Source organism: Mytilus galloprovincialis, chromosome 3 (genome assembly GCF_965363235.1).
Source record: "Mytilus galloprovincialis chromosome 3, xbMytGall1.hap1.1, whole genome shotgun sequence".
Classification (NCBI taxonomy): Eukaryota; Metazoa; Mollusca; class Bivalvia; order Mytilida; family Mytilidae; genus Mytilus; species Mytilus galloprovincialis.
In genome coordinates, this window is record NC_134840.1 from 25632799 (window position 1) to 25687244 (window position 54446).

Here is a 54446-nt window from a genome sequence, read left to right on the forward strand (position 1 = left end):
TTATGAAATTAATATTGAAGGTCTTTATCAGTAATATTTGTGACTAGTTGTAAAATTAGTGTCATTCAACTTTTTTAAGGAATTATGCCCCTTTGACATATAAATGATATTAAACATTGCAATGTAAGCACTCAAACACCTATTTTTCTAGTCGCAAATTTTATGAAATCTATATCAAAGATTTATATCATCAAGACCTTTGACATTTGTTTGAAAAGTTTTATAAAGACCACTAATCAACAATTTTCATAGGAGTCATGCCCTTTGGAAATAGAAAAATATACATTGAGATGAGATTGTTCATGATGTTATCTCTACATTTCTGTAATTGTTGGATGAAAAAAACTGAAAAGTAACCAAAAGCTTTTGTTTGAGTTATTGCCCTTTGATAGATCAAATATGTGCACCAGTGAAGGACATTAGAATTGACACAATTTTGAAAGGCTTGAATAATTTTAGTTCTTAAATAATTAGAAACTCCCAGTATTCCTAGGGCCCAGATAATAGCTCCTTCTGTACCTACTCTTTATTACCTGACAATTGGTCAGGGTTAGGTGACATTGATTGGTTGGAAGATTCAGTATAAATCTTACAAACATTCTGATAATCTTACATGAAAGTAGATTAAGATCCATTTATTGTCACTCTCACTAGGAAAAACACTAATATAAAAAGAAGATGTGGTATGATTGCCAATGAGACAACTCTCCACCAGAGACCAAATTGCACAGAAATTAATAGCTAAAGATCCCCATAAGGCCTTCAAAAATGAGCACAGCCTATACCGCATAGTCAACTATAAAAGGCAGCAAAATCACAAATGTAAAACAAATCAAACGAGAAAACTAACAGCCTAATTAATGTACAAAAAACTGAACCAAAAACAAATATTAACTCAGCAACAAACAACAACCACTGAATTACAGACTCCTGACAGGCACATACATCCAGAATGTGGTGGGGTTTAATATAACAGCAGGATAAGGACATCTATTAGCAGAAGAAATAATTCACATTGTACATGTATTTTATTTTCTTGTATTTTTTGTACTTAATCTCACTTCTCACTTTGTATATCAGAACAAGTGAAAACACAATAATTTAAAGCATTTTTAATGACATTCTTTATATCAAATGATATTGTCAGTTATTAGTCTGTGCTATTAGTAAAAGTTTGATGTTAATATGACTAGAAAGATTTTTAATTAGTTCTTTGCTTTTCTGCATGATCAGTGAATAGAAATTTTAATTCTATGGAGCATTTCTAATTCTTTAAGAATTAAGGTTTATGTGGCCATATATTGGTCCTGCCATTCATATTGTTTTGCTAATGGAAGTACTATAGCTTGGGACATCATAGAATAAAACCTAAACCTTTAAAGCATTGTACAGTATGTTATAGCTGAGTTCAGATCACAGATGTACAATATTATCAGAGGAGGTCATCTAAAGGGTCCATTTAACATATTATATCAGGTAAATCTATCGGTTTTAAGGTGAGGCTAATGTCTTTAAATGGATGTGCACTTTAGAATAATGAATTTAAATAACTTGGGTGGAATTTCAACATGTTTAACCTAGGGAGATGGTATTTAAAAGTAATGGTAAACAGAATAGGATTTTTTTTAATGAATATTATCTGTAGGACGGACCTGGGCCAGGCCAAAAGATCTAACATTGAAAAGTGTTATTTTATATTCTTTGACTTACTTGACGTCTTGTGCTTCATCATTTCATATGCCTATATATTTTCCAGTATCCATTACCATTACCAATACTGAATTGGACAAAAATCATTAAAAAATTATGTCTCTAAAATGCCGTAAAATATCCTATATTTCTATTAAAATTTCACTCATTGAAATGACAGAATATAAGTATCTATGTTTCATGATGCATGAAAGGTATTATAGATGTAAACCTATTCTTTATATCATTTATAAGTTACATGATACCTACAAGATTGACTTGCATGACATCATAACAAGTATTTTCATGTGCAAAAAATAGCATACTTGTTTCATGTACATGTATTGTTAGTAAAAACAAACATAATCCAAAAACTTCAATCTGACCACTGGATCATATTTTTAGGTTTAAGTTTAGGTTAGATGAGCATAACCTACTCACTAAACCTTTGCATACCAAATATTTTTTATCTTTTTTATATAGGTTCTAAGATTGAGGCCATCCAATATTTTTATGTATCACAAAGACTTAATTAGAGGTTAAATAATTATGAAATGTTCTGTTGATTTGTTATTTATTGAGTAAAATAGTTTAGCCACAAATATTTTAATTTCATATTTCAAAATGATCAGACTTCAAAACATCACAATAAACATTTCATTGCAACAAATGAAATAAAATAAGGTGCAAATTTAACTCAAAGAAACTCAATTATTAAATTCATTTCGGCAAATTTTGAAATTTTTAATACAAAAAAAAAAAATAATTTGAATATTTGCTGCTTAATTTTTTTTACTCAGTTGGGATCTTCTTACAACACTCAGCTGATATAGCAAGAGGGTATATCATTTTCTTGTGTAATTTGAAGATTCATTTAGGGGCATTAACTCATAGAAAAAGTTTGTTGGTAGAAATGGAAAGCAAGCTGATATTAACTTTTGAGCATCTGACAAACGTTTTCTGGACCTATTAAGGATTATGTACCCTTGTGTTACTTCAAGCTAAACATATGGAAATTTTATAGAAAATCCACAGCCTTCATCCTTGTTCTATCATATTTGGCAATTTGATGACCGATAGATATAGGATTATTGCATGCAGTGCTAGCATTGATTTCCTTAAAACAAGTTTATTAATGTAGTTATTGGTTAGAACAAATAAAAATATGAACCAATTCAAGTACACCTTTTAGGGTGCGCTCGACTTTAGTTACTCTGCACGAGGTATTTTGGAATTTACAGGTTGGTTAGAACTTTTTGTAAAAAATAAACACTAGCACATCATAGAAAAGCAAGTGAGTAATCTATGTTTCAAATTTTATAACAAAAAACTCTTTATTAAAGGCTGTGGATTTTCTATAAAAATCTTGGTTTATTTGCCACAAAGTACTCTTTTTCTATTAAATGCAATGCAACAGTAAATAGTAATGCTTTGCATCATGTTTCCCCCAAGGATATGTTCAAAATGGCCTGTCTCTATTATTCATTATACCTGTAGTTTTGATACAATTGATGTTTAAAAAATTCGTACAAAAATGGCAACAGAAGGGTACATAAACCTTAACAGTTATTTTTAATTTTAGTTTCTTGTGTGAAATTCCGAATTTAAAAAAAAGAAGACGTGGTATGATTGCCAATGAGACAACTGTCCACAAGAGACCAAAATGACACAGAAATTAACAACTATAGATCCTTCAACAATGAGCAAAGCCCATACCACATTGTCAGCTATTAAAGGCCAAGAAATTGACAATGTAAAACAATTCAAACGAGAAAACTAATGGTCTTTTTTATGTATGACGTCCATTATCACTGAATTAGTAACATATTTGTTTAAGGGCCAGCTGAAGGACTCCTCTGGGTGCAAGAGACCCATTAGTGGCCTTCAGCTGTTGTCTGCTCTAAGGTCAGGTTGTTGTCTCTTTGACACATTCCCCATTTCCATTCTCAATTTTATCAATATAATAGGCAATAAATTGCATTATACTCTTTTGTGTCCTGTTTATGCTGCCTTTATTAGTCACGACAGTAATGTCTGTTGATTTGCAGTAGCAGTAGCAGTAGCAAAAAGTACCAACTTTTTACTGGGTACCCATGGGATTTTTTTTATAGTTAGATGAATATGACTAACAACCAACCCAAAGTAATGGCAATAGGTATTGACCATCTGAGCCGACTTATTAAGCGCAAACACATGTTCTTGAGCCTGTCCCAAGTTAGGAAACTGTCAGTTGTTGCCATTTCCTGAATGGTTTTTTTTTATAGATTAAATTGGTCTATACTTGAGATGCAGTTGATGAGTACCTCAAGTAGACAATGCCTTTCAAAGTTTTAATGGTAACACACATTAATATTCATCAGGGTTGGTTGTATTTAATTTCAATCGTGTGTACTTAAGGTACAGTTGATGTGTAAATTGATTCGACAAAGCATTTTGAATGTTTCTTAGGTTTTGGTTTATGTTATTATTATTTTTGATAATTTTTTTTTGAAGGCAGATCTCTGCTAATTTCTCTTTATTTTATTTACAGGTTTTTTAATCTCAGTCTTGATATATTATTGTAGATTGTATGACAACTGCTTATTGTCTTTTAGTTTAATGTGTTTTATTCTGCAGCCTGTTAATATGTACAATAAATCTCCTTAATTCATATTCATTCCCTTTTTAACAAGTTTTGCTCAGTTTTAGCCATCTATTTGATATTGTGCAAGTATTTGTAATGGAATATTGTGTCAAGTGTAATTACAGACAAAAACATCGAAATATTTCCTACTTGACCTTAATACTACCCTTTCACAACTGTTTGTTCCCTTTCAGTCTTTCTGTATAAATATTGAGCATTATAAAGCTGTTGAAAGGCCTAACAGGAAAGTATAGCTGCTAATATCTACATCATTAAGTCTCTGGTAGAAAGTTGTTTCATTGGCAACCATATCACATCTTCTAATTTTTATTTGGAGCAAACTGGTTTTCAATGATTGAGAAAAAGTGGTTTCAAGTCCTGAATGAGCCTCAGCATAGTTTGAAAAATAGAAAAAAACCAAATGTATGTCCATACAGAACAAACAAAAAATACATGACAATTAGGTATTCAGATACATAATAAAAATAGTAGACCTTGATGAGATAGTATGTTCAGTGGTTGACGTTGGTTGATGTGGTTCATAAATGTTTCTTGTTTTTCATAAAGATAAGACCGTTGGTTTCCCTGTTTGAATGGTTTTACACTTAGTCATTTTTTGGGAACCTTTATAGTTTGTTGTTTGGTGTGAGCCAAGACTCCATGTTGAAGACCTTACTTTGACCTATAATGGTTTACTTTTACAAATTGTACTTGGATGGAGAATTGGCTCATTGGTACTCATACCACATCTTCTGATATCTATTGAAGCCAATCTTAATTCCAAGATGGCAGTCACAATTTCATGTGAGTCAATATGATATGTTTATAATTTATCAACCTTCATAGAGAAACTCATTCAAACAATTGAATTGATGATATACAGTAATAAGACATTGAAATATCCATTTTATTGTTTTTCAACTGGTGAATGTATTTATAATTATTTTAATTACAAAAATTTAAATAAGCAAAAAAAAGACATTACCCATCCTATATAAGGAAATACCGGTAAATATAATCTGGATTATAATGACTTGAACACTCTTCAGAATCATTGTACTTCCGTCAAAAGACTTTCCAGAAATATCAATAATAACTAAGAGTGCACCTGCTAAAATCTCTAACCTGCTTTACTAATTATGATTGAAATTTGTCACAAATATATTCTTATTTTAACCTCTTAAACAAAGTATAGCACATTCTTCTTTATCCAATTAAAACCTTTATAAATCATTAAATGAATATCTTGATTCTGATAACAATAGTGGAAAATAGCTTTTTTTCTACTTACTGAAAATCTTTCAAGCAGATCAGTATCCAATCTAAATATTAACTGAATATATAAGATATAGGAACTATGAGTATACTACAAATAAAATGAACACAAATCTAATTATTGCCACTTGGATAAGAAAAATACATTTAAGAATAACCAGATACTTTTAGTTATAAGTGCAGTGCTGTTTAATGGTGCTGTCTTTTTTTCTGATAAAATACTTTGCAATTTGGAAAATAAAAGGTTCAAGGTTAGAATTGATGGGGGGGGGGGGGGGGGGGGGGGGGGGGTTGGAATCATATTTTTGAACATTGACTTATTTATATTGAATTCTAGTAACATTTTAAAACTTATTGTGAACATAATCTAGCCAATATTGGTTTAACACAAATAATTAACTTTAATCATTTGAATCCAAGTCTGGAACTCATTTTATAACAAATTTGTTATTATCAAAACAATATAATCATTTGGTGATTTTCCTTATATAAGAAAAATCAGCCAAAATTGACACTTTGTTGAACTTAACCACTAAACATAGCATTTGCACAGGTTCTAAAATAGCACTCAATAAATATAACAATGTAAACAAAAGGCATTAACAAAGTTTTCAATTAATTCAAAATATGCAATATTTTTAAAGTATATATGTCAATATTGTATATATCCCATAAATTTGTTATAAATGCCATTTTCCTGATAACATAGGTTGATTTTTACAAGCTTGAACTTTACTTATACAATGTATTCAATAAGGGATCAAATAAAATCTATGTGAACATTGGTATAAACTATGTCTTTTATGCTATTTAGGTTAAAGCTTTTTGCAACAGACTATTTGTAGAGTGGGGGTTATCCAAATTGAAACTTAAAACTTCAACTTTCTTCCAGAAAATGTGTTTAACCCTGGGGATCGATCTACAAACATAATATGCATAAAGAAATTGTTTAACAATATTCATAAACAATTCAACAATCATATTCCCACGCAATCTTCCATAAATTCTCTGTTAGGAATACTAATCTTCATTGCTATTGGTGAAAAAAATCTTCAAACAGTATACTAGGCAAATAAAAAAACATTTGGATACTGCTTATTCAGAAATTCAAGTTTTTATACAATTTTCAAATGCAACTGGATTGGGACTGAAAAAAAATCTTTGGTTATTATTTTGCATTATACAAAAAAATCATTATTAGTTTGAATGTAATATTTCTGTCAAAAACCACAATTTGACAGATTTTTCATTGTTCGTAAAAAGAAATGTGCAAGAGGGAACAAACCAAATTATGATGGAAGTAAAACTATGAATCATCTTACGACATTTTTATCAATTTCGGTTAGCCGTCCTTAAATGCAACAATTAACAAAAACATGTAAATTTAGCGATTTTGTATCAACATGCCTTTACATGAAGTGTGGTTTTATGAAAAATGGAAAATAGTGAAACTCTATTTAATTATAAGATATAGACTATTTCATATTTAATTGCCAGTAAGATGTAACATCTTTTAGATTTCAACCTTGCAGTTGAAACAAAAACAAGCCTTAGAGAATACCCTATAAAAAAATATCATATACATGTAGTAATACTCAGGTATTCTGAGCATCTCTCTGTAAGCCTCTGTAAAAGTTTTATCACGGTGAGCCAAAAAAATGTGGAAATGTACTGCTATCAACAAGAGGGCTAAAGCATTGAAATGTCATTGATATATTACCTTTAAGTATTTTACAAACAAAAATAAAGTGATAGAAAGAATATAATTTTACGGATATATTCATTGTAAACTTAGTTTTTTTCTATGTGCTGATCTTTAATACTTCTACAGGACTTTTTTCTATGTGCTGATCTTTAATACTTCTACAGGACTTTTTTCTATGTGCTGATCTTTAATACTTATACAGGACTTTTTTCTATGTGCTGATCTTTAATACTTCTACAGGACTTTTTTCTATGTGCTGATCTTTAATACTTATACAGGACTTTTTTCTATGTGCTGATCTTTAATACTTCTACAGGACTTTTTTTCTATGTGCTGATCTTTAATACTTCTACAGGACTTTTTTCTAAAGATTTCTTCAAGGTTTGTGTAAGGTTTTAAAGAAAATTCTAGAAACTTAATATTATTCATATACAAAACTCAAATTAAACAAAAGAAATTACCGGGAAAATAAAAGTTTACACACATAAGGATTAAATCATAAATAATGAAAAAATAACTTGAATAATTCATATGACAAACTCTCTCACACATATAAATAAAAGACTATCAAAAAGTATTACAGCATGAACACTCCAACATAGGCAAACAAGAAACTAGCAAATGATAAACTCTCCAATAGCTAAAACATTAGATACTGTAAATGCTTATTATTATATTTATAAAGAGAGAGGAAACGAAAAATAAAATTAATCCAGGATTTGTAGAAATAGACATTGTAAATTGCAGTCATATGGACTTTGAAATTATATTTGAGTTACAATTTGTTTTTTTCACAATTTATCAAGATTTCTGAATAGACCACTTCATCATGTTCATATAAATATTTAAAAAAAATATTGCCTCTTTCATTATTGTATACAAAAAGTAATAACTGCAAAATGTTTACATACCATATTAATCTAAATTACAATATTTACAACTTGATCATAACTATCATTGTTTTGATTAAAGAAGTTTACATTTGCACAATTGATGTTTTATTAATTTTCTTCATTTCATGATTTACTGCATTACAAATAATAAAGATAAGAGGTAACTATTAAACTGCTCATGTTTTATATATTCACGTTAATTATTATGACGGTTCTAAAACAAAATATTTCATGATATATTTATTTAAGATATGTATAGGTGTATTACATTCATGGTAAAAAAAAAAAAAAACAATTTGCAAATCCTGCATAATCTAAACTTAACAATAATTTGTAATCTTCTATAATAAAATTTATCCTAAACAAAGTACTGACTTCTAGCACTAGTTTAAGTGATACAATGTATGTCTAATGAAAATCTAAACATATATGACTAACATAAAAGAATCTTTTCTTATAATAAATCATTTTGCATTCTACAGTATCTTTAGTTTGTTAAAATAATTCAAGACAAGTGTAATTAAGTATGAAAAATTGTGTACAAATGTGAATATTTTTTTTAATATTGCCACCATAATATTAATATTTTACGTTGTTAGCTACCCTTTGAGTTTTGAAAAACTGATATTTTGCAATACTAATAAATACTGTGCAATTTTCTTTAAAAAATTAACTTACATATAGTGCTTTGCACTTTCTAATTCACTATCTAATAAAACTTGAATTCCACCAAATTTACTGATAAACACAAATATACTTATAGATAAAAGTGCAAACCAGCGTATGATTGGAGCATAAATCAGAAGTATAAAAGTACTTATCTGAAATATACTCCAAAATATATTTGCAAACTTGAAAAGAGATTGAATTTCACTTTCATCTTTAAGTTTGATTTTGTTATCTTTTACATTAAATTTCTTATCTTGATAGAATTTTTTCAACCGTTCTTCTTTTTCTTTCCACACTTTTTGGCACCACATGTCAACATTTTCTTCACTAGATGGAATGTCAAGAGCTTTGTGTCGTTTGATAAAGAAATGAACTTCTTTTGGAAAGTTTCCCTTCAGAATGTCGGACTCATTTTGTGGTATATTTACAGGGTACCCAACTGTGACATCTATTATTGAATCAAACAGGTTTACTACAAACAAAAATTAATAAAAAATTCAAAAATTCATTCACTTAATTTTTAATAAGTCTCCTAGTGTCTTAAATTTGATATTTTCACAAAGTTAAATACCACAATATCTATCATTCATGCAGTCATAAACTGCTCACTCTTCCAGTGCACCTGAGAACACTTCCAGGTTTTGGTGGGTTCGTGATCCTTAGTCTTCAGTTTTCTATGTTGTGTTTAAGTGCTATTATTTGTCTGTTTGTCTTTTCTTTGTTAGCCATGGCATTGTCAGTTTATTTTCAATCTGTGAGATTGACTGTCCCTCTGATATCTTTCACCTCTCTTGCAATAAATTTGTGCTTTTTTCTTGTATAAATTATCTTCAATATAAATTTTGCAGACTTGAGATCATTTTTGACACAATGTTTTTAAGATTTATAATAATTATGTTTTGTACGTATTTAAAAATATTAAACACCAATAAACATGCAGGTGTAAAAACTAATTTCTGTATTATTTTGTTTGTGCGGTTACATATTTAATGTGTTTAATTTAGCCATGTGATAAATGATTAAAAGTGAACAAAACAAGCTTCATTCTATAAGTGCCAGTTGCAAGCCAAGAGCTTGTGGTTCAATCATTGTCGTTGGTTTATGTTTGTCATTTTTGTTGATCATTTGTTATAAATAAGGCTATTAGTTTACTAAATTAGATTTTTTTCATGTCAGGGCCTTTATGGCTGACTTACACATGTTACAGTATGGGTTTTTCTCATTGTTGAAGTTAGTTGCCCATAATTGCTTGGATCCACTTAATATGGACTTCAATGACTAATTGTCTCATTGTCCATCATACCACATCTCCTTATTTTTCTATATTCATATGATAATTAACTTCTTTAGGAATTATCCAACAACTTTTGATCTTGTTTTTGAAAAGCATATAGCAATATAAAATAGTAAAAAACAAATAATTTAGACAGTTGATTTCATGAAAGACCTGATAACTAAATACTTTTTAATACATATTTTGTATATTACCATCTCTCATTTGTTCCACAAAATATTTAAATCCTCTGGTCCTTGGATGTAAAACATACTCATAAGGCTCAACACCGTTAGCTTTGGCAAACTTATCACTCTTAGCTTTAGTCCATGCTGTTAAATCTGTTCCTTCGGGAAACAGCAGAATCTATAAAACATGACAAATATTACATTGGATCTTCAGGAAACAACAGAATCTATAAAACCTGAAAAATATTGTTTATAGACATTCATGAATCAGCAGAATCTATAAAACATGACAAATATCAGATATGGACCTTCAACAATGTTTAAGGCACAGTACAATCTTTAAAACATGACAAAAGTATCCCCCTTTTATTGGTTATTATACTGCCATCAAATGACAGTAAAATGTATCAAAATTACAAAAAAACTTGAATACTGTGGATTCATTATTATTGTTGAATACCAATTTTGTTGCTTTCGTGGTTACAGGTGAACCATGAAATTAAATGTTCAACAAATAACCAATTTTCAAAAGGCTTATATGCAGACTTTGGCAATACCTCTAAATCAGATATCCACGATCATGCAAGTTTTCCGTAATCGACGAAAATTGGTACCCACGAAAATAAAGGAATTCACAGTACTTGATTCCCAAATATTTCAATATAACAAAGAGCTCAACTCTCTACCAAAGAGAGAGTATTTAATATTCATGTATTAACCAGCATACACAGTTATTTTGTGCTCCCTGTTCGTTTAGCCATAATGTTATTGATAATAAAACTAGCATATTTTTGCAATTTTAAGTGCCAAACTACCAATATATCAGACATGGTAAAAACATGACAAACAAAATCCTTCCAAACTTAACAGGACTTCAAGTTCAGATTGGAAAATAGTACATTAATATAACATTCATATTTATTTACGGTTCTGGTATTTCAAGATATGACTTGTTTGAAGTGCACTAGAAAATTAACAATTTAAGGGAGATAGCCCCGTATTTTCCTATCATTCTAACCAAAGGTTATCTAGATAGTTGATGAATTACCAGACATGTAGAAACCAAAAACATACTATTTCTAATTCAGGATGAGGGTAACTTCAAAATAGGATGTTTAGGTCCATGGTTTTTTTCCGGACATGTTAAGAGATTTTTCTACATTGCCTGATTCTTACATAGACTGGCACTTAATTGTTAAAATCGTCATTTAAGCTTCAATTGTACCTTTGTCCTTTGCGAAAGGGGATAACCAATAAATATCTTTATCATTCAAAGACATCATCTTACCTGAGGTTTGTAGTTTAACTTTTTAAAGTACATGAAACATTTTGATATTGTACTTTTATCATGTTCCCAATTTCTGTGAAGGAAAAGATATCCTGCACACTGCATGGCCCATCCTGCAAAAAAAAGTGAAAAAAATCTAAATATTAAACTTTCAAACCATTTTTTTATTTGAAGGTTATTCCTTGTAACAAATTCAAACCCAATTAAGGCTATTTGATTTTGAAACCCAAAGAAGGCAGACATTATGAAAGAGGTTCCAGTTTAAATTCCAGCAGGTGTATCCTGTTCAAAATGAATACATAGAGAATAATACATGACAAAATCCGTATCATATGTCGTATCATCCTGAGACATCAATATCAGCCCAAGGGCCTTTAGGCCCGAGGGATGATATTGGTCGAGGGTGATATGGCATGTGATATGGATTTTGCCATGTATTATACGCTTTATCATATATTTCAACAGAAGAGTATTATATTATATAAACTGTTTTCTGATCCATAGCACTGGGTTACCTTCAGTTCTACTTTTGTCTTGTTTCAAAGGCCTTAAAAGAACTGCTCAATTACATATAAGAAGCACCTGGGTTACCTTACAATTTGCGTGCTGTTGTTTTAAAAATATTTTGTTTATTAATTTATTTATTTGTGTGTTTTGTATTTTTTATACATGTAGTTGCAATTAGTGTGCCAAAAAATATGAAAACTTGACGTTTGTGACGTCACATTCAATATGAAAACTTGACGTTCGTGATGTCACCTAACAAACAATGAAGTCATTCAAACTAGAGGCTCTCAAGAGCCTGTGTCGCTCACCTTGGTCTATGTGCATATTAACAATGGACACAGATAAATTCATGACAAAATGGTGTTTTGGTGATGGTAATGTGTTTGAAGATCTTTCTTTACTGAACATTCTTGTTGCTACAATTATCTCTATCTATAATGAACTTGGCCCAGTAATTACAGTGGAAAATATTTCCTAAAAATTTACAAAAACTAACAAAAATTTATGAAAATTGTTAACAATTGACTATAAAGGGCAATAACTCCTAAAGGGGTCAATTGACAATTTTGGTCATGTTGACTTATTTGTAGATCTTATTTTGCTGAACATTATTGGTGTATACAGTTTATTTCTATCTATAATAATATTTAAGATAATAACCAAAATCTGCAAAATTTCCTTAAAATTACTAATTTGGGGGCAGCAACCCAACAACAGGTTGTCCGATTTGTCTGAAAATTTCAGGGCAGATAGATCTTGACCTGATAAACAATTTAACCCCATGTGAGATTTGCTCTAAATGTTTTAGTTTCAGAGATATAAGCCAAAATCTACATTTCACCCCTATGTTCTATTTTTAGCCATGGTGGCCATCTTGGTTGGTTGGCAGGGTCACGCCACACATTTTTAAACTAGATACCCCAATGATGATTGTGGCTAAGTTTGGTTTAATTTGGCCCAGTAGTTTCAGGTGAAGATTTTTGTAAAAGCTAACAACGACGGACGACGACGACGGATGACGACAGACGCCAGACGCAAAGTGATGAGAAAAGCTCACTTGGCCCTTTGGGCAAGGTGAGCTAAAAATGGTTTAAAATTGACTATAAAGGGCAATAACTCCTAAAGGGGTCAACTGACCATTTCGGTCATGTTGACTTATTTGTAAATCTTACTTTGCTGAACATTATTGCTGTTAACAGTTTATCTCTATCTATAATAATATTCAAGATAATAACCAAAAACATTAAAAATTCCTTAAAATTACCAATTCAGGGGCAGCAACCAAACAACGGGTTATCCAATTCATCTGAAAATTTCAGGGCAGATAGATCTTGACCTGAAAAACAATTTTCCCCCGTTCAGATTTGCTCTAAATGCTTTGGTTTTTTAGTTATAAGCCAAAAACCGCATTTTACAGCTATGTTCTATTTTTAGCTGTGGCAGGGATGATTCCAGGTGTTTTCAAATGGGTCCCTTGAACATCAAATTGGGAATTTTTATTCTAATTAGGAATTTTTTAAGCATAACATCTAAGACGGTCGAAATAATATTATTTTCCTGTAAAAACGGAAAATGTATATTATTAAGTTTAACCTGTACACTGATGTTCATGTAAGTTGTAACATTTTGAATAATTCTGGATGGGCTACTGTTATTACATGAATATCATTGAACATGATGCACTAGTCTTAGCTATAGTTACCTAGGCCTATAACAAAAACATATATTCCAGCTAACATAAACCACTGAAAAAAATCATTCATCGGGTATTTGTTCAACAGCAGGTCATCTCCACAAATTTACCTTGATTCAAATGGATTTCAAATTGAACTGGTCAATTGTCGAATTCAGATTGAACCAGTGTTCTTTAAAATCATTTGGATCATCTTCAAAACTTTTGAAATAGTTCCATAATGATGACATCGTATTTCATGAATGGTCTATCATCAATATTATTTTCAAAAAACACTCAAACTTTTGTCTTTTGAGGAAATAATTTCTTTTACAAAACAAGTTTTCATCATATTATATAACCAGCTCTGCTGGGTGATCTGCTTTTACGCGATCGGCTTCCATTAAAATCTATCAATGTTATATCAAAATTTGAATTTGCTCTCTGCCGAGGTCTGCTTTGACACCCTTTTTTATCAATCTCCTGGGCGATCCGCTTTTACAAGATCAAATACTCCAATAACATATTAATCAATTGAATTCGGCTGCTAAAATTGTTTGCCACATGTTGACATAATTAAATCGTTTTTAATTTAATGCAATCATAAACAGCATTCTTATCTGGATTTTAACGTTTTGACAACAAACTATGGAAAATTATAGTTGCCTTAATCAGTGACAGAAACTTTTCCGGAAATATCGATTTTTATTTTACTTTCCTTTATTGGGAATTCATTTTCATGTTCATTTTTTTGGGGCCGCTGGCCGATTTAAGGGCCGCTTAGCGGCCCTAAACTATATAGTGGAATCATCCCTGTGTGGTGGCCATCTTGGTTGGTTGGCTGGGTCACCGGACACATTTTTGAAACTAGATACCCAAATGATGATTGTGGCCAAGTTTGGTTTAATTTGGCCCAGTTGTTTCAGAGGAGAAGATTTTTGTAAAAGTTAACTAAGATTTACGAAAAATGGCTAAAAATTGACTATAAAGGGCAATTACTCCTAAAGGGGTCAACTGACCATTTCTATCTATAATAATATTCAAGATAATAACCAAAAACAGTAAAATTTTCTTAAAATTACCAATTCAGGGGCAGCAACCTGATAAACAATTTTTAAGCAAAAAAAAAACAAAACTGAGTATGTAAAAAAAACAAGTGAAACTGCGAGCTACTGCTCACTGATGATACCCCCGCCGCAAGTGGATAATATAAATAGTGTAAAAATATGCAAGTGTTCGGTAAACAGGAAGTTGTTGAGTGATGAATCTGAAAACGCATCACACGGTATAGCTGACTTATGAAAATCCTGAAACCAAATTTCAGAAATCCTTGTATTGTAGTTCCTGAGAAAAATGTGACGAAAATTTTTAACTTGGTTATCATGTGTAAAATCATACAAGTGTTCGGTAAATAGGAAGTTGTCGAGTGATGAATCTGAAAACGCATCACACGGTATAGCTGACTTATATAAATCCTAAAACCAAATTTCAGAAATCCTTGTATTGTAGTTCCTGAGAAAAATGTGTCGAAAATTTTCAACTTGGCTATCATGTGTAAAATCATACAAGTGTTCGGTAAACAGGAAGTTGTCGAGTGATGAATCTGAAAACGCGTCACACGGTATAGCTGACTTATATAAATCCTGAAACCAAATTTCAGAAATCCTTGTATTGTAGTTCCTGAGAAAAATGTGACGAAAATTTTCAACTTGGCTATCATGCGTAAAATCAGACAAGTGTTCAGTAAACAGGAAGTTGTCAAGTGATGAATCTGAAAACGCATCACACGGTATGGCTGACATATATAAATGTTGATACCAAATTACAGAAAGGGTGGATGTGTAGTTCCTGAGAAAAATGTGACGAAAGTTTCATGGGACGGACTGACTGACGGACTGACAGACAGAGGTAAAACAGTATACCCCCCCTTTTTTAAAGCGGTTTTAAAGCGGGGGTATAAAAAAGAATATAAATGTTGAATGAAGAGATGGTTGATTAATATCAAGTGTTAATAAACAAAATATAGGATACACATGTTTTCAATAATGTGATACATGTAGTAATAATATCAGTAAAAGTAGATGTTTTATATAACTAATTTTTTTTTTTTACGATGAAAAGAATATTTACAAACCTGGACCAGGGACATTTTTAAGAATTTCCTTCAGGCTGATTTTAAAATGTCTTAGAGAGCCACATCTGATCTGATATGAGAAAACAAAGAGCCAATCAAATCTTGTCCTGTGATTCATTATGATAAGTTCACATTCATCATCATAAACAGCATCTCCTGAGATCACAGCTTTCACACCACAAATCTTCTCATAAAGAAACTGAAATATACAAATTAAATAATTACATAATTTATAGAATGTATTTAAACTGAATTAAAATAACACTATGATTGCTAAAATATTTTGCAGTTTGGTAAGTTTAAGATTTGTAGGAGCTTACTTCTTTTGCATATAACATGTTTTAGAAAGACAAAATTTCAAAACATTCTCAAATTCTCACATGTAACAGGAAGTTCTATCATTTTCATGTTACTGAAGGTTTTTCAAAGCCATAATACCCAATCGAACCTTCTACCTATATCATGTACATGGAGATGAGCAAGAAAATAAACTAGAGGCTCTAAAGAGCCTGTGTCGCTCACCTTGGTCTATGTGACTATTAAACAAAAGAAGCAGATGGATTCATGACAAAATTGTATTTTGGTGATGTTGGTGTGTTTGTACATCTTACTTTACTGAACATCCTTGCTGCTTACAATTATCTCTATCTATAATGAACTTGGCCCAGTAGTTTCAGTGGAAAATGTTAGTAAAAATTTACAAATTTTATAAAAATTGTTGAAAATTGACTATAAAGGACAATAACTCCTTAGGGGGTCAATTGACCATTTCGGTCATGTTGACTTATTTGTAAATCTTACTTTGCTGAACATTATTGCTGTTTACAGTTTATCTCTATCTATAATAATATTCAAGACAATAACCAAAAACAGCAAAATTTCCTTAAAATTACCAATTCAGGGGCAGCAACCCAACAACGGGTTGTCCAATTCATCTGAAAATTTCAGGGCAGATAAATTTTGACCTGATAAACAATTTAACCCCATGTCAGATTTGCTCTAAACGCTTTGGTTTTTGAGTTATAAGCCAAAAACTGCATTTTACCCCTATGTTCTATTTTTAGCCATGGCGGCCATCTTGGTTAGATTGCAGGGTCACCGGACACATTTTTTAAACTAGATACCCCAAAAATGGTTGTGGCCAAGTTTGGATTAATTTGGCCCAGTAGTTTCAGAGGAGAAGATTTTTGTAAAAGATTACTAAGATTTACGAAAAATGGTTAAAAATTGACTATAAAGGGCAATAACTCCTAAAGGGGTCAACTTACCATTTCGGTCATGTTGACTTATTTGTAAATCTAACTTTGCTGAACATTATTGCTGTGAACAGTTTATCTCTATCTATAATAATATTCAAGATAATAACCAAAAACAGCAAAATTTCCTTAAAATTACCGTTTCAGGGGCAGCAACCCAACAATCATTGAATGGGTTGTCCAATTCATCTGAAAATTTCAGGGCAGATAGATCTTGACCTGATAAACAATTTTAACCCTGTCAGACTTGCTCTAAATGCTTTGGGTTTTGAGTTATAAGCCAAAAACTGCATTTTACCCTTATGTTCTATTTTTAGCCATGGACGCCATCTTGGCTGGTTGGCCGGGTCACGCCACACATTTTTTTAACTAGATACCCCAAAGATGATTGTACCCAAGTTTGGATTAATTTGGCCCAGTAGTTTCAGAGGAGAAGATTTTTGTAAAAGATAACTAAGATTTACGAAAAAATGGTTAAAAATTGACTATAAAAGGCAATAACTCCTAAAGGGGTCAACTGACCATTTTGGTCATAAAATTTGTAAATTTTTATTAACATTTTCCACTGAAACTACTGGGCCAAGTTCATTATAGATAAAGATAATTGTAAGCAGCAAGACTGTTTAGTAAAGTAAGATGTACAAACACATCACCATCACCAAAACACAATTTTGTCATGAATCCATCTGCTTCCTTTGTTTAATATTCACATAGACCAAGGTGAGCGACACAGGCTCTTTAGAGCCTCTAGTTTAAACTAGATACCCCAATGATGATTGTGGTCAAGTTTGGTTTAATTTGGCACAGTAGTTTCAGAGTAGAAGACTTTTTGTAAAAGTAAACGACGACTGACGACGACGGACACAAAGTGATGGGAAAAGCTCACTTGGCCCTTTGTGCCAGGTAAGCTAAAAAAAGGTTATTTAATACTTTTCGGTACTAAAAATTACTAGTAAATAGTTTTAAGTTGGTGTTTCATGTGCTGAAATTGTTAGACTTTGATTAATTTCAGATTGGCACCTGGTTTACAAAATACATTATTTTTCAAAAAATTAAAATGCAGTTTTCAAAATTTAGGATTAATTATAAAAAGATAAGACTGTTTAATTTTCTTTTCATGTATCAAGGATGAATAAAAAGAATTGTCAATACAATATTGAATAATAGATTTTGAACAACCATTTTATATAAGAACCATGATAACTTTAACTCGCTGGTTTGTAACAAAAATGACCAAAATAACACATGACAGTCATGTGTCGTGAAGATACGATGTCGGACAGGCAGACGATATGGCTATACTTCATGTAACCCCTTAGAATTTTTCTCAACAACTGTTCTAGTGATGGGTATTTTTGGCACTAAATAAAAATGGCTGAACAGGCAAGTTTAATTTAATTAGTTCTTACGTCTTTAAAACCGACTTTGAATATGTCATACATTTGTCACGTTGAAGTGCTGTTGTTGTTTCAAATATAGAAACAGAAAAACACACCACAAAGTTCGTGTATGCAGTCAAAACCAACGAAATGTGGTTGATACAAAAACATATGACACAAAGATAATAGCAAAAGTTTAAAATTGCTCTGTTAGGGCATGGAGACTAAAATATTACATTATATTGCAATAAAATATCTTCTTCTTGCTGTTGGACTCACTATGGAGTATGGACAAAAATGACGAGTCCCCAAAAAATCCTTAGCGAGAACCTGCATGCATGATTAATTAATGGATTGAAAAAAAATTTATGCGTTTGATGTTTCCTTTACACTGTGACAGGATTGCTTCCCTTAGAAAAACTTAGTAGATACTTAGTCAGCCGTAAGCGGTTGAGCTAAGGAAGTACTTCTTTAGCTCAGTCAGTTAGCGCGCTGCCTTGTAACACAGAGGTACCGGGTTTGAGTCCCGGTGGAGACAAGCAATTTTGTAATGAAATTCGTGCTCTCCGGTTACATTGGCGCCCAACAATAATAACCCACTGTTAGAAGAATTACCTAGCCAGGTTAAAATATAAATATAAAAAAGATGGAGATATCATCATTATAGAGTATAATGAGAGGGGGTAGGAGGGGTCCTGATCCCCAAATCCTGGGCTTAAAAACATGAGATCCCGAAATCCCGGACTTAAAAACACGAAATCCTGAAGTTCCGAAAGTGGAAAAAAAGAATTCCCGGATCCCGAAAGGGTCAATCCCGAAATCCTGACCTTAAAAACACCCGATCCCGGAGTCCCGATAAAGGTCCTATCCCCCCTCTATAATGACTCTTGAGGTGGGGAAGTGTGACAGGATTGCTTCCCTTAGAAAAACTTAGTAGATACTTAGTCAGCCGTAAGCGGTTGAGCTAAGGAAGTACTTCTTTAGCTCAGTCGGTTAGCGCGCTGCCTTGTAACACAGAGGTACCAGGTTCGAGTCCCGGTGGAGACAAGCAATTTTGTAATGAAATTCGTGCTCTCCGGTTACAGCAGTCAGCACTATCCAATAAGGTGCGTGACTGGGACTTTAGAAGAGTCATACTGCACTTATAAGTCACCTACCACAGCATACAGCTGCCATAACCATATCATCTGATCCATCAACCATCTTCCCAAACGTGGTTGAAAGTAAACAAATGGAATGAGGGGCGTGAGGAAGAAGATGCACCCAAAAGAGCTGCTATAAATTAAAAGAAAGGTAAAAATTATGCCCTCCCACTTCATAGTTCTGTTCAGTGTGCAAGAAAGTACGTCAAATTTTGATTTGTATTATCGTTTCTGCAAAAACATGTGAATATTCTGCATCTTGTCGCCTGGCTATAATCTCAGCACAAGACCTTATGTAGAAGTCCGAAAGGTCCCGGGATGTTTTGGGGCACCAAATATGTCGTTTAAAAAAATTTAATATGAAATCATTTCCATTGTTTTCGTGTTTTGAACAATATCTTTGAATTATATGTTCTGACAAAACCGTATTTATTCCACATAAATGTTATCTGAATTGTAATATTATTTGAAACAAGTTTGTCCGTATTTTTTTAACCTCACTTGTTTAGATATATATTGTACTTCCTGTTTACCTTGGCCATGTGTGAGAAAAAACAAACGACTGTAGCTTTAATATGTCAAGTCATATATCAGATCCACGTTTGATTCCAAGGATACGCGAGGTATGTTTGAAAAGCAACTTATCGAACATCCCCAATTTCATACAAATCAGAAATGAAATAGATACTAAAACTGTAAAATAGTCGACGTCAGGTCTTGTACTCAACTTGTATCCTGTCATCCTGTAGGTCTAGAAATGTCTAAATCAAGTAACACCATATAGGACACGACGTTCATACTGCCATGAAATTCATAGGATGCCATAAAAAGATGTATCGGCCATGGGACAAGATCGTCCATACTTTGTGGAGATGTGTCCATAGGGATTTGACTAAACAGGTCAGGAATAACCACCAATTGGTGGATTATACCTCAATTGACGTATAATCCACCAATTGAGGTATATTGGTATAGACCAATTGACGTATAATGCAATTTTTTTGTAATAAAATGCTAGTGTGCGATAGGAGCATGATTTTGCAACTTGCAACCTATTTTATGACCCTTATTGAGTCCTCTGAAAGTTTCAGTTTTGTCAAAGCCTGCTGCGTCTCTTGAGAATGCATGTGTACAGCAATTCTTTTGTTGAAACATTTGTACTATTAACCATGATTGACTTTTAATAATGAAAGTCAAGTATTAACAAAGAGCTCCATTCACCTGTGGAGTTGTACTCATGATCACATGACTGCAAACAGTAATGATGTCCATTGACAGGTGATTACAGGTAAATTTGCCAATCAAAAATTGACAAGATAACAATAGAAGAAACTGCAAATACAATTATTGATTAAATGCAATATGTTATGTCACTATACTAAACTAGGAATGTTTGACAAGTTTTCATACCATAATATGGTTTAAAGAAAATAATGCTCCATTTTGATAGAATAATTTCTTTTGAAAAACAAAGAATTATACACCAATTGGTCTATACCATTATACGTCAATTGGTGGATGATACGTCAATTGAGGTATAATCCACCAATTGGTGGTTATTCCTGACCTGCTAAAGTAAAGGCAGTGTTCCAGCTAGGCCGTTTTCAGAGGGCGCGGCGCCCGCCCTTTCCCGAGTGCCGCCCTGTGCCCTTTTTACAGTTTCCAGGGCGCCCTGCCTTTTTTGAAGATCGATTGTATATTATTTTGTTCGTATTGATATGATCCGCTAATTACTAAATTTTACCTGGCGAAAAGTTTATGACTTTGTTAACGACCCCAAGCTAATCAACGGTTACAACTGGTGTCATAATCTGTTGTTATAGGTAATCCGTTAATCGGATGGGTCACTAATGATCATCAACATTAATTCATTCAAGTAGAATCAGTCGGTCGGCAATTATCTTTGAAGAAATGTGCATACGACAACTTGGGCACAATTTGCAATGTTTACCGTAGTTTCATGGAGAAAACGTAATGACAGAAAGTTGAAAACCACAAACAACTCATGGAAGACATCGTTTTACTTGTTTTACTTGAAATAAATAGCAAATTCAGACATATTTGTCATTGACTGCCCTCATTTTTTATACGAAAATAACAAAATCAACCGCCATATTGTTGATCATATTTACATTTTCTACGTACTGTTTATAATCCTCCAAAGAAGGAGCACACCCGAATAAAGAAAGATAACTCAATCTGATTTTTTCCTAGCATTGAGGAACCCTCTTATAATATTCTAAAATATGTCTACATACTTCTTGCTTAAGAACATATATGTTAAGGTATTTTGAGTTATGGGAAAAGTTAAAGAGGGTCTTAGTAGCAGTGTTGTTAGGGTGCCTTGGTAATCTTTTTCTGTTTTTTTTTATTTTTGATACAAATTTTCACTGTTGCTATACATCCTAACATTGTGCATTTACTGGGCACAGCTGTTTTGTGCTGTATTGCCATAAAGCACAGCAGAGGTAGAAAGGTGAAACTGGTAAAGTGTGTCAGACCATAGAAACAGAATGAAGCAGGACACCTTTCAAATCATGCTGCATATAAAGCTTAACTGTGCCAAGCAATGATTTAAAAACTTGTGTGACAAGCTGCTTGACAAGTTTTTCAGCCTAAAAAGTAGAAAGATAGAGTTCTATATGGGCTAGTGATGTAGTTCTTGTATAACCAGTGATTTCAATGAATAAACACAATGTTTGATTAATATCTTTATTAAAACATGCCCTTTTCATATAATCATATCAAGCGTTAAATGCCCTTTTTCAGGATTGGCACCCTGCCCTTTTGAAATCCTAGCTGGAACACTGAAAGGTCAACAATACAAATGTATAGCAGGGTTTGGAATTTGCAGGAGCCCTATCGCCTCTAAAATAAGGTGTGGGCTACAATTGCCAAAGTCGTAAGTTCAATCCTTGTATAGCCCGTTAAACATTTACCTGCATTTTAAGTGTCAGTGTTTGATAGAAGGGACACATTATTTTTTTTTAAATGTATGTATAATGTAGACGATTAGCGAGCTATACATGTATGTACAAATGTATGACCTGTAGTCAAGTCCCTATGGATACATCATCCTTGTGGGTTATTTGGAAATAAATTAAATTTACAAAGTATAATTTGTGAGATGGTTATCTTAACTTGTATATGTATTATGCTGTATAAGGGACATATATGAAAAATAAATGCCTTCCATAGATTATTTAATTTTAAGACTGAGTAGTCTTTTGATTTTTTGATATTTCACTAAACTGATGTCCTCTACAAGTTTGAGAAAATAGGCAATCTTTGCAGAAGATGTGACCCTCAAACAATGAAAATATATAGTTAAAATTAAGGTAACTCTTAATTGAGAGAAATAAAACCTTGATGTATTATGGAAGCAAGTTAACTCGTACCACAGAAAACTCGTATCACGTTAACTTGTACCAAAAAAGTTAACTCGTACCAACGTAAACTCGTACCACTGGGAAGTCGTACCATTAAAAATATATTAAAAAACATGAATGTTCTATGTTTTTTTCTTTTGTGAACTTAATAAAAATAAAGTTGAATTACTTGAATTTTATACTGGATTTTAAGGAAAGCTTAGACAAAAATACGAATGTTTTTATAAGCTTTATTTTATAAACTGATCTTTCAAACTAGTTTTAATCCAGAAGAAAGTAAAAAAAAACATTGCTTTAACTGTAACTTAAGTTGAATATCTATATCCAAATTAAATTAATTAAAGCTGTAATCCATGATCACCAATCGAATGCTATAAAATTGAGAAAGGAAATGGTGAATATGTCAAAGCGACAACCACCCGACCATAGAGCAAACAACAGCCGAAGGCAACCAATGGGTCTTCAATGTAGCGAGAATTCCCGCACCCGTAGGTGTCCTTCAGCTGGCCCCTAAAATATGCATAATAGTACAGTGATAATGGACGTCATACTAAACTCCGAATTATACACAAGAAACTAAAATTTAAAATCATACAAGACTAACAAAGGCCAGAGGCTCCTGACTTGGGACAGGCGCAAAATTGCGGCGGGGTTAAACATGTTTATGAGATCTCAACCCTCCCCCTATACCTCTAGCCAATGTAGAAAATTAAAAGAATAACAATACGCACATTAAAATTCAGTTCAAGAGAAGTCCGAGTCTGATGTCAAAAGATGTAACAAAAGAAAATAAATAAAATGACAATAATACATAAATAACAACAGACTACTAGCAGTTAACTGACATGCCAGCTCCAGACCTCAATTAAACTGATTGAAAGATTATGTCTTCATCATATGAATATCAGGTACAATCCCTCCCGTTAGGGGTTTAGTATCATACTATCATAAAATATATGAGAAGAACATAACCCGTGTCATGCCAACAACTGTTTTTTTAGAAATAAATGTGTTTAGTTCCGATGCAAAGACCCTATCAGTGAATCAATGTTAAAGCCAAAATATGCAATCTTTAATGACCTGACAACAGTATCGTAACTATATCCCCTTTTAATAAGTCTATTTAAAGGTTTTGTTAGTTTCTGAGGAGAATACTGACATTTTTGTGCTTTATAAAGAATATTTCCATAAAATTTTGGATGTGAAATACCTGAACGTATAAGATGTCTGCATGTTGAGTTATATTTACGAATTATTTCCTTATACCGGTGATAAAATTTAGTAAATGTTTTGACCAGTTTGTGATATCGAAAACCCTGGTGTAATAATTTTTCAGTAATACATAAATTTCTCTCGCTAAAATCTAATACATTGTTACATACACGAGCGAATCGTACAAGTTGAGATATATAAACACCATAAGATGGTGACAAGGGAACGTCACCATCTAAAAATGGATAATTAACAATAGGAAATGAAAAATCATCTCTTTTATCATAAATTTTTGTATTAAGCTTCCCGTTTATGATATAGATATCAAGATCGAGGAAAGGGCAGTGGTCATTGTTATCATTAGCTTTATTTAAAGTAAGTTCTACAGGATAAATTTCTTTAGTATACATACTGAAGTCGTCATTATTTAGAGCCAATATATCATCCAAATATCTAAAAGTATTGTTAAATTTTTTGTATCAAATGTTGTTTTGATGGGTCTTTGCTAATTTTAGTCATAAATTGTAACTCATAACAATACAAAAACAGGTCCGCAATAAGTGGTGCACAGTTAGTCCCCATTGGAATTCCAATAACTTGACGATATACGGAATCTCCAAAGCGAACAAAAATGTTATCAAGTAAAAATTCAAGTGCATAAATAGTATCAAAGCATGTCCAATTGACATAGTTCTTTTGTTTATTGCTACTAAAAAATGATCTAAAAGAGTTTGAACATATGTACTCGCATTCCGACTTTTTAAATGCCCAGTTAATTAGGGATGTGAATTTTTTCTTAATAAGAATATGAGGCAAAGTGGTATATAGGGTAGAAAAATCAAAACTTTGAACAGATTCAAAATCACCAATATATGCATGCAATTTATCAAGTACTTCCAACGAGTTTTTGACACTCCAAAAGTAATTAATTCCACTATTTTCAAAGGCCGTATTTGAACAATTTATTATCAGGTTTTTTATTGTACCAAGTGTACTAGTAAGTAAAACAGACAATTTAGTAGTTGAACAATGGCTGGAAGATGAAATAAATCTATATTTGTAAGGTTTTTTGTGCAGCTTCGGAAGCCAGTACATAGTTGGGACTTTCATTGTGTTTGGTTCTGCTTGTAAAGAAGTAGCTAAAAGTTTATGTTTGTTACAGATGTCGTTTTCTGAAAATGAAGTAAGTTGGAATGTTGGTGAATTCGTGATTTCCTTCTGCAGAACCTCTATATAAAATTTACGTCAAACAATAATGATATTATTAGCAGCTTTATCAGCTGGGACAAAAACAAATTCCTTGGCTAGTTCTGTTAGTTTATTTTTGATACGCGAAATAGGGTTTTTATAGTTTTTTGTTGAGGGTAAAATGTTCTTTAAAATGTTGTATTCGAATATCAACTATCTTCATTACTGAATTAAAAAAAGAGTCCAAAGATTTTTTGTCAGCTTTTTCCCGTTTTACCCATTTCAAACAGTAGGCGCGGAGTGAGTCGTTGATGATATTACGACACTCATTCCAGTTAATAGTTGACGGGGGACGATATTTAGGTCCTTTACTGAGGAATGATTTTAACTCTCGGTCGCGAACGATGTTAAGGTCTCCTGTTATAACATGGGAAATTGGTCCATAGGTGTAATCTGAATTACTGCAATTACACAACATAGGTGTATTTTCAGTGATATTTACATCTTTACACAATTGGCTATAATTAAACACATATTTTCGGGTAGATTTCTTGTAAATATAACAAATGAGAGGGAGTTCAGTATTATCAAAATATCCAGGAATTTGGTCTTTAACAGAATGGTCGTTAAAAATACCGGCAATATTTACAAAATCAAAACCTTTATTGACATACTTTATTTTAATAAAATGTTTTTTATGATCTTCAGGGCGATCAATTTTTGGAAACAGTTTAGAATAACAATATGCCATTATAATTTGGACAATTTCATACTTAGGACTGTAATATGAAATTGTGTTGCAATCCTCTAAAATTTTATTTAATTTATTTATAGGTAAAGAACAAAGCTTGGTTAACAGATAATGTCTGCCGTTGTTTTTTTAAATGGAAATTAGGTCCGAAATATTTGTATGGTTGGTCCGAAATTTTCTTTGATTGCGATTTTTTCTGCGTCCATGAGAACGATTTTTACGAACAGTTTTAGAAACTATATTCAAAATGTTAACAGAATCGGTTCTTGATATATTGCCAATTCCCATGATATTATCATTAAGACCGAGAGGGTAGACTGTCTGTAATTTTTTAATCCAATTTAATTCATTTATTTTTTGTGATCGTACAAACTTGGAATGAGATTCACCAGGCTGCTTATTTACTACTTCTAAAGGTTGAACTGTTAAATATTTAATAGGATGACTGTGCTTCTTAAGATGTTGATAAATGATACTTTTGAATTTATTGGGTCTTTTAAAACGATACAGGTGTTCTTGCGTGCGTTTAGATAAATATCGCCCAGTTTCACCTACGTACTGAATACCGCATCCCGGTTTGTTTCATGTGAGTAAATAAATAATACTGTTTGTTTTTCAAGTAATATCAGTTTCAAAATTTAGAGAAAATGTGCGACCATTAAATGTGGACCTTACTGTATTGTTGGTGGAAAGACGGGGACACGTAAGTCATTTTTTGGCATGACACTTATCGATAGAAGGGTAACCACGATTTTTATTGTTAAAAACGTTAGCTATGGTAGTATTTTTAGATAAGCGATTCTGAAGATTGAGACGTGTAGATAGTACCCTTTGAACGAGTTTAGTATTTAATATTTTTCCATTTCTAAGCTTCATATTTGTTTTTTGGTATGTAGATTTATTACAAAGGAGCAAAGACTGGCGTCCAGAATATGAACCATCACACAGTAGATTAAATTGTGTAAAAATGATAAAACTGTTCGGCTCAAGACGTTTACAATTGTTGAAAGCCATTTGCTTTTTGGCGGGGAAAATTCGGGAAACCCCTTAACAGGAAACAGTTACATTTCATTGTTATTTATAGACAGTAAGAATTTCATTTTGGAAATCATTTTGATTAACCGTTTTAACTGCTAAGATTTATTCATGAAAAATAAATATTTTCTTGGGGTGAAACTTTAATAATATTACAAATATAAGTAATTAAAAAACCAGTCTGAAGTATTTTATATCCAGGGCCAATAGAAAAGGAACATTAGCTACAAATTGGTCATTGTACTTTCAAATTATATATATTTTACAGACTTAAGAGGTATTGGGTGAAAGTAAAGTATATATTCATTATTTAACACCATTTAAATGCATTTAAATAAGTTGGTTCGAGTTAGCAGTGGTACGAGTTTGCATTGGTACGAGTATTTTTTTAGTGGTACGAGTTGACGTTGGTACGAGTTTACAATGGTACGGGATAACTATAATTCTGTATTACATGTTGAGTTTGTCCTACAGTTGTTTACAATACTTGCATTTTCAAAAAACTGTGGTGAGTCTGACGGATCCTGTTTGGGTTTCAATTTCTTTCTGGTTGAGCAAATAAGGTAATAAACAGAAATAGAAAGCTTCATTTTTTTACCAAATTTTAAGTCCAGAGGAAATATAAGAATACAGTTCCAGATGATCATGAATATGGCCTAAATGAAAAAAAGTTTTTTTAAATTTGATTTTTTTTTGACAATTTATACTTAATGTTCTGTACCTTTGTGTGTTTATGTATTATATTGTTTTAGAAAGAACAAAAAACGGTAGTTAAATTTAACTGTTTTTACAAAGAAATATCATTTGTTTATTTTAGTTTCTACAGTCAAAGAAACTAGGAACGTGTACAAGTGTTGTATATCTTGCAGAGGAACTACAGAGAAAATACAGGTAATTTATGGATATTGAAGAGCTAATTGAAAAAGGTAATCAATGATTCATGATTGGCTGTAATAAATTTCGATATTTGAAGAAATTCAAAGTAATATAATCAATCCATATTTCTACATATTTCATATCAGAAGAGAAATTATCTAACTATTTTACTTTAACTGTTCTAATAATTTAGACATTCACCCAAAACTATGTTATCCATTTTTCAAAATTTGATCTTTAATTTGTCAGAGCATTGTAAGCCTATCTGGCTGGCTGTAATGTAATATTGTGTTAATATGTATCCATTGTATATATACAGGTTGCACTATAATAATTCATTCATTCATTCATATAGAGACATGTCATTGAGAGGCCATATTTAATTAGCTAAGAAATGTACATGTACAGAAGAGGTGATTTTTGGGTAAAGATTGCATGAAAAGTAATAAAAACCCTAGTTAATGATTGTTTTTCATGAATTTCTATACTTTTCATTATAGTGAATATGGTAGAAGAAAAAAGAATGTATTTGTGAAATTGGTAGGCAAAGGTATAGTATTTTTAAACAGTATTATCTTCTGAACTACAACAAAATAAGATCAGAGAATTCAAGTTCAGATGTATTTGAAATCACAATTCATGAATCATGAGAGAATTTCATTGGAGAATTAATTCTACAAAATGACCAACTACATTGTTTATACATGTAGAACATTAACACTCACAGATCTGTAAGATTAAGAAATGTGTAAATAGATTTAGGACTTGTTCAAAGGTAATATATTGTTTTTACCCATACTTTTACCCCTGTGTTATGAAAAAAGCCAGAACTTAAAGTCAAATTAAGAATAATAAAAACAAAAACCTGACGTGCATTGAAAATTATTACCTCCATGAGATCAGAAATATTAGTGTATGTCTTTATTTTTTGTAAATATGGAATACTGCTACAATTAATAGATAAGCTTTTTATTAATGTCTATTTTTTAGATAATAAAAAGTCATGAATTGTTTTCAGCCTATAGTTGTGTATTGCAAGAAGAGAAAGACAGAAATCAAAGGAATCCTATTGATGATCTTGAAACAAAATACCTGAAAAAGAGACAGAAGAAGAATGACATGTATGAAATGATTTGTTTATTTTATGAGAACTATGTTCCTGTACAATTATAATTTTGCATTGCATGAATTGTATTGATTGACAGTTATATTAATTGTCTCCCCTTGTATTGTCTGTTCTGAGGTTTCTCATATGATGTGAATATTTTTTTTTGTCAGTTAATGCTATAGAGGATACCTTATTTGTGTCATCTGTAACTCCAACAGTTTTCCTTGAAAAAAAATGTGATGCTTTATTGCACAAATTTTCTGCCAATTAAATTCTAATTATTTATAACCAGCACTTTAACTGCTGTATCAGGGAATTGTCATTAAGTTCCTACAAAACAATCAGTATTTCTAGTTTATCCTGCATAATGACAATCGCAAAGATGCTTGATGAACTAAATTAGTGCAGGGATACAAGTGGGCCCCTCTATCTGGTAAATGATGTCATAAAGGTGCACATATTTGACAAACTACTATGGTTAAGGACATAACTCAATTTGGTCTAGTGTTATAGAATAGGATTTTGTTTAAGAAAAGTTTTAAATATTTACTTGAGATAATGATTTAAATCAGATATTCCTTCACTCGAATAAAACATAATAAAATGAAGAAGCTCCTGTCAAAAGTCATTACAATAATACTATTTCAACCTTGAATCAAACTTTGTACATAGTTATGTAAAAAAAAGAAGATGTGGTATGATTGCCAATGAGACAACTCTCCAAGAGACCAAATGACACAGAAATTAACAACTATAGGTCACCGTGTGGCCTTCAACAATGAACAAAACCCATACTGCATAGTCAGCTATAAAAGGCCCTGAAATGGCAATGTAAAACAATTCAAACGACAAAACTAACGGCCCAATTTATGTTAAAAAAATGAACGAAAAACAAATATGTAAGACATAAACAAATGACAACCACTGAATTACAATTATGGTATATTTGATGATTTTATTATATTTTATTTCACTATTTCTATTTACTAGTGAGGCTATAGATTCTGAGAGTGATTCAGCCAGTTTTTCTTCAGATAACAACTCATATGTACAGTATGAGGTAAGATGTTCTTTAGATAACAGCTCATGTGTACAGTATGAGGTATTTTAAAAGAATTGTTCATCAGATAACAGCTCATATATAAAGTATGAGGTAAGATGTTCATCAGATAACATATGCGGTAATATGTTTGAAAAATCCTGAATCTGAACAGCACAAGGTAAATTTATGTTCAGGTTCAAGATATTTATGTTGAGACCATTGAAGTAAGTGGACATAGAATTGAGAATGGAAATAGGGAACGTGTCAAAGATACTAAAACCTGACCAAAGGGCAGAAAACCATAATATGAAAATGTATTGAGAGATAAAACAGAAAACTAACACAAAAACATCTTATTGTAGCTTAAAAAATATGGTGAAAACATGTTATCAAGAAACAAAAGGTATTCCTATGGTTGGTGATTTCAGGTGAAAATATCATTATAAAACACTTTTGGTTTTGCTCACAAACTAGGAAAGAAGAAAAAAATGTGGATTAGATCCAATTTAAAAAAAAAAATTAATGCATTAATTACTCTTTTCAATATGAGATTGACATAGGATGAAGGCATGAACACAAAATACCTTATTTTCATTCTATTTCATTCATTCAGGGATTCCTTAAAGTTTGCTTAATCTTGTTTATTACAAAGACTATTACTATTTATGTCAAACTATATGCAATGATTATATTAAGAAATTTTCTTTTAATTTCAGGATAAGAACTCTATCAATAATATGATGACAAATATGTATAAAAAAACTTCAACACCAAACAGAACAGCTGATCATAACCAGAAACCTTCAAATAAACTCTTCCTTATAGACAGAACAGGAGAAAGGCCCTCACCTTTACAAACAACATTTAATAACTCAATTAAGAATTCAGACGTATTGCTTGAAAATTTGGAAGAAAAAAACGACAGTAAATCAGATATTGTTGTCATTGGTGACAATGATGACTTGTGTGACGATAGCATAGATTTAGCACAGGAAACAGATAGACAGAGTAGACCGGGCTCTGTAGTTAGTGTAGATTTAGCACAGGAATCTGACAGACAAAGTAGAACAGGTTCTATAGTTAATGAATCCATTGGAAACAAAAGATCATTAAAGGTATACCGGTAGCAACAAGTTGATCTTTTGAACCTATTGTTGTAAAAGCATTGATTTCCATACTTATTTTTTATATCTTCTAACCAAATTCTGCTTTAGTTTTGGAAGTTGAAATTACAATATATATCAAAATTCATATAAATAGTGTATTTTGTCTTTATGTCCTGAAATGATTTGGATTTGAAATCAATCTGTTTTAAGCAGGATTTTAAATAGATTTATGTATAAATTTTCAGAAGTCAAGTGCCACACCCAAAAAGAAAAGAAAAAAACAGGACAATGACGAAAAAGAAAAGAAAGGTTAGTGACATGGTGTGCAAAATTTGATTGAAATAATTCTTACAATGAATTTAAGTTAAACATTTAAAAAAATACATGGGCCTTGTGTTATATTTCCTTTTTTTGAAAATTTCATTTGTGTGTTTATTTACAGGTCCAGATGTACAGAAATCTACTGTTACATTTGCTGATATTGGAGGCAATGATGACAAACTAGTGGTAAGTTTGAATATTTAAAGGGCATTAGCTGACAAATTCATGTTCACTGATTTGACCTGAATTCTTATATTTGATTAAAAACACATACTAAATAAAATTGAGAATGGAAATGGGGAATGTGTCAAAAAGAAAACAACCTGACCAAAGAGCGGAAAACAGCAGAAGGCCACAAATGGGTCTTCAATACAGCGAGAAAATCCCCCAACCGGAGGCATGCTTCAGTTGGCCCACATAAAACATTTATTCAAATAACAAAATGTCCAAGAGAAACAATTTACAATACATGAACTCATTATGATGTACAGCATTTTGTGTGTCCTTTAGACTTATTAAACAATCCTCAAGATGACCTCTGAAGACATATATAAAAGAAACCAAAAATGCACATGCAATTGAATGATGATGATTTTTCTACGTCTGATTGATTTCGAGATCTATGTATATCATTGGTTTACCTGTATAAGAATGATTTTTTTGCTGGGCCAAATGTGTCAACAAAATGGTTATGCCTTGTGTATCCCTTGTTTAACTTTTCATTGTTGACATTGCTCAAATATAGAAAATATACCAAAAAGATAACCAAAGTTGTGTATATAGAAGTTACTCATTAGTTTGAAGGTTAAAAAATCTGTTGATTTCAATTACATGATAAAATATTCAACCTTTTTCCAGGAAATATGTAAATTATTGGTACACATGAGACATCCAGAGGTATATCAACAACTGGGAGTAACGCCACCTAGAGGATTTTTATTACATGGACCTCCTGGATGTGGTAAAACACTACTAGCACATGCCATTGCTGGGGTAAGCTGATTAATACATATTTTTCACAAAAGAAATAAGCAAGAAAATAGTAAGTTGACTAGTACATATGTTCATACCCTATCTAGGGGCATTATTTTTTTTGGTATGTGTGTCTGTTTCTTCCACTTCAGGTAGTAGTTTTTGAAGAAGTTGAAGTCCAATCAACTTGAAACTTAGCACGCATGTTCCCTTTGATAGGATCTTTCTAATTCTAATTTAGAGTTTTGACCTCAATTTCACGGTTCACTAAACTTAAGAAATGATATTTAGCAAGTATACATGTTTTGGATAGTTTAATCTACTTCCATTGACAAACTATTACATAACCTTTTTAGGAATACAGCTTCTCTGGAATCCCTCTTTAGAATTTATTTAAACTTTGTCAGAACCATCAATCTACATGTATGATACAATTTTGCACATCCTATTTTTTTTTATGCAAATTATTATTCTTGTGGTTTCCCTATAAAGCAAATCAAAGCTTTAATTAAACAAGTTTCGTTTTCTTGAGGAAGAGTATTTAAACAACATCTGTATCCAAACTGGCCAGCTATCTGTATTCAGGCATGCAGACTTTTCCTGAGGTCCAAATTAGGTGATTTCTTCTATTTCCAACATAAACCTGCAGTTAATGCATGCTTGAATTTGGATAAATTTTTATATGCAAGTAATATGTGTGACAACTAATATTATAATGTGTCTTAAAAAGGTCCATATTAAAATCTTAGTTAGTGAACTGGATTCTTCTTTTTTTCTAAATGAACATTAGTATCAGTCACATAATATCGATGGTAATAAGATTTGCATTTAAGGCTTTCCACTGTATATTCCATATGTAAGCAAGTCATTTCTTATATTTGTAGGAATTAAGTCTTTCGTTTATCAAGATAGCAGCTACAGAAATAGTGTCAGGAGTATCTGGTGAATCAGAAGAGAAAGTACGAGATTTATTTGATAGTGCAGTGGTATGTATCCAATATTTATAGGAGGCTAAAGAGATTTATTTGATAGTGCAGTGGTATGTATCCAATGTTTATAGGAGGCTAAAGAGATTTATTTGATAGTGCAGTGGTATGTATCCAATATTTATAGGAGGCTAAAGAGATAAATTTGATAGTGCAGTGGTATGTATCCAATGTTCATAGGAGGCTAAAGAGATTTATTTGATAGTGCAGTGGTATATATCCAATATTTATAGGAGGCTAAAGAGATTTATTTGATAGTGCAGTGGTATGTATCCAATGTTTATAGGAGGCTAAAGAGATTTATTTGATAGTGCAGTGGTATGTATCCAATATTTATAGGAGGCTAAAGAGATTTATTTGATAGTGCAGTGGTATGTATCCAATATTTATAGGAGGCTAAAGAGATAAATTTGATAGTGCAGTGGTATGTATCCAATGTTCATAGGAGGCTAAAGAGATAAATTTGATAGTGCAGTGGTATGTATCCAATGTTCATAGGAGGCTAAAGAGATAAATTTGATAGTGCAGTGGTATGTATCCAATATTTATAGGAGGCTAAAGAGATTTATTTGATAGTGCAGTGGTATGTATCCAATGTTTATAGGAGGCTAAAGAGATTTATTTGATAGTGCAGTGGTATGTATCCAATATTTATAGGAGGCTAAAGAGATTTATTTGATAGTGCAGTGGTATGTATCCAATGTTTATAGGAGGCTAAAGAGATTTATTTGATAGTGCAGTGGTATGTATCCAATATTTATAGGAGGCTAAAGAGATTTATTTGATAGTGCAGTGGTATGTATCCAATGTTTATAGGAGGCTAAAGAGATTTATTTGATAGTGCAGTGGTATGTATTCAATGTTTATAGGAGGCTAAAGAGATTTATTTGATAGTGCAGTGGTATGTATCCAATGTTTATAGGAGGCTAAAGAGATTTATTTGATAGCGCAGTGGTATGTATCCAATATTTATAGGAGGCTAAAGAGATTTATTTGATAGTGCAGGCTAAAGAGATTTATTTGATAGTGCAGTGGTATGTATTCAATGTTCATAGGAGGCTAAAGAGATTTATTTGATAGTGCAGTGGTATGTATCCAATATTTATAGGAGGCTAAAGAGATTTATTTGATAGTGCAGTGGTATGTATCCAATGTTTATAGGAGGCTAAAGAGATTTATTTGATAGTGCAGTGGTATGTATCCAATGTTTATAGGAGGCTAAAGAGATTTATTTGATAGTGCAGTGGTATGTATCCAATATTTATAGGAGGCTAAAGAGATTTATTTGATAGTGCAGTGGTATGTATCCAATGTTTATAGGAGGCTAAAGAGATTTATTTGATAGTGCAGTGGTATGTATCCAATGTTTATAGGAGGCTAAAGAGATTTATTTGATAGTGCAGTGGTATGTATCCAATGTTTATAGGAGGCTAAAGAGATTTATTTGATAGTGCAGTGGTATGTATCCAATGTTTATAGGAGGCTAAAGAGATTTATTTGATAGTGCAGTGGTATGTATCCAATGTTTATAGGAGGCTAAAGAGATTTATTTGATAGTGCAGTGGTATGTATCCAATATTTATAGGAGGCTAAAGAGATTTATTTGATAGTGCAGTGGTATGTATCCAATGTTTATAGGAGGCTAAAGAGATTTATTTGATAGTGCAGTGGTATGTATCCAATATTTATAGGAGGCTAAAGAGATTTATTTGATAGTGCAGTGGTATGTATCCAATGTTCATAGGAGGCTAAAGAGATTTATTTGATATAGTATGTAAAGAAAATGTATAGATGCAATTTGTTTTGTGACTTTGGAGCAGGGCACCTTTTATTCAGCACTCCTCTAAATGTTTTGAAAATATTTAAACCTCATTAAATTTAGAGTTATTGTAAGGTAATTTTATATGTCACAGTTCCTGTCAGCAAGGCTTATGTCAGTTGTATTAACAATACCATCTCCTTGTGAATTTGTTTCTTTTCCAGCACTGACTTGAATTTTATACTGCAACTAGTTGTGTTTATTTCCTAAATATAATAACACAGCTTTATTTTGTGCCAAGTCAATTTCATCATGGAACACTTTTGTCAAAATCAGAGCTTCATTACAGGATGAAAAAAAGTTTGAAATTTGTGTTTCTATTTTGATTGCTATCTATGTGTTAAACAGTAGTCGGCACTCCTGTGCTGAAATGAATCATCATTGATATGGTCATATTTATAATTTAACTGTTTACAAAACTTTTGAAATTATTTTTGAAATACTTTGGCTTTTCTACCTCAGAAATAGATTACCTGACCTCAGGAATAGATTAACTTAAAGCTGTGTTTGGCAAAACTTTTAGGAATTTTGGTCCTCCATGCTCTTCAACTTCATACTTTATTTGGCCTTTTCAACTTGTTTGGATTCAAGCGTCACTGATGAGTCTATTGAAGACAAAACATGCATCTGGCGAAAATATAAAATTAAATCCTGGTTTTTTTATGAGTTTATTTAAATCAAGTTGCAGTATAAAAACAAAACTGGGAACCCTAGTTTCTCAGCCTCATACAAAAAAAGTTTATATTTTTCTGACATTGACCTAATATTGTATATTGCTATATTTTAATTATACACAGGCTGCTGCACCATGTGTGCTGTTTATAGATGAGATAGATGCCATTACACCAAAGAGAGAAACAGCTTCTAAAGACATGGAGAGAAGGATTGTGGCTCAGTTACTGTCCTGTATGGATGGTAAATGTTACTGAATGTTTTTAAAGTTGCAACAGATACATTGAATGTAACTAACTTTGGTTACAAAATTTACCAATTTCAAACTTAGAAATAGGTGTCACACATCCTGTTTGGGCTACAGTCTCATACATAAAAAGCAATTAAAAAAACAGGAACCTAACAATTACAAGCTCATAGAAATTCATTTCTAATGCAGAAATGTCTTAATTTTTGAAAGATAAAAGTGGTATTGTGTATGAGTTTGATTTTTTGTCTTCTCAGATTTGAATTCCAATACAGATTTTTCTGATTTCATCTTTGAGTTCTAAGACAGATTTTTCTGTTTTCAGATTTGAGTTCTAAGACAGACTTACATGTATTAGTGATAGGAGCTACTAACAGACCTGATTCATTAGACCCTGCATTACGAAGAGCTGGAAGATTTGATAAAGAAATCTGTCTTGGTATTCCAGATGAATCTTCCAGAGAAAGGTAACAGATTGTTTTAACAGTTTATGGAGTCTTGACAGGCATTCACTTAGCAGCTTAATATGTTGGCTTAGCATAAATAAGAATACTGCTGAAAAATACTTAAATCAAGTAAATCTAGTTTTGAATCAATGTCGTTGACAACTAAACAATGAAAGTCAGATATTTTCAGTTACATGTTTGACTGGTGTATGGGCAAAACAGCAGACTCATACATGCTTGTAAACAAAAGAACATTTAGACCTCCATTGACATGGTTAAATGTCTATTTGGTATCCTTCAATGGAAAAAACAACGTGTATATCCATAAAAAATACACATTTAATGATTCACCAATCAGCAGTTGAAAATCTTTACAAATAGTTGTACTTTGAGTTGTAATTAAATACGAAAATAAAAGATTTTAAGTATATGTCTGACAAATGTTAACAGTATTTTCTGTTTAACAGGATTTTAAGAGTATTATGCAGAAATTTAAAACTGGCAGAAAATTTTGACTATAAATTTCTAGCAAGAAATACTCCAGGTTATGTTGGAGCTGACTTAACATCTCTGACTAGGGAAGCTGCCATGGTTGCTGTTAATAGGTATGTAGAGGAAAATCTGGGTAGACTTTAATTACTTATACAAATGATGCCTTGAAATAATATCAAGCTTTGATGTATGATTTTTCTTTTCTATGCTATTAATTTAAGGTGATAAGGGCTATATGTCAGTGAGATAACATTTTATGGGCATCATGTTTTCTAGTCTGTCCATCTGTTTGTCTGTCTGTCTCGCTTCAGGTTAAAGTTATTAGTTAAGGTAGTTTTTGATGAAGTTGAAATCCAATCAACTTGAAACTTAGTGCACATGTTCCCTATGATATGATCTTTCTGATTTTAATGCCAAATTAGAGATTTGACTCCAATTTCACAGTCCACTGAGCATAGCAAATGATAGTGTGATTGGGGCATCTGTGTACTATTAACACATTCTTGTTTTTTTTAAATTTTCTTTTATGATATCGACTTCAGTGAAATAATGAAAGTCACATAAAAAAGAAGTATGATCAAAATTAAAACTGGAAAAGCAGTTAACTCTTTAACCTGAATAAAAGATCATAATAGCAGGAGTACAAGCATGATAATGATAAAGAATGTTCAGTTACTAAAGGCTAGCTCAGTGTAATTATCCTGCTGATGTGATACATGTTATCCTATTTTCTTACTGTTTTAATTAATACATAATGTTGATAAAAACAAATTAAGAGGAAAGGAAATATATATAATTGTTAATGACCTATGTTTTAATATAGGGTGTTCAGTGACTTGCAGAAAAGCCTAGTAACAAATCCTATTGAACAGAAAACAGATTCAGCTAACTCAGTAGTTTCTGATATATCAACTGACCAAACTGGTGGTGGTTTAGTCAATAGTACAGGTAATGGTCAATCAGCAAGTGACCAAAGTGTACCAGATACTACTGAAGATATGGAAACAGAAACAAGCAGCATTTGTATAGAAGAGAAACCTAAAGATGTAAATTTCAAATCATTAACACTTATAGATGGTAAGATTATAGTTTTAAGTGTACCAATATGTTCTTCTCTAATGTCAGCCCTCTGTGCAGGTGCTATCATGAAGTGAATAGTTACAATCCATTTTTTTTTCATGACAGTTGATTACTTAAAACACAACTATAGACATAAGACATAAAACATATCATTGAAAAAAATCTGATATGTTAGCAGGCTTCTTTTTACAAAATGAGCTGGTTTGGCATGTTATTGTATAAGGAATAAGATTTTAAACAGTTTTACAAAAACCCTTTTGTTTCATGGCTGAAATAGTTGCAATGATATATAATGTTCTTGTCACATGTTTGCATTAACAGTTTTAATTTAATTTAGTAATTGCATCAAAACTAGCAAGGTTAACATAGAAGAAATGCTAGTCAAAATTTGAAAAATGCCAGGTGTGCAATCAGTGTATTTGAAGAGTCAAGGTCATTGGTATTCAACTGATGATATGAAATCGTGATTGTGTGCTAACATTGTCAGATCAACAATTAATACAGAAAGAAGCATTTAAATTATAAATTACAAGAGATATTGAAAAAATTCTAAAAAAGGATCAATTTAACTGAAAAATAATGGGATATTTAGGATTTCTGAATCGTCTTACTATTAATTGTATAGTATTTTCTTGATGCAAGTAGCTAAATTTCATTAATTAAATGTGAATATTATGCTTTAAGCATTATTTTATTACACAAATAGCGCTGCATCTGTGGTTTCATCGTAGCATGCTGGCCTTACTAGTTTAATCTACAGATTTTGAAATTGTTATCTTCTGCACACAGCAAGAGCAAAGACTATTAAAAAAAAAGAAAATTTGGTATGATTGACAATGAGATAACTCTCCTAGAGACCAAAATAACACAGAAGTTAACAACTATAGGTCACCATATGGCCTTCAACGATGAGCAAAGCCCATACTGCATATTCAGCTATAAAAGGCCCCGAAATGACACATGTAAAACAATTCAAAAGAGAAACTAACGGACTAATATATGTACAAAAAATGAACGAAAAACAAATATGCAACACATAAACAAAGGACAACCCCTGAATTACAGGCTCCTGATTTGGGACAGACACATACATACAGAATGTGGCAGGGTTAAACATGTTAGCTGGATCCCAACACTCCCCTAACCTGGACAGTGGTATAACAGTACAACATAAGAACAAACTATAAAAATCAGTTGAAAAAGGTTTAACTAATCAGATAGACAATAATACAAGTGGACGTGGCCGTGTACTTGTACATCCCAACAACAAAAAGACACTAGGTACAGATCTAAGAGCACTCTAAGTTAACTGACAGCTAGTTCAAAGCCACTAATAACTAATAAAAAAATAATGCATCTTAGACTAAATAGTTGACATGGAGTCAAAATAATGTGATGGAATATGATAACGTGTCTTCCTAGAGACTTATGTCTTGTGATCTAGAGGTGAAAATTTTCACCCTACTGAGCCTTAATACAAAGTAAGGTATTTTCATTGAAAATAACCATGATATCATCTGGAATATGCAATTTCATATTTTCAATTACACATTTTAAAAGATGATTGAGCAATTATACATAAAAATAAACATTTTTTTTTTTTTTTTTTTAGCATTATCATGGCTTAAAGAATTCCCCCCATTAACCAATGAACAGTTACAGACTTTGAATATAAATCTGCAAGATTTTGAGGCAAGTAAAATAATCAGTATTCTGTAAAAATATGTATACGGTATATACCATTCATGATTTATACCCTTTATTAGTGGAAACATTGCTAAATCTGTTGTTTCCATTCTCTAACTTTAGTGTTCCTCAACCAATGTTGTGAAATTCAAAAACAATGCTAAGTACCACAAAACACAGATCTTGTTCGAAATTGAGTAGCATCACTTATACCTTTCATGAGTTATCCCCTTTATAAACCTAAAAATTTCTAAATATGTTGTTTCCATTCTCTAACTTTAGTTTGCTTCAACCAAAGACTTTGAAACTTATATACAATGCTTATTACAAATTTAAATAAACACAGATCAATGTCAAAATTGGGTAGCACCACTTCTGAAGTGTCCCTTTAAACTTACTAAATCTGTCATTTCTATTCTGTAACATTAATTTGCCTCAACCAAATGATATGCAACTCATACACAATGCCTGAAATCGCAAAACAGTCTTAAAAACAAGAATCTTGCATCTGTGTGTTGAAGTTGACTGATGCATATTCACAAGGAGGGACATATATGGCTCATAGACACATTCATTTATTTTTTAATTAATTTAGGAAGCTTTAAAACATGTTCAGCCTTCTGCCAAAAGAGAAGGATTTGCTACCATACCAGATGTTACATGGGATGATATAGGTGCTCTTCATGCTGTTAGAGAAGATCTACAACTAGCTATTTTGGTATGAATTATTGTTGTCAGTTTTTATTGTAAAGTCATTTGAAAGTCTTTAATCTGACATAAAAAATTACCTCTTCAGTGACATTAATAAACTGTTTTAAATTTTCTGTTTATTAAAGGGATGAAAAAAAATAGATGATATTTATTTGTTTTGAATTTTTATTAAAAGAACAATTTACCTGACATATGTTTCTATTGTAGATATGTACTCTTATCCGTTTCGAAAATGACTTTCAATGTCTAATAGCTATTCTATTATAAATTTGACATAAATAGGCACCAGTTAGACACCCAGAAGCATTTAAAGATTTAGGTTTATCTAAAGCTCAAGGCATACTGTTGGCAGGACCACCTGGATGTGGAAAAACTTTACTGGCAAAGGTAATCTTTATCTAACTTTTAAGTTCAAAATTTATACACCTTGGGGTTAAGACAAAATCAGGGGTAAAAGGATGTCCTTTGGCCAAAAAGAATCACCTTTTTGTATCTGAGTCAATGACAGGCAAATTAACAAACTTTTAATATGGATCTCCTGATTTTTGCACAAAGAAAGGTTATGTGGAAGGCTTAAAATCAAATATACATTGGTTGTAGCCTACAAATAAGAATAAATTGAATGTTTTCGCTAAATCAGTCACTAAAATTTCAAAACCACTCGGAATTGACAGGTGTTTGTTTAACATAGGTTTCTTGATGTCCTGATACAAACAGGTTTTACTGTATTTTAAAAATTGTGTACTGTTGTAGCATCAGTTTTTGTGATTGATTGTTTGTTGTGGTAAACATCACTTTAAAGTGGTGGTAAGTTTTTATTGATGGAGAAAGCATGAGTGCCCTAAGAGTACCTTTGTCAGGAACTTATAATAACACAAATAGTTCTTAGTAAAATTTGTTTAATTTCAGGCAGTAGCAAATGAATCTGGAATCAACTTCATATCGGTGAAGGGACCCGAACTATTAAACATGGTAAGTTATAACTTCATTTATAATCTACATAGCTTTTGATAATTTTTCAACAAATCAAATGAAAATTATTTATATGATAGGAAGACATTGAAATATTGAAATATGTAAATTATTTATAATTATAATAGTTTTAATAGATATAAGAAGATGTGGTATGAGTGCCAATGAGACAACTTTCCATCCAAGTCATAAATTGTAAAAGTAAGCCATTATAGGTTAAAGTACGGTCTTAAACACTTCACCTTGGCAGAACACAGAACAGCAAGTATGAAGGGCCCAAAAAAATGACCAGTGTAAAACCATTCAAACCGGAAAACCAATGGTCTTATCTATGTAAAAAAAATAAGAAAGAGAAACACTTATGAACTACATCAACAAACAACTACCACTGAACATCAGATGTTAATAGTACGTTTGATCATGAACTGTAAATGACGTATTTTATGCAAGATATTGACACCAGTAATGAAGTTTACAAATATTTTATAATAGTCTTACATGTTTAATTTGTAAAAATATTTGTATATAAACACAGTATGTAGGAGAAAGTGTAACATTATTTGTATATAAACACAGTATGTAGGAGAAAGTGTAACATTATTTGTATATAAACACAGTATATATATGTAGGAGAAAGCGTAACATAATTTGTATATAAACACAGTATGTAGGAGAAAGTGAGAGAGCAGTGAGACAGGTATTCCAGAGAGCCAGGAATTCATCACCATGTGTTATATTCTTTGATGAATTAGATGCCTTATGTCCAAGAAGGTCCGACTCTGGAGAGGTATAGTACTAGTTGTTTTGTTATCACCTGACCTTTTATAAAATTGTTAAGCTTTTATCGAATAATTAAATCGGTAAATAAATTTGAATTAGAAAAAAATATATATTGGCAACTGATGATATAAAAATAATCAATAATAGTCCTGAACGACCAGGGGATGAGCATTTTCAAAACAATATTTTATGGTTTGCAATATTCTTTATGGTTTTTACTGTTATTGATTAAAGATGTCACAAACATAGTAAAACTATAAATAACAACATATGAAGTAGGACAGCAGTTAGAAATCATCAAAAATCTGATGGATAACTGGATACCATAAAAAGAAAGAAGAAGGACGTATAGTAAATATTAGCAGTACAAATATAAGCATAAATATGAAATGTGAAACAAATTTTTACAAATATTGTTATTGAAAAAAGTTTTTGCATGAGAGATAATTATTATACATGTATTTGTTTATTTTGATGTGTTACAGGGTGGATCCAGTGTACGAGTAGTAAACCAGCTGTTAACAGAGATGGATGGTTTAGAGGAGAGGAAGAGTGTATTTATAATGGGGGCTACTAATAGACCTGGTAGGATAGAGTTTTAATTCCCCTAATGATGAATCATATTTAAAAAATATTGTTCAGAGATAGATTGCTTATATTTTTAGCTGAAGTGAGCTTTTCTCATCACTTGGCGTCAGTCGTTCATTGTCGTTGTCCATCATCGTTAACTTTTACAAAAATCTTCTCCTCTGAAATTACGGGGCCAAACTTAAAATCTGTCATGGGGTAAAATTGTTCATCAAGTCAGGATCTATCTGCCCTGAAATTTTCAGATGAATCGGACAACCGGTTGTTGGGTTGCTGCCCCTGAATTGGTAATTTTAAGGAAATTTTTCAGTTATTATCTTGAATATTATTATAGATAGAGATAAACTGAAAACAGCAATAATGTTCAGCAAAGTAGGATCTACAAATAAATCATCATGACCAAAATGGTTAGTTGACTGCTTTTTAGGAGTTATTGCCCTTTATAGTCATTTTTTACCAATTTTCATAAATTTTGTAATCTTTTACAAAAATCTTCTCCTCTGAAACTACTTGCCCAAATTTAACCATACTTGGCCACAATCATCATTGGGTATCTAGTTTAAAAAAAGTGTAGGATGACCTGCCAAACGAACCAAGATGGCCACCATGGCTAAAAATAGAACATAGGGGTAAAATGTAGATTTTGGCTTATAAGTCTGAAACCAAAGCATTTAGAACAAAAAGGGGTTAAATCGTTTATCTAGTCAATATCTATCTACCCTTAAATTTTCAGATGAATTGGACAGCTGGTTGTTGGGTTGCTGCCCCCAATAGGTAATTTTTAAGGAAATTTTGGTTATTATCTTGAATACTATTATAGATAGAGATAAACTGTAAAAAGCAATAATGTTCAGCAAAATAAGATCTACAATTAATATTAAGTCAAAATGACCAAAATGGTCAGTTGACCCCTTAAGGAGTTACTGCCCTTTATAGTCAATTTTTAACTATTTTCATTAATTAGATAAATTTTTGTAAGTTTTTACAAAATATTTTCCTCTGTAACTAAAGTGCCAAGTTTATTACAGATAGAGAAAATTGTAAGTAGCAAGAATGTTCAGTAAAGTAAGATCTACAAACATATCACCATCACCAAAACACAATTTTGTCATGAATCCATCTGTGTCCTTTGTTTAATATGCACATAGACCAAGGTGTGCGACACAGGTTAAAGAGCCTTTAGTTTAATGATATATCTATAAATCTAAACGAAATTGTTGATGATATCAAATTTCTAGATCCAAACAAGGCATATAAGGAAACTTAACTAGAAGCAGCATGTTAGGATGTATACCTCCTACTCTTGTTTCAATGATGTTTGAATTTTTTCATATTTTTTCTAATTATATTGGTTTTTGATAGAAACTTGTGAAAGACCTTTGATATTTGTAATGCTTTTGTATTAACATCTGAATACATGCATCTCAATTTAAACTCTTTACCCATATTCTAACAAATTTGATGTATGTGCAATTTTCTGATGGGTTGAATTTTATTGATTTATTATTACTTACAAAGGGATGCAGTAATATGGCAGTTTGCTGGTAAACAAGACCGACATATATTTGTGTCACCAGTTTTATATATTGTGAACTGTTCTTTATTTTGTTTTAAAATATTTTACAGATATAATAGACCCTGCCATTTTAAGGCCAGGCAGGTTAGATAAGACGTTGTATGTAGGATTGCCTTGTCCTGATGACAGATTAGATATACTCAAAACTATCACCAGGGTATATATTTATTTCTTCTACACATCCTTAGGATAATACGAAAATCTACACCCTCCATGCTTAAGCTTATTTATTTATTATATTAGCTCCTAGAAAAAAGGTCATGTCCATACATATAAAATGATGTGTGTATTAACACAAGCCTTAATAAAAAGTTTTAAACTTTCTGTAATGATGAAATGAAGAAATATCTCAAGAAATGTAAACAGATTCTGTGCAAATTAATATGGAATAGTTCCCATTGTACCTGTCTTTGAAAGTACTGGCATTTTCTAAATCCTACAAAACTAATTCCTGTAAAAAAGTATCAAATTAATGTTTAATATTTTATGCTTTTTGCATTCAGAATGGAACAAAACCCAAACTTTCAATGGATGTAGATTTAGAATCCTTAGCTAAAGATGAAAGGTGTAATTGTTTTACGTAAGTATTTACATATCTTCAATTTTAACCCTGTAAAGATCAAAAATATTTGATGAAAGGGATTTTGTAAATGAGGATTCAATTGTCTAGAGTAAAGTTCCTATCTCTAGTTATATCTTGAAAAGTTTTGTAATAAATTGTTAAAACTGTACTTAAAACAAACTTAGTTTGCTTAGCTTGGAGACATTGACTAGATTAAAGATAAGGTACAACAGAAAGAGTTTATTATTGAGGTGTTTTAATTTGAATCCCTCTTACTGAAACTACTGGTCTTGGATTAGGAAAATTTCTTGACAGTAGTACTGGTTCATTTGATTGATGAAAAAAATTGCTGACCTTTCAGATTTTGTCATAATTTTTAATATGCATTTATTATGGTTTATTAACTATGAGTTACAGATCTTAGTTACATTTTGTAAAATTGATGAATCATACCACAAGTCATACTATATTTGACTATACTGTGTAATAGCATAGTATTTTTATGATAAAAAAAAGGTGTGTATACATACGAAATTTAATTGGTTAAAGGCAATGGTATAAAACTGTTTAGAAAATATTCTTCTATGAATTTACTTAATTAACACTATCTTTTTCAGAGGAGCAGATTTAGCAGCCTTAGTAAGAGAAGCTTCAATGTCTGCTTTAAAAGTTATGATATCTAGTCAGGGTACAAGTACAATAGAAGTAAATAAGGAGCATTTCAATACAGCATTCACAAGAGTCAGACCCTCTGTATCACAAAAAGTAAGTCTCTTTAACAAAACAAAAGGATATATGGAACCCTCTGTGTTACAAACAGGAATTATCTTTAACATTACACAAGGTTTAAGTCAGATCCTCTGTATCACAAAAAGTAAGTTTCTTTAACAAAACAAAAGGATAAAATGGAACCTTTTGTGTTACAAGCAGGAATTTTCTTTAACATCTTTAACATTTATACACAAAGCAAAAATAAAACCCTCTGTGTTACAAACAGGAATTTTCTTTAACATTACACGAGGCTAAAGTCAGACCCTCTGTATCACGAAAAGTAAGTTTCTTTAGCAATGCAAAAATTGTCAAAACTTAAATGATCAGATACATGTATTTACAAAAATACTTGTCTTAGAGAAGGTAAAACATTTCTGAGCCACCAAGTATTTTTTTGGATTAAAAAAAAATCAAAACTATAAGCTTCCAGCAATTAATCAATTGACAATCTAAAAGACTATGGTTTATTTTTAGCTCACTTGGCCCGAAGGGCCAAGTGAGCTTTTCCCATCACTTGGCGTCCGTCGTCCGTCGTCCGTCGTCGTTAACTTTTACAAAAATCTTCTCCTCTGAAACTACTGGGCCAAATTAAACCAAACTTGGCCACAATCATCATTGGGGTATCTAGTTTAAAAAATGTGTGGCGTGACCCGGCCAACCAACCAAGATGGCCGCCATGGCTAAAAATAGAACATAGGGGTAAAATGCAGTTTTTGGCTTATAACTCAAAAACCAAAGCATTTAGAGCAAATCTGACATGGGGTAAAATTGTTTATCAGGTGAAGATCTATCTGCCCTCAAATTTTGAAATAAATCCGACAACCCGTTATTGGGTTGCTGCCCCTGAACTGGTAATTTTAGGGAATTTTTGCTGTTTTTGGCTATTATCTTGAATATTATTATAGATAGAGATAAACTTTAAACAGCAATAATGTTCAGCAAAGTAAGATTTACAAATAAGTCAACATGACCAAAATGGTCAGTTGACCCCTATAGGAGTTATTGACCTTTATAGTCAATTTTTAACCATTTTTCGTAAATCTTGGTAATCTTTTACAAAAATCTTCTCCTCTGAAACTACTGGGCCAAATTAATCCAAACTTAGCCACAATCATCTTTGGGATATCTAGTTTAAAAAATGTGTGGAGTGACCCGGTCAACCAACCAAGATGGCCGCCATGGCTAAAAATAGAACATAGGGGTAAAATGCAGTTTTTGGCTTATAACTCAAAAACCAAAGCATTTAGAGCCAATCTGACATGCGGTAAAAGTGTGTATCAGGTCTAAATCTATCTGTCCTGAAATTTTCAGATGAATCGGACAACCTGTTGTTGGGTTGCTGCCCCTGAATTGGTAATTTTAAGAAAATTTTGCTGTTTTTGGTTATTATCTTGAATTTTATTATAGATAGAGATAAACTGTAAACAGCAATAATGTTCAGCAAAGTAAGATTTACAAATAAGTCAGCATGACCAAAATGGTCAGTTGACCCCTGAAGGAGTTATTGCCCTTTATAGTCAATTTCTAACCATTTTTTCGTAAATCTTAGTAATCTTTTACAAAAATCTTCTTCTCTGAAACTACTGGGCCAAATTAAACTAAACTTGGCCACAATCATCATAGGGGTAACTTGTTTAAAAAATGTGTGGCGTGACCCGGCCAACCAACCAAGATGGCCGCCATGGCTAAAAATAGAACATAGGGGTAAAATGCAGTTTTTGGCTTATAACTCAAAAACCAAAGCATTTAGAGCAAATCTGGAATGGGGTAAAATTGTTTATCAGGTCAAGATCTATCTGCCCTCAAATTTTCAGATGAATCCGACAACCTGTTATTGGGTTGCTGCCCCTGAATTGGTAATTTTAGGGAATTTTTGCTGTTTTTGGCTATTATCTTGAATATTATTATAGATAGAGATAAACTGTATAGAGCAATAACGTTCAGCAAAATAATATCTACAAATAAGTTTTGCATGACCAAAATAGTCAATTGACCCCTTAAGGAGTTATTGCCCTTTATAGTTAATTTTTAACATTTTTCATAAATTTTTGTAAATTTTTAGAAAATATTTTCCACTGTAATTACTGGGCCAAGTTCATTATAGATAGAGATAATTGTAGCAACAAGAATGTTTAGTAAAATAAGATCTACAAACACATCACTATCACCAAAACACAATTTTGTCATGAATTTATCCGTGTCCATTGTTTAATATGCACAAGACCAAGGTGAGCGACACAGGCTCTTTAGAGCCTCTAGTTATATGTATCTCCCAAAATGAAAAAAATCTCATGTCATCTAACTGAAATGATATTACATGTATATGGTGTATAAAAGCAGGATACAATATCAAAACACATGAGACCTTCAATATGGAACAAAACTTCTCACTTCATTGCAAGGGGAAGACAGTTCCTAGCACTGATTTGAGAAGTTTCACACAAAATTATTTTTTAGATTGAAGAGTTCAAAGATAAGACAGAACTGAAAATAGCTTTTGCGTTTTAAACCCTTGAGATAAATTCTTTCATAATAAGCAATTGGCTTTTCACCTGCCAAAAATTGTACATATAGTTAGTTTGATTGATGAGTATACAGTGTGATGCGTTTTCAGATTCATCACTCTACAATTTTCTGTTTACCTTATGATTTTAAAGGAGCAGGGGTATCATTATAAGTGAGCAGTATCTCACAGATTAACATGTTTTGTTAAATCAAATTTGCAGATATTAAAAAGTACATTTCACTAAAATTTGATAATCTATTTTTAATAATCATTGTTGATGCCCATGACAAATGATTTCTAACAATAATAATTAATCTTAAAACTATAGAATTAAAAAAATTTGAGATACATATCTTTGCATGATTCAGTATGGTTTTGCAAAAGTTTAAAACAAATGATGAATTTTAATTAAGTTTCAAATTGATTTAATTTTGACAGTAATGTTGAAATAATAAATTACATAATTTATTTATTTGAAATTTGACTTACTAGAGTACATTCAAAAGTAAGTAAGCAAGTACAAATAGTTTACAAGCTATTTTTGATAATCATATCCATGCTAAATGATTACTAACAATAATGATTAATTTTTAAACTAGAGTACATTCAAAAGTAAGTTAGCAAGTACAAATAGTTTATAAGCTCATAGTTGTTTAAATCATATTCATGCTAAACGATTTCTTACAGTAATAATTAATCTTTAAACTATAGTCTTTGGATTTTCAATGCGTTAAAAAAGAATTGAGATATGTATCTTTGTAGGATTCAGTATGGTTTTCCAATATTTAAATGAAATGTTGGATCTTAATTTAGTTTCAAATTAGTTTTGTTTTGATCAGAAATATTGATATAATTACATAACCATCTGTGCTGCCTCAGGTTAATTTTTTTGGTCAAGGTAGTCTTTGATGAAGTTGAAGTCCAATCAATTTGAAACTTGGTTCACATGTTCCCTATGATATGATCTTTCTAATTTGAATGTCAAATTCAAATTTTTACTCCAATATCACTGTCCACTGAACATAGAAAATGATAGTGCAAATGGGGCATCTGTGTACTATGGACACATTCTTGTTTACAATACTAATAAATCTTAAAACTATTTCTGTAGATTTTCAATGCCTTTCAAAAAATCTAGATGTATATCTGTGTATGGTTATGCAATATCTAAATTTGATCAGAAATGTTGATAAAGCTACATAACTTTAAAATTGGACTTATTAGAGTACATTCAAGTGTAAGAAACCAACAATATTTTATATAAAGAGTTGGCACACACAATTGGTTATCCCTGCAATCTACCAACTATTGTACAAATAAAAGGTACACAAATACATTTTGCCTTATTTGTACTTGTACAAATGAAGTTTCCTGTTATCACGCTCCCATGTTGTGCAAGCTGTAATGCAGATATTTCTTTTTACATTTTTACATAACAGTTCATTTTGGGGTCCTCTTAGCGGTCCCCATTTATATTATGTCAATTTCTTTGAGATAATTATTTGGATTTAAACAATTAAAGTTTCAAGTGCAGTTTGTAAAATGCAGGTTAAAAAAAATATATGTACTAGCTAGCTTTATGTCCTGTTTCTTTACCTCAAACATATAATTTTTATATTTTCTGACAATGTACATATATCGCATATAACAATAAAAAGAGTTTATAAAGCTGTAACAATCAGAGACCAAGAGAAGTTGTTAATTTATTTAACTGAGACTGTCAAATATGAGCCATCAATACTGAATTCCCCTATATAACAAAACATTAAGATATAACCACTGAAAACCATGAATATTAAATATAATTTAGACAAGTACATGTGGGTTTGAAAGGATGGTTGTCAATAGTTGGTTTATGGATTTGTTTTAACAAGATTTTATTTAACTAACATTCTGTATATAAATTGGCCTTGGTCTCACTTTTTACACCCAGCTGTCAGGTTTTACATATGGGGATTATGTTTGCATCTAATAGTTTTTGTTTGACCTTGACCAAAGTTTTAGAATTTATTAACTAAATATTTCAACAGGCGAGGTATCATGTGAACTCCTGTTTTATTTAGTTTTTATTAGCAATATATTATTATTGTGAAAAATAAAACAATGTTTTTTTTTTATTAATTGATTTTTTAATTTTTAGGAACAACTAAAATATGCAAAGTTAAAAGAACAGTTACAGAATGGATGATATCAAATAAAATTAAATCTTGATTGCTGTGTAACTTTTGAAGCCCAAATATGTTTACAGAGCTCTTCATATTGGCCAGTGAAAAAAAACCATTGTGCAATGTGGTCTTTAACAAGGTAGACAAGCTTAGGATCAAATATCATCTTGATGCAGAAAATAAATAGATGATGCTACCAGAAAAATAAAGGTTTAAAGCCATAATGAATTTGTTGTGATTTTAATATTAAGGAAAAAGTAAAATTACAAAAATACCGTACTCAGTGGACGATTCAAAACAGAAACTTTGTAATTAACATGATCAAATGGCAAAATCAAAAGCTCAGTCATCAAACAAATGGATAAAAACTGTCATATTCCTGACTTATTTCAGGCATTTTCTTGCGTAGAAAATGTTGGATTTAACCAAGTAGCTAGCTAAACCTCTCACTTGTATGACAGTTGCATTAAATTCCATTATATTGACAACGATGTGTGAGCAAAACAAACAGACAAAATAGGTAAAAATGTCAAAAATTAGGTTACAGCAGTCAACATTGTATTATAATATTAATCACTATAAAAACAAACAAATATGTATCAAAGAAACACAAAAAGGCATATAGATAAAGCACATTAGCAAAATGAAAGACAAGAATATAAAAATTTACCATAGCACAATAACACAATGACAGAATATATAAGTACAGAGCCATGTCATATGTAATAAAGAAACACAAAAAAGGCATATAGATAAAGCACATTAGCAAAATAAAAGACAAGAATATAAAATCTTACCATAGCACATTAACACAATGACAGAATATATAAGTACAGAGCCGTGTCATATGTAATAAAGAAACACAAAAAGGCATATTGACAAAGCTCATTAGCAAAAATGAAAGACAAGAATGCATGAATATTAACCATAGCACAATAACACAGGGAGGGAATGATGGAAATTATTGAATCAATGCATGCATTGGTAAGGGTAAATAGTTATGCTAGATACACTTATTAGAGGTGTGATGAAATGATTAAAGATGTGAGTTTTCTCCTTGATAACATTATGTATTTTTCTGCATTTAAGTTTATCTATTGGTTGGTGGTATTCCTCTGGGTACCAATTGCCCCCCTTTAATAGCAGAATAGTGTGTACTGTTCATCTAACAGTTACTGCCAAATTCGGTGAATTCTGTTCAATTCATAAATTCAACAACACATCTGCAGATATTTACCAAGGGAACTGACTATAAATAAGTCAACGTATATGTAAACAGTAATAACTGTCATTTATTATGCTTAGATATTTCAGTTTTACAGGGGGAAACTCTTCACAAAAATAATGACAAAAGGGATGATTTTTTGTTCCCTATTGTTAATTTTCCTTTTTCCTTTAGCACCGTCTAACAATTTATCAATTTATGTATAATTGGTAATAAAATTTGGTTTATTCGAGAATAAACCAAGACTTGTTTGAATCCATACTGTGTACTTTGTTTAAGTCATAAGTAGACCAAAACTTGTTTTATACCTAATGATAACTTTAAGTTAGTCATAAATAGATCCAGATTTGTTTGAGCCTCCTACATTTTACCTTTGTTTAGTCAAGAATAGATCCAGATTCGTTTGAGGTGCTTTGATTACTTTTTGGGCAGTTTCTACTACTTACTTATTTGGCTAAGTCATGAATAGATCCAGATTAGTTGGAGCCCTTTACTTATAAGTCCCATACCGACTGGACTGTCCGTCCATCCATTAGTCTATATGTTATATAGTAGTCTCATGAATAGATCCAGGCATTTCAAGTCGAGCTTATACGAATTACTTAAGTTCCTCAGTTTTATATACCGAAGATTATAGTTCTTATATCTTAACATAGAATGAAGGAACCAGTGTCCCTTTGTCCCAAAATTGTAAATCAGCTCTTGTTTTTAATAACAGTATCAAAATGGTCGTTAAATATATTAATTATGCATGTCCTATTTTATGTTTTAATCAGAATAATTTCTGGATATCCCCACTGCAATATAAATGAATACCTCTTATACTTTATTTTCTGTTATGTTAACGGAGTTACTCTTGTGCTGGGTGAAGGCCAGTTTCCCCTAACTTGATGGGTATGCTCTTGTGGGATGTTTTTACAGTTGTGGTTTATTGATTCTTGAGATAACTTCTCTTGAAAAGTGTGCTACATCGATCTCCAAATTGTGTCCTGTTTGTGTACTCTAATCTAAATTACACGCACACCACGTTTTTTTGGCACCATTGCTTTCTATGTTAATTTTTTTCAGTTTCAAGTATTTATGGGGCCGGGTCAATTTAACATGATTTACACACATTTTTTTAAGATATGAACTATGATCTTTCTGACCTAGCCTAGGCCCGAGTTGGTGCTGTTACATCTTACAAAGACTACCCAAATTATTTTACCAAACATATAACGTAAATTTTCTGCCAAGTTGTCTAACATATATTTCGATGTGCCCTATTAAAAAAAAGGAAAATCAAAAAATACTGAACCGCGAGGAAAATTCAAAACGGAAAGTCCCTAATCATATGGCGAAATCAAAAGCTTAAACACATCAAACGAATGGATAACAACTGTCATAATCTTGACTTGGTACAGGCATTTCCTGAAAGTTTTAATGTTTTTATTGATATTTACAATAGGTGGTTTTTTTTTTTTTGCTTTTATGTTTTTTTGTTGTGCATGTACTGACTTTGTGTCAGGGATAGAACCCCATATTCTTTCTTACATATTATGTATGATAACTTTTCTAGTTAATACTTATTGATTAATTTTTTTTTTGTTTAAAAAAACAATGATTTCTTGATTGCAGTTTGCTTCACGTCCTGTGGCAATTATTATATATATATTTAGGACGAATAAATATTTCAAATAAATACCTATACAAGGTAGGTTCTTATATGAATGAAAAAAGACGAAAGGGCGAAATTGTGACCTCCAATGCAAAAAAACTGTGTTTGATAGGGACGGATATTTGACTTGAAAAAAAAAACACTTACGGGGACCTTAGAGTTGTTGCAAATATTCTATGGCTCACACTGAGTGAGCATATGGCACTATCTATATCTGCTCGAGTATTGTACTTTAGTGTTTATACATCAAAACAGTCAAACTTATCTCCCTCATGCAAAGCTCTCATTCCTTTCACGAATTTGGCTATACCTTTTGGACCTTTTGGATTATAGCTCTTCATCTTTTATATAAGCTTTGGAGTTCATGTATTTTGGCAACGAGCATCACCGAAGAGACATGTATTGTCGAAATGCGCATCTGGTACAGAAAAATTGGTACCATTAATGTTATAACACCGAAACTTGACAAGCTAGTCAGAAGAAGGCCAAAGTAACCATATTTCTATATCCAAGTCGCTTTTGAAGTGTCTAAAGAAAAAAATAAGACAATGTACATCTCCATGAAAGTTTGTTTATCAAATTATTCTTATTTTCTTCATATCCGTTGATAGTTGGTGTATTACTTTTAAATGTCCAATCACAAATATTGCACGCATATTAGGACGAGAACAAGATGCTGCAATATGAATATGAACTCTGCTTTGTACTACATACTCTTGGAATATTAACGCGCTATAAGTCATCAGAAAACAGCAAATTCATGCATTTCTAAAAGCTACTGCGTGGAGACCCTGTTTATGTAATATTCGGTA

At 31.6% G+C, this 54446-nt stretch overlaps 2 protein-coding genes and 1 long non-coding RNA gene across 3 annotated transcripts; 1 reads left to right on the forward strand and 2 right to left on the reverse strand.

Moving 5' to 3' along the window:
• Nucleotides 1-5198: 5198 nt before the first annotated feature.
• Nucleotides 5199-8114, reverse strand: LOC143067523 (uncharacterized). The gene is made up of 2 exons (XR_012975969.1): nucleotides 7651-8114; nucleotides 5199-7610 (listed from the first exon to the last, which is right to left on the reverse strand). It is a non-coding gene; the product is annotated as an uncharacterized LOC143067523 (long non-coding RNA).
• Nucleotides 8115-8130: 16 nt separating this feature from the next.
• Nucleotides 8131-20001, reverse strand: LOC143067524 (lysocardiolipin acyltransferase 1-like). The gene is made up of 5 exons (XM_076240844.1): nucleotides 19709-20001; nucleotides 15917-16115; nucleotides 11604-11716; nucleotides 10343-10493; nucleotides 8131-9326 (listed from the first exon to the last, which is right to left on the reverse strand). The coding sequence occupies exons 1-5, from the start codon at nucleotides 19868-19870 to the stop codon at nucleotides 8860-8862; spliced, it is 1092 nt and encodes a 363-aa protein (XP_076096959.1). The 5' UTR covers nucleotides 19871-20001; the 3' UTR covers nucleotides 8131-8859.
• Nucleotides 20002-20159: 158 nt separating this feature from the next.
• LOC143067526 (nuclear valosin-containing protein-like) lies at nucleotides 20160-50976 on the forward strand. The gene is made up of 24 exons (XM_076240845.1): nucleotides 20160-20316; nucleotides 28086-28159; nucleotides 28645-28694; nucleotides 29163-29265; nucleotides 30243-30312; nucleotides 31011-31409; nucleotides 31646-31709; nucleotides 31843-31907; nucleotides 32580-32714; nucleotides 33578-33679; nucleotides 36296-36413; nucleotides 36743-36884; nucleotides 37331-37468; nucleotides 38179-38432; nucleotides 40048-40127; nucleotides 40717-40839; nucleotides 41115-41219; nucleotides 41742-41804; nucleotides 42469-42591; nucleotides 43070-43169; nucleotides 44799-44905; nucleotides 45252-45328; nucleotides 45928-46075; nucleotides 50728-50976. The coding sequence occupies exons 1-24, from the start codon at nucleotides 20269-20271 to the stop codon at nucleotides 50773-50775; spliced, it is 2736 nt and encodes a 911-aa protein (XP_076096960.1). The 5' UTR covers nucleotides 20160-20268; the 3' UTR covers nucleotides 50776-50976.
• Nucleotides 50977-54446: the final 3470 nt, after the last annotated feature.

Excerpts from the sequence above, each read along its gene's own strand:
- LOC143067524 (XM_076240844.1), bottom strand. The coding sequence starts at position 19,870 with ATGAAGTGGGAGGGCATAATTTTTACCTTTCTTTTAATTTATAGCAGC. Across the intron at positions 10,494-11,603 it reads AGTTAAACTACAAACCTCAG|ATTCTGCTGTTTCCCGAAGG; the intron begins GTAAGATGATGT and ends CATGTTTTATAG. Across the intron at positions 9,327-10,342 it reads TGTGGAACAAATGAGAGATG|TAAACCTGTTTGATTCAATA; the intron begins GTAATATACAAA and ends TTTTGTTTGTAG.
- LOC143067526 (XM_076240845.1), top strand. The coding sequence starts at position 20,269 with ATGTCAAGTCATATATCAGATCCACGTTTGATTCCAAGGATACGCGAG. Across the intron at positions 33,680-36,295 it reads ATTTATTTGATAGTGCAGTG|GCTGCTGCACCATGTGTGCT; the intron begins GTATGTATCCAA and ends AATTATACACAG. Across the intron at positions 40,840-41,114 it reads ATCTACAACTAGCTATTTTG|GCACCAGTTAGACACCCAGA; the intron begins GTATGAATTATT and ends TGACATAAATAG.